The sequence below is a fragment of the Pipistrellus hanaki genome (assembly GCF_964339955.1).
Source record: "Pipistrellus hanaki genome assembly, chromosome: 7".
Taxonomy (NCBI): Eukaryota; Metazoa; Chordata; class Mammalia; order Chiroptera; family Vespertilionidae; genus Pipistrellus; species Pipistrellus hanaki.
In genome coordinates this window covers 61,396,338-61,468,426 of record NC_140509.1, presented here as the reverse complement: position 1 = coordinate 61,468,426, position 72,089 = coordinate 61,396,338, and positions in this window count along the sequence as shown.

Genomic DNA, 72,089 nt, shown 5'->3' with positions numbered 1-72,089 from the left:
TCTCAGTGAAGTGCTGACTGGGAAGGACCACCTGGAAAATTTCTGGGATTCTGGGAATGTTCTCTACCTTGACACAATGATGGTTGCAGAAGAAACAAATGTAAAGGGTTCACTTAGCTATATATGTACAATTAGTGTGCTTTATTATAGTTCATACCTGAATAAAATGGGTTTTTAAAACAATAAAATCAGTATTTAGAGGAGAGTAATAGTTGATTGCCTCTTTCTTTTTTCCTCACTTCTTGACTAGATATTTTCAGCTAAATGAAGAAATAATTATATTATCAGACATTATTAAATATATCCAAAGGCCAGTTGACTCTCTAGCCACAGCTCAGCTGCTGTATTGCTGCTAGTCTTTGTTGGGAAAATCCCTTGTAACCACTATCTTTCTCATTCCTTAAAAATAATGTCATCAAACACACACACACACACACACACACACACACACACACACACTCTACAATTGTTAACTTACAGAAAAATAAAATCAGGTAAAACAAAAGTGATATAACTATTGTGTGCTATGTGGCCCAGCTGTGGAAAGTAATTACATTGTAATCCTAGTATAAAAAGCCAGGGCTGTGACGATTGAAACAACCAAATGGACGATACAACAAAGGCTGTGTGGGGTGACCAGGCCAGCAGGGGGTGGGCAGTTTGGGGTGACCAGGATGGCAGGAGGGGCAGTTAGGGGCAACCAGGCTGGTGGGAGGGGACGGGGAGGGGAAACAGTTAGGGGCAATCAGGCAGGCAGGCAGGTGAGCAATTAGGAACCAGCAGTCCCAGATTGTGAAAGGGATGTCCTGGATTGGAGAGGATGCAGGCTGGGCTGAGGGTAGCCCTCTCCCCCATACACAAATTTCATGTACCGGGCCTCTAGTAATATATAACTGTAAACACTGAATATTGAGAAGACAGAGGAGAGAAGTGTGGATGTGCAAGTTGGAGTTTTCCAAATATGGGCCCCATCAATGCTTCCCATCTATGTGCCTTGCTACTATGTGATCTTACCAGTCTCCCCTCCAGAGAAATTGTCTAATTCTCCTCTGGCCTTAGGACCCATTTTTTAAATCAACAGAAAATAGTAGAAATGATAGCAAGTGACTTCCAAAACTATGTCAGAAAGGACCATTTAACAAATGTCTGGTTCTCTTGGAACTCCTGCTTTGAGAGCCTTCATCTGCTGTGTAAGAACTCTGCTTAGCCTGAGACTACAATGCTGGAGAGACCATGGAGGAAGACAGAGCCCATGAAGGCAGCCCAGGCAGCCTTCAGCCATGTGAGCCAGTGCAGCAAAAATGAGATATGTGAGTATAGACGATGACTCTACCAAGGTGAGTCCAGCCTCAGTTGCCATATGACTGTAGGTACATGGAGGCCCCTAAGACAGATGGATGAACCCACCTGAGCCTCGTAGAATCACAGAACTATAAAGTGATTTTAATTGATGGCCGTTTTAAACTTTAATGTGTTTGTAAAGAAATAGGCCAACCAAACAAGTGTTAAATTCTTATTTTCCATAGAAGTCAAAGAACAGAATATTATATAAAGTAAGCCAAGAAATAGAAGTATAAGCATATAGTTTAGAAATGTGGTTGGTTGTAAGTTAACTAGAAATAACCCAAAAAGATAAAAATAGTTGCTTTTAGAGAATAAGATAACAGATAGAGATGGTGAGACAATGGACCACTGTTCAGAGTTATAAGTCTTATAATGCTATTTCACATTTAAAGCTAAGTTTGATACACATATTTATTTGATAAAAATAAATTTTTAATTTAAAATCAATGGCAAAATGGGGATATCTACCTTGCTAGAAATTACATTGTGAATGAAAGATTTGCTGAAGTATATGAACGTGAGAGCAATTTGAAACTCTATAATATCATCTTTATGCTTCACTTGATCTGTTCTTATTTTCTAATTTTCCATTCTTTCTTCAGGCTTATTATTCAACAAGAGCTTTAAAAAAATTCAGATTACTTTATTTTGAAAATGTGGGTTCTAGTACCAGTTTTGTATTAACTGTACAGTGTCTTAACCAATTTGGGCCTCAAATTTTTCACTTATTGATAACAGAGTGAGTGGGAGTGGATATAACATTGAAGATGTCATTTCCAAAATGTTATATTTAGCATCTCTTGAAATCTATCCTCAAGCTAATCATTACTCAGTTCTATGATGATAGAGTTAAAATGATCTGGGACAGGAAATCTCATTTTTTGTTCTTATCAGCCCTTTATACATTTTAAATCATCAGGTATCCCAAATACCTTTAGTTTATGTGACCTATACCTTTTTGTATTTACCTTTTAGAAATTAAAAATAAAATAAACTTATTTGAAAATACCAACACACTAATTACATATTAATATATTTATTATGCAAATTATTAGTTTTTCAAATGAAGCAATTTAATGAAAAGAGCAGCATTATTTTACATTTTTGTAAATTATTTCTCTGACTCAATGGATTAGAGTTAGTATTATATCTGCCTCTACATTCAACCTTGCAATATCACATATTAAGTCTCCTCTGGAAAACTCCACTACAAAATAATTGTTAAAAGGCAAATAATGCTTTGGTATTATTATAAAAATAATTTTAAAATCAAAGATCCCAAGAAGGGGCTTTAAGGACCTCTGGCCTAAAATATCCCAATGCATTGACCTTGAAGAACTTTAAAGATTGAACCTCTAAAAAGGCAACTAGTCTTTAGATATAATAGATTTAAGTAATAGATAAGTGATGAATCATCTTTCTTTATTTAACAACTAGAGGCTCAGTGCATGAAATTTATGCATGGGTTGGGTCTTTGGCCTGGCTGGCGATCAGGGCCCATCTGTGGGGTGACTGGTGAGGCGATCTGGGGGGGCCCTGCTGCCACCTACCTTGGCCGGCCAGGTGCTGCCCACTTGCTGGCCCTGCCCCCTGCTGCCACCACTGGTTGCCTCTCTCTGTGGGAGGAGACTGGCAGGGCAATTGGGGAACAGTGCTGGCCCCCTTGCCAGCCACCCTGCCACCCCATCACATGCTACCACTGCTGGTCACCTCCCTCTGTCAGGACAGTTACGGGGAGCCTGGGGCCTGAAGGCTGGGATTGTGATTCTGCCCCCTGGTGGTAAGTGTGCATCATAGTGACAATTTGTTCTACCTGTAGTTCTGCCATTTGGTCAATTTGCATATTAGGCTCTTATTATATAGGATATAGGATTATGAATAGAAACAGAGTATATCAATGAACAGAGAGAAGCAGCATAACATAATGGTTAAGAGGTCTGCCTCTGGAATTAAATACAGAGGTTCAAATCCTGGCTCTGTATTTTTTTATTTTATTTTTTATTTTATTTTATTTTATTTTAGCTGTAGCAAGTTACTGAGTCTCTCTGTACCTCCATGGTTATTATCAGGGTTAATAGGATTCAGTAGCTCTAAGCACTTAGAATATTGTTTGACACATAATTAGCACTAACATATTCTCTTAAAATAACAAGCTTCTTCCAGGTGAAAAAATAAAATTCAGCTCATTATGTGAATGCTAATCATGAGGCAAAGGTCTGTGTTTGCCTAGGCTTTACCATTTATAGGTCACTTGACCCTGAGGACCTATTCAATCATCTGACCCCTAGTTCCTTGGAGCTTATAGGACTCAGTGTGTCTCAACTGAGATGCAATTTGTGAGATCATTCTGGAAAAAGTTCAGTGCTGTGCTACTTTTCAATAATGGAGGGTTATTCTTATTCATATTCTTATCTGTGGGATGACCTGCCTTAAGTACCAGTAGGATTTTTGATGACTGTAAATATCCCCTCTCCTTTTGGACTTCCTTCATCTTTTGGTGTCTAGAATGCTACTATTGAAGCATTTCCTTCTCTGCCCCTTGGCATTTTGATTTCAGTTTTCTGTGCCATTCTTTTCCAAAGCAACATATATATGACTTAACATCATATAACATTTTCTGAGCTAATTAATTCCCCTGGGACCTCATGGGACAGAAGTAGGGAGAGAGGCCATAAGCTCTTATGTCTAGAGTTCTACCATATGGCAAAAATTCTGACCAGCTATGGGAACCTTACTTCCTTGGATCCTGGACATCAGACTTTTGAGGCAGATAGCCAGACACAGGCAGCGTGTGGTGGCAACCAGGGGACTGTGTAGGTAAGGGTGCCATTCAAATCATTGTAAGATTGTTGTATATAGGTGAGGGCAGGTGTGGTGGGACGGATCAAGACCAGGCAGAGAACACTGTAATTCAAAGTCTCCATTCACCCGTCACTGTTTAGATGATTATAAACATGCAGATTTCAGCCCAGATTCAAGAAATAGGATAGTGCAACGCTGGACAGAACTTGTGCATTGAGTATCCTATGGAACTGAATTTACATCCTATTTCTACCACTCAATGGGAGCCTGATTTTGGACTAGTCGCATAACTACATCCCATCTCAGTTTTCTTGTTTAGTTCTGTTTTAAACCAGGACTAAATATTTTTAAGGCACTGGGGAGTTTTAGAAATTAAGAGTGATCAATTTTGTAGTGCTCGGTATTCAAATTTCAGGTCAGGCACTTGGTGAAGTCCTAGAGAAGCTTCAGTTTTCCTTCTTAAATGGGGAAAAAAGTAGTACCTGGAAGATTATAAGCAGAATAAGAGAAAGCTTCCATAATATCTGACACAAAAGCTTAACAAATATAAATATTTTTATTACAGATTATATGAAGCATTAGCACATAGCCAAGTGCTCATCACATTAGCTCCCTTCCCCTTCAACATTCACTTGGCTTGGCCCTATCACAGTGGTCAATTGTTTAAAAGGTCAGATAAATAAGTTGTATGAAAATGCAAATTCCTTCCTTCTGTTCTCCCTTCCTCCTTCCCTCCCTTTCTTCCTTCCTTCCTTCCTTCCTTCCTTCCTTCCTTCCTTCCTTCCTTCCTTCCTTCCTTCCTTCCTTCCTTCCTTCTTAGCTAACAAGAGCATTTGAAACAAAGCAAAAGCTAATGGTTGTTTCACCTATGTTAAACAATAATGTCTTTCTTCCCATAAAACACATTGAAGTACTGTGCTGAAGAGGGTCAGCATCAGAAGCTCTTGTTCCTGCTATCTTGTGACTGATAAATCACAACTCACCTCCACACTGGTGCCTGGGAAGAAACACATTGAAACTGAGAAAATACAGTTCAACTAAAAATGGAATGACATGTTTTTAATCTATAGTGAAAAGTATGAGGCAGGGATAGTGGGGCACTGGAGGAGGGAGGGTAGGAGAGGAGCTTTGGTCTCCTTTCAGGTGAGTACTGAAATGCAGGCATCTGAGGCCTTGGCTGAGAAGAGCCTCCTGAGGCACTGGGGCTCAGGTGGATTCTCAGTCTTATCCAAGTCATAATAAACTATTCCCCCCTTGAACCTGTGAGAAGCCAGAAAAAGAACTCTCTTCTATAGTTGGAAGGGCGGGTGGGGAGGTAGAGGCTGGTTTTCAGGGATTAGCAAGGGTTGTACAGCAGCTTCCGATCAGCTTCAGTGGTTCTGATCCAGGCAAGACAATTAAGAGGATCTCAGGGACACCTGTCAGCTGTTTAGGGGCTTGAAACTTGATGTGTGTAGCTGCTCTATTTTTTAGACATAAATTTTATAGGCTTCCAAAAAAAGTCTACTTCTGTTCTCAAATATGATATAGTTTCATACGAGTTTACTGAAAAGTCCTGAAAACAAGGGAGAATTGTCCAAATGTATTCTATTACAGCTATACTAAGACTCAGATTCAGAAACAATTGCTATTTTAGATTGGTATTTTTATCTATACAAGTTGCTATAACAAAAATACCATATACTAGGTGGCTTAAATAATAAACATTTATTTCTCACAGTTCTGGAGGACAGAAAGTCTAAGATGAAAACACCTGCAGATTCGGTGTGCGGTGAGTGCCTGGTTTCTGGCTCTCTGCTATATCTTCACATGGTAGAAGGGGGCAACTCTGGTCTCTTCAGCCCCTTATTAGGGCACTAATTCCATTCCTGAGGCCTTCACCCTCATGGTCTGATCACTTCTCAAAGGCCCCATCTCCTAATACCATAGCATTGTATCTGGGATTAGGATTCCAACATGTGAATTTTGGCAGACACAACCATTAAATACATAACAGATAGGTTTATCCAATTTATCATAAATGGGACCATTATAAACCTTAAGATAAACAAAATTAAACAAATGAACAAACAAAACAAAGACTTAAAGAAACAGAAAACTGATATTTGCTGGAAGGAAGGGAGTGGGTGAATGGGTGAAAAAGGTGAAGAATATAGTCAATAATATTATAATCTTGCCAGAAGACAAATGGTTACTAGACTTAGTGTGGTGATCATGTTGTAAGGTGGATCATCATGTTGCACTCCTGAAACTAATATAATATTGCATGCCAGTTATACTGTAATAAAATGTTTTAAAGAATAAAAAAATCAGCAAAGACCCAGACTTTTGTTTAGATTGAGACAGTTGTGTGGTTTTACTAATTTGTCAAGTTTTGACTGCCAAACAAGATATAGAGATCATCATTATCTGTTGTTTGCACTAATCACACTAGGAGGAGACCTCTACATTAGGGGAGAGTCATAGATCTTTGTGCAGATAAATATATGTGTCTGATAAGAGGCTATGCTGCCAATACTTTGGGGATTAAATAATTATAACTAGAGAAAGCAGAATAAAATACATTGACTCATCCAATAAGTAAGACCTTTTCCTATGAGACCTCTTTTATCCACAGAATGACTTTAAGTAAATGTATATTTGAAATTATGTAAAAGTCTAGGATGAATTTTTAAATTGTTTTTTATTGATTTAGAGAGGAAGGAAGAAGGAGAAAGAGAGAGAAAGAAATATCAAAGATGAGAGAGAATTATTGATTGGCTGCCTCCTGCACACCCCTTACTGGGGACAAGCCTGCAACCTGGGCATGTGCCCTGACCAGGAATCATATTGAAAGCTCCTGCTTCAAAGGTTGTTGCTCAACTACTGAGCCATGCTGGCCAGGCTTAACAATTTTAAGTTTAATCTATGTTTTAGAATCAGTTCTCATACTGATTATTATCCTGTGATTTTCTTTTTAACCTCTCTGCATTTAATTTCTTCATTGTGAAAGTTGGGTTGAATCAGGGTTGTACTAGATAGTTAACCCTTTCCTTCCATCTCTAAAAATTCTTTTTAAAGTTGTTTGTAAACAAGTTCACACTGAAGATAATTTACCCCTAAACAATTCTTAGACACCAGCAAATAGTAATCCACATATTGAATCTCTGTGTACTATGTATTCCAAACCTTTTGTTGTTGTTGTTGTTGTTGTTAAACAATGGGAAGCGAGGATATTTGTTGAGTGTCTGTGAACCAGAGCCACTAAGCCATTGCTGCACACTCAAACTGATACCTTTGGGAGCACTTAGTAAGTCGTTATTTGCATAGGTACGATGGGAATGAAGGATACCAACAAGGTGTGGTGAATATCCCAAATAAATAACACTAGTAACTATAGCTTCCCCTAAGCCTGGAGGGTGAGAGTGATTACTGGACCCCAGACAGAGAGAGATCTAGAACATTAGGATAAGAAAGGGCTCCTTGGCTGCTTCCAAGGCCTTAAGTAGGATGGACACAGTCATTGCTAACCTCTGGCTTCAAGAAAGGGAACTAGGGGAACTCAATTCTCATTCCTCAGTCTGATCTCCTGTCTGCATCTCCTATTGGCCAAATCAAGTTCAAAGTGAGAGAGTAGGGAGCCTCCATATGAGAGAGAGAGAGACAGAGAGAGAGAGAGATTTTAAAAAATTGGCTCCCACGATAGTAGGAGCCGGCAAGTCTGAAATTTGCAGAGCAGCCTTGCCGGCTGGAGACCCAGGGAAGATATGCTATTGCAATCTTGAATCCAAAGGTACAATTCCTTCCTTCTCAGGGGAGCTCAGTCTCTGCTCTCAACCCTTTGATTAATTGCATGAGACACACCCCTATTATGGGGGATAATCTGCTTTACTTGAGTCTACTAATTTAAGTGTTAATCACATTAAAAAAGTTCTTCACAGAAACATCTAGACAGGTATTTGACCAAACAGTTGGCCACCATATCTTACCCAAGTTAATACATACAATTAACCATTGCCTCATTCACCTAGGTTAGGTTTCAGGGGTTTGAAGAACTAGAAAAGGTGGAGAGAGAATCTGAGGGCAGGGGAACACAGACTATATGACAACCCAGCAATTCTGCCAGGTATTTCATTCTGTCTTATCAGGCTTTCCAAGGGTATTACATAGGAGCATTTTGTAAATTGTAGGGTTCCCAGTGGCTAGCCCAATATCTGGCACATGCTGTCGTAGATTCTCCAAGGATCTTGGTGGAATTGACTTGAATGTCATAGAAATAAGTGAATTGAGCGAGAATTACCTCAAGATCAATTTTCAAGAAAACACTAAATACCACTACAGTGTTCTTTCATCTTTTGAGCACCACATCAAATGAATCCGATGTACTCATGTCTTGTAAGGTTTAACAGCAGATGACATTTCTAAGCTTCAGTCTTCCTTTATCATAGAATAAATGTGTTCATCAAACTGGATGATCACCTGTGTTGATAAAGACTTTATTTAAATCGCTCCCATTGTATCCTTGCAATTATATAAAGGATTAGCCCTATTGCTGGGGTATGATGGAAGTCATATATCAGGTAAATAATCTCAAAACTAATGGACTGCATCTCTGAGAAATGTGACAGCAGGTTTACTCCCAACAAAGGAGTGGGCTGGGAACCAGAAGGCATCATATGTGTCATAGGACAGAGAAGATAAAATGCAAATGGGTAAAGTTGAAAAGATTTCCAAGTAAATGCATGCTGGCTTATATGACACATTATTTTCAAAGTCGCTGAAATGATTGTTCAAACGTTACCGAGATATGACCCGTTGAGAAATCAATTTTTCTGGCCAGTTCATTTTCTTCACCCTAAAACCAGGAGCAGGGCAGCTACAATGACTGAAAAGAATGATAAAGGTCATGGGCATGCAGAATGGCACCTCCCAGGCCATTGTGTCACCAAGGAGTGCAGCAGCTATCCATCAAACACCAGCTTGCCTTTGCCTGTCACTTGGTCCTGATAAGAATCTTTCTCTTGTCTCTGTTGCTTTCCCGGTTCGCTGTCAGATTGGGCAGGTCTTTTAAATGGAAAATTAGTGATTGAGCATCAGAGAACAAAAGTGAAGGAAATATGCAAACACATTGTTCAGGCATGTGCGGCAACATGTTATAAGAAGAAACTGTCTTACAGGGACAGCCTGAGGCAAAGAGTGGAGTGGCTGAAAATTGTCACTGGATTACTTGCTTTCTGCAGCTGCTGTCCTTTATCTAAAGTCCTTGCCACCCCCCACAACATGCCATCTACACACACACACAAACACATTCACAAACATACACTACACACACACACACACAAACACATGCGCAAACATACCCTCCTATAGCTATCCTGGGTCTTATTCCTACAGAGCCTTGATTTATCTATTGCTCAACAAAGCATTGGCCATTGGATTTCACTCTGTGTCCCCGGCTCCATGCTCAGTCCCGGGGGCACAGAGTGAAGGTGCTCAATAAATCTTTCATGAGTGACTGCAGCTTCAATAAGATGTTAGATAAAAGTGGCGCAGCCATTTCTGGCCTTGGGACTGTTGACGATTTAATAAGAGATTCTTAAAGCTAGGATCTCTGAGGGCAGAATTAAAGGCAATGTGATCCACAGGGGCCAAATATGTGTACAGCCAGCCCTGTCTGGTGGAGAGAAAGGTGCACCCTATTCTGACCCTGACCATTTGTAGGCAGAAGGCAGTTCAACATTTCTCAAGAGTTCTTGGTTCTAACTTGATCAAAACCAAGTCACCAAGGCTGCCAGAGTTGGCACCTATCTCTTTTCTACTCTCAAAGAAGCCAGCAAAGGAGGTGTCTCTCTTTCCATTGCTCAGAGGGAAAGCCAGGTTCAGGTGGCCCCAATGTAGTCTGGGCCTTTGCAGATAACACTTGGGGTGTTCAGTCACCTTCCTATCCCAGAATACTCTCTTCCACCAAGTTAGCTCAAGCTGTGTGATGCAAGGTGTATGTTTTTGTTCCCACCTCATAATTTGGCAGTATATTTTGCAGATAACTGTTGATAAATACTTTTTTTTTCTTCATTGATTTCAACTTTCTGCTAAGATTATAAATCCTTGAACCTCTGGCTTCCTAAGAAAGTTATTCGTGAATTGTGTAAAATCTTATTTTTTTCTGGTTAAACATTGCTTAGGTAGGCTCTTGCTTTGAACATTCTCTAGTAACTTCTCAGTCCAAAGGGCAGTTTCCCCCTAGCCCCTGTGCTGAGAACAGGTGCTGGCATGCAGGAATGCTGACCTTCATTGCAGGCCAAGTCTATCCACATAGGGAACTGAGTAGCTCAAGGCCCCGGCCTGGTTACCTTTGGACAGAAGCTGCATCTTTGTTTAATGCAACCTGCTGTTCAAATATTATTATTTTCCTTGTATGCTATCATGCAGGGGTAAAATATTGAAATCATTGTTATTGTGGGGTCAGCAAACTTTTTCTGTAAAAGGCCAGGGATTGAATAATTAGGCTTTAGAGACCAAATTGCTCTCTGCCTCAACTAAACTCTCTCCCAAGTAGGATGAAAGCAGCCTTCCCAAGACTGAACAAATAAGGGTGGCCATGTTCCAACAAAACTCTGGGGGGAAAAATAGGTGGCAGAATGGAGATGTAACCAGAGGACCATGCTCGCCCATCTCTAGTCCACAGGATGAAGTTTACTGTCCTTGCTACAGATGACCTCCCATGGTCCTGCTCCTGTCTACCTCTCAGTTCCATCTCTTCTACTGGCTCAAACATCCCACATCCTGAGGAGCAGCCCCCCTTATCTCCAAGCAGTTATGTGCCCCCACAACAACATGTTCACACATCTTCCCACTTTGATATAATAATATGTTCAAAGGTCTGTCATCAGACTGTAAAATTCTTAGGGTGGAGACTGGATCACAGTTCCATCTGCACAAAGCACAGTGTCTGTCACACTGTTGGTTCTCCGTGTTTATTGCATGAAGAAGAAGGAATGATGAATAGAAAGATGGAAGAAAGGAAGAAGGGAAATGAGGAAAGAAGAAAGAGAGGAAGAAAATAAGGAAGGAAATCAGGAAGAAATGAAAGAAGGAAGGAAGGAAGGAAGGAAGGAAGGAAGGAAGGAAGGAAGGAAGGAAGGAAGGAAAGAAGGAAGGAAGGAAGGAAGGAAAGGAAGAGGAAAGGAAGGATTCTGTTTCTGGTTGAACATTTTAAGTAAAGTTTCATTGTCCTCAAAGAGTTTGGACATGGGGGTGAAGATAAGTGTTGTCATTAAAGGAAAGTGAGCCAAAACCGGTCTGGCTCAGTGGATAGAGCGTCGACCTGCTGACTGATAGGTCCCAGGTTTGATTCTGATCAAGGGCATGTACCTTGGTTGTGGGCACACCCCCAGTAGGGGGTGTGCAGGAGGCAGCTGATGGATGTTTCTTTCTCATTGATGTTTCTAACTCTCTATCCCTCTCTCTTCCTCTCTGTAAAAAATCAATTAAAATATATTTTAAAAAAATAAAGGAAGAAAATAAAATTAAATTAAATAAAAGAAGGTGAGTGAAGGTGGTAAAGAGTAGATATTTAAGGGAAAATTGAGGCTAAAGACAGTCAAAAGGTATCTGATTTTTATTAAGTTCCCTGGATCCTATTGAATCTGTATTATGTCTCAATTACTTGGTTTTATCTCAGATAAAAGAGCATTGCAAAACCATATGCCTTAAGCAGTGCGATAAAAGGTTACTGTGGCAAAAAACAAATTCAGCATTGCATTTGTGGTACCTCTGGGGCTCTAAAATTCATGACAAGCAAATGAGCCAGAAGGAGATGAATCAGAAACAGTAACAAGAAACAACTGCACAGTACAATTTAGTAATACCTCAATTACGAAGTACATTTAGAAATGTTATGATTTAATTTCTTGTCTTTCTCTGTCACTCTTTCATATGAATTATGTTCAGATTTACCCTGTGGTATAATAATCAAATAATGGTCATTCATTTGAATTCACAGTGTTAAGGCTACTTCCATTTGTAGAGTGTTTATGGCTTCTCTCAAGGGAATGATCATTCCTGATGTTGATTATAAGGACAACAGGAAGTTTTCAGATAAGAAATGAAGGTAGGTCTTAGGTAAAGGGGAAAGTACACTATATTTGTCTCTGAATCTCATTCTCTTTGGTCTAAACAGAAGAGTATAAATGCCTGGCTCTAATGTTCCTGGGAGACTTGGAAGTATAGATGGACTCAGAAAGAGGATGAATTAAATACTGTGAGCCTAGAAAAACAAGTAATATCTGTTAAATAGAAATGTGTATAGTTATGTTATTCTAGGAATGTATTTTTTTTTTTTTTACTTCTGTTATGGCTGAGGCTTTACCCAAAAGTTTCAGTCTTGCATCAGCTATATTCATATGCACAAATCCTCTGGATCTATGCTTCTTCTTCTAGCTCTGAAGTCGTGGTAATTCTCTGAGAACAGTGGAGACTGTATCACAGTTCCGTCTGAACAAGCACAGAAGCAGTTTTTAACTGGCCAGTATTTGTTTGACCAGCAACCTAATGGAAGAAACTATTTTCAGCATCAACATTTCCCTTGGTCAAATATATGGAAGCAGCAGCAGGAAATAGAGAGTTTCCTATGAGCAGATGGGGCTTAGGATATACTTGGAACTCCACCGTCCAGTGACCAACTTGCTTGGATAGAGATCCTTCTTCACGTTCTAACCTTGGTTCATTTAAAAAACATACTGCTTGGGCCAGATGGGGTTCTTCCAAAACCGCATAGTCTACCCCTGGGCTCTAGATAGGATTAAAGCCAATGTAAGCCCAGACCCACATAGAGATGAACCAAAATATTGGTTTATACCACTGGTTTTGGCATAGACCAATATTTTCAACTTATGTAGTAATGCTCTGATAACACTAAGCATTAAATGTAAAAGCACATAAAATTATAGTTTAATTTATACTTTTAATGATATTGGTTTTTCTTCTCAGCTTGACTTCCTTTAATAGTTACTCAAAAGCATACCAATGGACAATATTTGCTTAAATTCCTAAATATATACTATAACCATGGAAGTAAAGCTGAACCATTATACCCATTACACAAATACAGAAACTTTCTCCTGGTTGTCCTGTATCAGTTAACTGGGACACTGCCAGTATTGCCAAAAGGGAAGAGTATTTTTGGCTTTCACTCATGCTTAACTTGTCATACCCACAATAAAACATTGCCTCTCATGTTTCTCAATAATTGGGAGACTACTTAAATTATTCATCACCAGGTAGAGTATATATTAAACTCAGCTTTTGGTAAAACGTTGATATTTTCCTGCTGTCATTTATGCCCCTAGGATACATTTGATTCAGGCGGAGGCTATATTCAAGGGCACTTGAGTAATAAATCTTGCCCAAGTTCTCTGAGGAAGCAGTATTTCACTGGCCAGTATTTATTTGACCAGCAACCTAATGGAAGAAACTATTTTCAGCATCAGCATTTCCCTTGGTCAAATATATGGTTTAAGGTTCTATGAACTTAAATGACTTTTAATGGCCTTATGCTCAGAAAACAAACACATAAACAAGATTCAGAGCAAAATTTGTCTCGGAGTTTTTCTTTTTAATGCCTATTTGGGGGATAAAAGAATTATAATCCCTATATTTTGAGGAAAATATTCAGATTTTTCCAGTTATTTCTATAGCACAACAAGGGATATGTATCATTAATTATTAGAGTCTAACAATTATTTAACATTTACTAGGTGTCACATTTTTTAAAATGTTTTGAATCCTCGTTACAAAGGCTCTGTAATCTAGACCCTTTTGTTATCTCTCCCATTTTATAATTGATGAAATTGAGGCTTAGAGAGATTAAATAATTTGCTCAAGTTTAGAGTTCAAACTTGGAATTGCCCTAGAACCTGTCCTCTTAGCCTCCAGCTACAGACCACCTTATCGTCTATGGAGTACCAGGTGTCAGGTGCCTTACATGCTACATTGCTAAGACCTCCCACAGCAGTGAAGTTTCTATTACTACCTTCAGTTTTCTAGATGAGAAATGAGACTCACTGTGACCGAAGACCTTATCAGAGCTCACATGGCTCATAAATAGTAGACCCTGGTTGTGAACTCTGATCCTGATGTGAACAAGCTTTATTCTTTCCATGACCAAACACTTTTATTCAGCTCAATACTTTAAAATATTTAAAGATTTTCCTGTGCACTCTATAATCTATTTTGGAGAGAGGAATAATTTAAGACGTCAGTCTAGAAGTTTCCAAAAAAAAAACTTTGCAAAGGGAAATGCCTATTCACAGAGGAAATTTCAAATTGCATTGAGGACTAGATTTCTAGGGTGCTTGTACCTGGGGATTGTAACTGAGAGGCAAGCCTGCAGTGGAGGTCAGGACTGGTTTTCCAATGAAGTCCTGGGATTTTAAAAGTGGGTGGTGAAGTGTTAGGAATAGAAAGGATGCTTATGTACAGCACCTGGAATCAAGATTTCGAATCAGTGGAGGTCCTGTGCCCCTTTTAGGAAATCAACTGAAAATAGGAGGGAAGCCATAAATACAACTGGATAAAAATTTTCTAAGTAGATCCAATTATCTTTGATTGTTTGGATTAGGCTTTGGGGTGGTGAGCTATAAAATCTACAGGTGGACCCCAATATTTTAATTTACAGCTGCCAATTAAGTAAAATGTGTTGTGGTATTGTTGAAATGTCCTAGAATAATTTCTTCTTTTCTAGAACAGTTAGAAAAAAATTGTTTAAACTACCTTGGGGAACACAAAGATTATACAAGTGAAAACCAGGAGTTATTGCATAAAAATAGACCATTATTCTACTCAGGGGTTCATCATTTATGTAGCTATTTTTAAGAAGTCCATCTATAAATATTTTAAGGCATAACTATGAGAGATAAAAAGACAATTAGTTCAAATATTAAAAATACTTAATAGTAATGCTAAAAATGGCAGGATACACCCACAATTAGATAACTGAAGTTGAAAAAAAAAAATAGCAGAGACTTTCTCTCCCCGCAAGATACCTCCATGTATAAAGATGCTGTGCTGTGAAAGGCAGAGAGGGAGTGGGGCTGAATTAGACTTGGCAGAATGCTAATAAGCCTGTGTAAAAGCAACAGTGACTCACTTCTGGCTCTGTAGAGAGTGACAGAAATTATCCAACTGGTGGTGTGGGGCTAGACTAAGGCAAATCTGTGTAGTAGGAAGCATTCTCTCTCTCTCTCTCTCTCTCTCTCTCTCTCTCTCTCTCTCTCTCTCTCATCTCTCTCTATCTCAGTGGATTCTGCTAGCAGCCTTTCCTTTCATAGAGTGACCATCTAACAAGGGCCTTCACTCTGAGCCAACAGGGATTTAAGTGTAATTTACCCCTGGGACCTGTCTAAAAGCCGTATTGAGGGGGAGGTGGATATGAAGGGGTGTGAACATCAACACAGGGCTCAGTGCAATATGTTTTGTATTGCTGGCCAAGACCTGTTAGAGGTCAAGTATTGGTTTGTGAAGCTTTTACTTTGGTGATACATTGTGTGTGTACTAAGTGGCAATGGGGTCTACAGTTTAAATTGTAGGTCATGGGAAAGAGAACTTGAAGTCCAGTGGCAGTGTGATTAATAATATGGATTTGTAAACTAGCATGCAGTGGTTCACCCATCCCCAATCCCCAGCTATACAACTAAATAATTCCATGACTTGGGTAAGTTATTTAGCCTACTTATGACTTAATTTCCTAATCTTAAATAACAAAGCCTTTCTCCCAGGGTTGCTATTATCACTGTCCCTTGGAGAGGCTGGCTGACTTCCTGCCCCTTGTCCACATGGGAGAGACTGAGAAAGAGTGTTCTGAGACAGTGTCACTCATGCTGTCCCCAGAGTGGCTGAGTTGCCCAGGGCTCCCTCCAAGAACTGATAGTCAGCACCTGATGAGTATCTGACCTCACCTGCTTGCTTTCATAGCCTGCTCGCCTTTAGTCTGCTTTCCCTTTGGAGAGAGGATAAGGATTTGCATGCGTGCGTGGTGTAACCCATAGTTGCAGAATCCAACTAGATGCCAGGAGCTATTCTAGGTTCTGATGATGTGACAGTGAGCAAAATGGCTGATATTCCTGCCCTCGGTGGCCAATTTTTCAGTGAGAGAAAGACGGTAAACAAGTGCATACCTAATGATAGATATTGGTAAGTGGTATACAAAAATGAGGCAGGGGAAGGAGGACTGAGATAAAAATGGGGCAGGGGCTGTTGGAATGATACCGTGGGGTGAGCAGTGATGGCCTCTCTGATAAGGTGACATGTAAACCCAGACCTGTGTGTAAAGTGAGGGGAATTTAGGCTACCCAAGGACAGGCAGATATCTGAGAGAAAAACCTTCCAGGCAGAGGCAGCTCAGCCTTAAGTTGGGAAGGCATTTCTTTTGTTCCAGGAACATCAAAGGGGACAGCATGAATAAAGTGCAGCAAGCAAGGGTCAGAGTAATGGAGATGAGGTCAGAGAGACCAAAAGGGTTAAATCATGGAGTGCCTTGGCTTCCATGACAGGGACTTGGAATTTTATTCTGAGTGAGGTAAAAAAAATCACTGGAGTATTTTGATTAGAGAAATGACTATTTTAAAAGGATCACTGAGAGGAGTATAGGAAGGAAGAGGTGGAATCAGAGAGAGCTTGTAGGAGACAAAAACCTAGGGGAAAGATGACAGTGATTAGTGTACTGAGAAGTGGTGGGACCCTGGAAACATTGAAGAAAAAGCCAAGGGAATTTGCTGATGGATTGCCTCCGCAGCTGTGAGAGAAAGAGAGACTGGAAAACTCATCCAGTCTACAGAGTTTTATACTTGAACGTTGCCCCACCAGCCAGACTTCTTGATTGCAAGTGACAGCAGCCCAACTCCAACTAGCTTAAGCTGAAAACAAACAGACAAACAAATGTGAAGCCAAATTGAAAAGATCAGGAGCAGTGCCAGTTCCATTGGAGCCCTTTTTCTCAGCGTCTCCCATCCATTTCTCTTTCTGGTCAGCTTCTTTCTTTCAGAATGACTTTTCCATGCAGGAGGGACCTGCCTGCAGGCATTTATGACCTATAATTCTTAACCGCTTCTACTTGGAAATACATTTCTTGGTTTTGCCTAGGTCAAAAGCATCTTTGAAGGAGATTCCTCTGTTAACACAAAGGCATGATCTGAAACTTCCAGACCAGTTGCTGCCCACTACCCTCAATCAAAAGCTACCTGAAGTGCCAGAAGATAGAGCACCTCTTTTCCCAACCCCATTTATATCCCAAATAAGAACATAGACCAGTTCAGAAGCTACAGACCTTCTGCCTGAGACTGAGTATTTGAGGAAGAAGGGGTGTGGTAGATTTCAGCTATTTGTATAGGCCCAAAATCACCAGGATAGGCAGCATTAGGCACCAGTATTGGGATGGGAGGTGGTGGTGCGACGGGGCGGGGGGGGGGGGGGGGGGGGGGGGGAGACCTAGCAGGCAATCGGTAAGGTCTGGCAACTTAAAGCAACCTCACTGATATTGGTAAGGCCCTTTCTTGTTTTCAAAATCCTTTCACAGTTTATTTGATCTCCATAATAATTCCTAAAATTGAGTAAGGTAGGAAACCAGATGGTACCTTCCTTTCACTCTCCTTCTCTCCTCTGCCCCTCTTCTCTCATCCTATATAATAAAAGGATAATATGCAATTTGACCCTAATGGTGGAACAACCAATAGATATGATGCACACCAACCACCAGGGCACTCTCACGGGAGGAGCTCTGCTCAGGCACAAGCTGGGCTGATGGCTGGGAATGCAGTAGAGGTGGCAGGAGCCTCTCCCAACTCCTCGGCAGCACTAAGGATGTCCGACTTCGGCTTAAGCCTGATCACTCTGGAATGGGCCTAAGCTGGCAGGTGGACATCCCCTGAGGGGTCCCAGACGGCAAGAGGGCACAGGCTGAGCTGAGGGACCCCCACCCACGAGTGCACACATTTTTGTGCACTGGGCCTCTCATCTAGAATGAAGAAAATACTAAATCCTCACTCAAGGCTGAAAGCCATTAGGGGGCAGCTTCAGGTATAGATTTCTCAATCTACTCAGTGCTGTTCCCAGTTGCATAGAAAAATATATTCTATCACCTGTGTGTTCTCTAAAGTAGAATGCTAATACCTCTGTGGCTTTTTAAAGAGGCTTCCCAGATTGTGTTGTTACTTTTGTTGACAATAAAAACGAAGAAAGAAACAAAGAAAAAAAATCAGACAACTCTCAGGCTGAGAAATGCAAATTGCTACACAGAAATATCATGGGAGACTGTTATACAATATTTTGGACAAAAACATCAGCACTGTATCTGATGAGAAGCCAGACTACCCAAGGAGCAAAAGGCTTTGTAAAACAAACAAAAACCTGAAATGAATGGGAATGTATGGGCAGGGTGGCTGATCATTATCTGAGCTGGGCAGTGCCCCATACAGAGCTTGGTGCCTGACTTCTCCTTCAGAAATCAAGGGCAGTGATCTGACTGCTGAGACAAGTTAGTCATGGGAACCAAATTTTTCATGATGAGTGTTTGTGAAAATTCTCATTCAGTTTTGCTCCAGGCACTTTCTGCACTGACAGCAATGATAGATACAGCTTTCTAAGCTTTGTTTTCTTCGTCTAGACTCTAGACACAATGAATGTATTTTTATATACCACACGCAATATCCCTGTTACAAATGATCGTACAGTCCACAGAGTCTCAAAATGAAGCTCTGATATTTGTTAATATAAATGATTTTTCTCTAGCCATTAATTTCATGTTAGTTCAGCGTTTACTTCCTTATTTATTTACCCATTCACTCCCTCCCTCTCACCTTCCTTAATGTCACTAAACATTTCATGAGTGCATTATGTGCAAGGCTCGAGGCTGTATAGGATAGGGTCTTGCGAAGCACATAGTCTAATAGGTGTGAATACTGTGGAGGAGAGGGGAATTCTGCGGTCAATGCTGTTGACCTGGTAAAATATCAAAATAGAACCTTTGACACGAGTTCCACTTTTTTTTTTTTAATATATTTTATTGATTTTATACAGAGAGGAAGGGAGAGAGATAGAGAGTTAGAAACATAGATGAGAGAGAGTCATTGATCAGCTGCCTCTTGCACATGCCCCACTGGGGATATGCCCACAACCAAGGTACATGCCCTTTACCGGAATCGAACCCGGGCCCTTTCAGTCCCCAAGCCGATGCTCTTTCCATTGAGCCAAATCGGTCCCGGCACAAGTTCCACTTTTAAACAACATATGGACTATTTTGTTAATGAAGTCAGCCAGCCAGCCCACCCCTGGAGTCTCGCTCTCTCTTTGGGGCAGTCTTCTTTTTTTAGCAGCTCTCATTTCCTCTCCAATTATACGGACAATTAGCTTGGGGTGCAGCTTTATCCACTGCAAGCAATTCTAAAAAGACTGTTGGGTGGTATTTTTTTTCCATTGGCTGCTGACAAAGTCTGCCAATCAGGTGTAGATGGCTTCTGTGCAGGTTTTGCAATTTCCTATTTATGCCTTTGAAGGAGATGATCATTGTTCCCAATGATACATTTTATAACCACCAATGATGATTTTGCTTATACCTTGCCTCATTTACTTTCCTGGAGCTTTCAGACACATTTCCCAATCTCATTGCTCATCCCTATACGTAAAAAACAGTAGCCACTGTTTGGAAGCTCTTCCAAGAAGAGAAGGGAGTTGGGGAGGCGAGGAGTCTTTTGTTCTTAGACTTTTTGGCTAAAGTGGTAGGGAAGAAAACTTAAGTGATGATATTCTATGGTTCTCTTCTGATTCCTGTCCATGACCTGACTTGTTACATATATTTTTTTAAAGAGCTGTATCCTATTACTCTGGCATCTATGTTAACTTTGAGAAGCCACTTAATTTTTTGGCTCATTTGAATGATCTCTGAGCACCCGCCCCCAGCACAGCATTGTGTTTTATGTTTTATTCCTCCCACGGTGTAGCTGGCAGGTGAAGAAGAGTTCCGATGGCATCTTTTATCATTACCTTGACTATCTGACTAGATCCCCACAAGAAGCACTTAGGTTTTACCTAGATAATTTCAGGGGATTAAAAAAATCCATAAACTTCATATTTAAGATAAAGAGTTCTTTTCTTTTTCTTAAAAAGGAAGTAAATTGCCTTGAAGTGCTCTCATTATTCTAACCCAGCGAGGATACACGCTACTGACCACTTCACCGGAATGGTGTTTCATCATCAGGATTACCGCTCATTTCGCATTTAGAACGAACAGGAAGCTGTGCAGTAGCACAACATCCTTGCCATTATTTATCATTGTGATAGTTTAATGTTATGACTCTGGCCCCGTTTGCCCATCTTGCAATCATACCACAGGACAGGTCAGGATTTGTCTTTCTGATATACTGGCTCGGTTGACACGTTTAAGCAACCTATCAATTTCAGCCTTATTAGATAGGCACAGAGCCTTTATTTCCACACTCATTTACATTTACAACCCCTCTGCCATTATTCCTTTATGATCCCAATAACTATTTATCTTGACCTCCTGTACAATGTTTTGTAACCCCGCTCCAACTGCAAACTATACGGAAAAGTAGTATCTACTGAAAACGCCTGGAATTTTTTTTATATACATCTAATTTAGAACTAGAATCCAGGGAGATCCATTCTCCGAGTCTCTCAGGTAAATGCCTTCTGCACAGGAGAACTGAGTTCAAATGAAGAACCTACACAAAATCCCTCGCTTTTTACATCACATGGAGCCTCGGGAACCTGAGATCTGTATTGATTTAACTCTGACAGCACGAGTGAGGTCTGAGTCACCTGGGCAGTGGCCCCTTCCTCTTGAGGAGGCTAAAAGGGGTAATTCCAATGTAACCCTCACATTTGGAGGCTAGTGACCTAAATCCAAGCCAGCAAGCTCGGTGTACATTCCTGATAACCTATAATTAAGTCTTTTTCTCCTTCCTAGATATTGGTCTTGCAGAACATGTTCCTGTGAACAGTTTACTGCCCCGGAGAGAGGGTTATTAACACTGACACCAGGCCAGACCATCAGATATGGCCTGGAGATCCGCAACACCTGGGGGCCTTCTTGCAAGGCCCACAAAAAGGACTGGAAGCATAATCCATGTTTGTGGGACAAAGACCATAGGGAGGGAGATAGAATGGAGGGCCCCATGCATGTTCCTTCACTCAGATTTGGAAGACTGTTCCCTGAGTCCGCCGATGTATTAAACAGTGTCCTTTGTTTTCTTTGGTCTTCTGCAACACTCAATAGAGTGACTGGCATCTAAGAGCCCACTGAATGCATTTCTCTTATTTCTCTTTTGTAGGCCGACACTCGGACATTTGGGGATTGCTTTGAAAGACATCGGGAAACTACTCTTTTTCTTTTTGGAGCTGTATGCTCTCACACACTTCAACTTTCATTGAAGCCCCAATATCTAAACCCCTGCAGGATATCTGTCAGCAGTTTGCAACAACACATGCTATGATGCCAGACATCGCTGCATTCCCCTTGGTAATTCCCTATTGTCATCTGTGAATGTGTCAATCAAGGTTGCAGGGCACCTTACTTCTGAGAAGCCAAGAGGGACAGGTGTGGGAGATCCCTTCGGATCTGGTTTATCTTCTGTTTTGTGGCATATGATGTGACACATTCTTCAAAACATTTTAAAATAGAGTTGTTTAACTAGCGGAGACTTTCATTTGAGGGATATGGTTCTGATGTGTGTTTTAGGTATACTCATGTGTAATATTTCTTGAGGAAGTTATTTAACACAATTTTTCCTTGTGTGCAGGAAGTCAAATGAAGAATTTGGGGATGCAGCAGAGCCTGACATAACACTTGGTAAAAATATAGTGAAATATAGTCATGTGCAAATATCTAAATACATTTGCTAATGACAATTTTTTCTTCTCAGAAGAATAAATAATAGTGTTTTTTTTTGTTTTTTATTTTGTTTTGTTTGTTTGTTTGTTTGTTTGTTTTTCTTCCATTTTTCATCAAGTATCAGAAAGAAAAAATCCATGAATACCTATTCTAAAGGCTTTCCATCCTGGGCTTAATGGTTCTCATTGCAATTACTTAGCTCTGCCACTGAGACTTGAACTTAGCCACAGATGATAAGTAAACAAATGGTAATAGTTGTTTCCAATAAAATTTTGTTTACAAATACAGGCCTTGGCTAGGACATCATCCATGAACAATAATTTGCTGACCTTTCATCTAGGGAAGTGATTTTCAATGGGTGCACTGTGGTACACTGGTGTGCTGTAAGAATTTTTAAAACATGCAATACCTGACTATTTAGTCAGGGGCACTGACCTCTTTTCCCTTTGGTTGTCAAAAAATGACACTAGCCAACACAACAATAGCTGTTTAGTGTGGATGAATAAAAATTATATCTTTTTTGCCATATCTGCAAAAAAAAGTACTTTTTGGTGTGCAGCAGAATTTTAGGAATTAGTTTATGAGTGCCATGAGATGAAAAAGCAATGAAATTGCTGATCTAGGCTAATATGATAATAGGCAGTAACAGTTAAGAAATGAGCCTTCATGAGCAACTTAATTTTACATTAGCTGCAGCATTCTGGAGATGATCCTTTTATTGGTAAAAAATAAAAAATATATTCTTTGGAGAATATGTATCCTGAACTCAAGAGATCAATAGACACCAGTATAAGAAATTATTAAACCTTGGTTTCTGAAAATATTTTTTAATGTGGGTTACCACTGCAAAAAAATAAATTTAGGCTCTATAATGATAGTTTTCAAAGATATTCATAAAGAGCAGACAACATTATAAAATTCTATGGGAAATATCAGAGAGACATTTAATAACTTGTTATCTTGACCTGTTGGTATAAACTTTAGGGGCTGTAGCTGATTTGAGGGGAATTTTACTAGGATGATTGGGGTGGGGTTTACTGAAACTCTTAATGACTTCAAACTGTTGCCTCACATTCTGTTAAATGAGAGAATGGTCTGGCTGGCCTGCTGGGCTGCTCTCTCTCTACCTGCTCAAATACACATTGGCATAAACTTTGCAAAAATGGGCTTGCCGGCTAATCAGGCCCACAGCCTTCTGGTGCTATCAGAAGCTGCACAATTTGCTGCCTTCATCCTTCTGAGTCTGGTTGTGTATACTGCTAAGTAGAAAAACAATACAAATCCATCTTAAAAAACAGTTTTTAAAAATTTAAAATTAACATTTACATAGGGAGTTTATCTAATAAATTGTACAACGAGCGGGGCACGTGTCTTTGGGGTCACAGATACACATACGGCAGCTGTAACTACTTATTCCTCTCCAAGCCCTCAATTTAGGGCAACCATTTTCAAGTCCTGTTGTATTGTTCAATTGCCCCAATCATGCAAATCATAATTTTGAATACAAGAAAAAATAGACCCTCAAATGATACTCCCAGATTGTCAATCTCTGTTGACAGCTGATACTTTATGAAATGTTGTACCTGCATTTACTGTCACTAGGAATTGCACTAGGACTGTGGGTGCAAATATAAAAAGTTGGCTCACATTCTGTTAAATGAGAGAATGGTCTGGCTGGCCTGCTAGGCTGCTCTCTCTCTACCTGCTCAAATACACATTGGCATAAACTTTGCAAAGATGGGCCTGCCAGGTAATCAGGCCCACAGCCTTCTGGTGCTCTCAGAAGCTTCTGATTGTAAACTTCATTTTGTTTACAATGGGTAGCAAATGAATTTTGGATTCTATCCTACCCCATCTGTTATAAAGGAATAATCAAGGCATAGAGACTTCTCCCTTCTTCTATTCCGCTCCCTTCCCACCCCTTCCCCTTTACAATGGGCAGAACCAAGGGATTTTTCCTTCCCTACCACACAATTACAAGAAATGAAATGCCATGTAGAGTGAGCACTGGAAAAGCTCTTAAATGTGATGTTTATTATGTGCTGCATCATTGGGTTTCCATTCCTCCCTGCTATGGTAACATCCTTCTTAGAAAAATAATGGAAACTAGAACAAAAATATTAAATGTGCATGTAAACATTTTTCTCTTAGCATTTATTACATTTATGCCAGGAAACTACTAAGGACTACAGAATCAAATATGCATTAAGAACACCTTTATTTAAAGAAACCTGATACATGCAAAGATAACTAAAAAAAAAACATAACAATTATGGAATAATGAAAGACAGAATAATTAATTTGGGTGTCTGGAAGAAAGAAAAACAAGAATTATGTAGTATTAGAACTGTGCCTTGGTGGTATGATAGAAATTACATAAAATTTCATACATGTAACTAATATATAGAATGAGGTCTACCTGTTATTTCCCTTCAACTCCAAAAATTTATATTTCCTTTTAAAAATAGCAAAACCTTAAAGATTGAATTACTTCTGAGAGTGGATTGAAAAGGAGGCTATAAGGATAGAAATAAATTCAAGTAACCTGCCAACGCACCAGGACTCTCATTTGCTACATTAAAGAGGCTCATCTACTGTCCTTCGTGGCAAAGTAAGAAATATTGACCAGAGAGATCTATTGCAGAGGACACTGGCCAAGGAGTTAGGTGGCATTCTAGTCTCAGCTCTACAACAAATGTGCTTCCTGACCTTGGGTAAATACCTTGGCTTCCTTTTGTTTTCAGAATCTTTCTATTCCATCGACATATGGATTATTTTCTTCTTTATGGCTATCATTGCCACGGCCTATCTTCAATGCACTCTCATTTTCTAATGTAAATGACAAATGCACAAATGTTTTTGCTCAGATTTGCATACCAAGATTAATAGGTTCTAAGTCCAAGGCTGTAAAATGAAAATGTTCCACTACTCACAATGAGGAAGACAACCAGGATCGATTCCAAAACTCCATGAAGAAACCTGTGGACACATCCACATTGGTAAATGATGAATTTGAGTGTTTCTTATTGTAATAGAGACAGTTTTAAAAATGAACAAGCATTAGAGAAAAGGGAAAAGTAATGGCCAGGTATTTAATACAGCAACAAAGATGGATATATGAAAAAACCAAATGGAATATCGGGTAGAGCAAAAAGTATGTTTTCAGTTGTTCATGTGGAAAATAATACAATAATTAGCACATATAATATAAGAATAAACTCTGTGTTTCCCATACTTGCAACCTGCTTTTCCCCACACTGAATGTAGGGGCCAGCTCTGTGTACATGGAGCCAGATGGAGCAGAGGGAAACGTGGAGTTCTGATGCAGCCTCAACAATACCTTTAACTGACCACACAGGGTGTCCTGAAGAGAAAATGACCCATCAGAGTTGCCCCATGTTGAGACAAAGTGTCCTGGACATATAAATATCCTTAGAAAAGGTAATTTACACCAGGCTACACTGGCTTGGTGCAAATATTTTTTGGCAAATATTCTTTTGGCAGAGTTTGCACCATCCACTGTCTACATATGCATGTGGCCAATCCATCTTCATTTTTGGATTTCTCTACAATTAGAGTAATATGTTAACAATCTGAGCAGTAAACCCAGTTTCTTGTGAGTCTAAAGAAATGCTTGGGCTGCAAAAATTACATTTCTGTGCCGACATTCAGAGGACTACCTAGCACTGTGGTGAAGTGGCTCTTATGGCCCTCGCTTGAGCCACATAGCAGCCTTCTTCACCCTGACCGAGCCCCTAACTATAGTAAGAGAGGAGAAAATCTAAACTCTTTCTTTAGCGTTAACTACTGTATACTTAGGACATACAGCCATATGTTCACATCTGTATAGCTTTGGATCTAGATCTATAGTATCTACTCTTTCTGTCTGCCTAGCTATCTCCCTATCATTTTTCCAGAAACATTTGCATTTAAATGGATGGTAATTTAAACTTAGCTGCACAATCAAGACTACTTGTTATCTTAGAGCATGCCTTCTTTCTTTAAAAAAACAACAAAACAAAAAAACAACAAAAAAACCCCCCAGAGTCATATGGTTATGGAGAAACTGTCCACTTAGTTTCTGGGGCAGCTGGGATATGAGTGAAGTAATCCAAAAGCAAGGACCTCAGTCTGACCATATAAAGAGTTCTGAGTGAGGGGGGGACTCTCAAGAGGATGAAGTAGAGTTAGAGTTGACCCATTTCCTTCCATTAGAAGCCCTTAAGAGTGAGAGGGGACCATGAGCATGTCAAGTGTGCCCAGGAGTAACGGTAATTGTGGGAGGCATGGTTTTAAAGCTGCAGTTATTCTGCGTAAGTTCAGAACACAGACAGAATGATGAGAAGATGAGAGGTCAGGAGCCTAGGCTCTGGGAACTGGAAAAAGACAGCTGGCAGAGGGGATGCATGGCCACAGTGACAGATTTAGGGAATTCCCAGAACACTGAGGTCTTTTGTGAGTACTTTCAAGGGACAAGTTCTACAGATTTGCTTACTTTACATCATACTCCTACTCGGCTATGATTTGCTCTATTTTTAAAAACAATGTGCTCATTAAAGGGATTCTTTGTGCTACCAAGGTGCTAAGGGTATTTCACAGGATCACTTGAATACTGACAAGTTAGCAATAGCAGAAGAGAGCACTAGCCCAGCACCCTCCAGAGGATAAATAATAACTACTACATTTAACAGGTGAGGAGATACGGGTAGAGGGTTAAACAGCTTGCCCTAGATCTCACTTGTGATGAGACAAATTCTGTTCTGCTTGCTTCTAAATCTCAGGCTTTGAACCACTAGGCTCAAAAATTGTTCAATGAATGCAGCACAAAGAAGCTATGTTCCCAAAATTGTTGTTATGAAAATCTAGGGGCCCTCAAAGGCAGGAAGAGCCTCACACTCTTCAGCATCTTTCCTATTCCCTATTTTCATGGCATAAGGATAGGAGAAAGGAATAAAATCTTGTAGAAACTGCCCAATATAAGTGCCATCTTTCTTCTTTTATTACTTAAAGTTCTTACTACTTAGATAATCATTAATTAAAAACAATGCCTTATATCTATGTAGTTGTTTATAATTTATAAAATGTTTTCAGACATTATCTCTCCTTTCATTTGATTATATTTCAATCCAATAGAATGTATCAGTTCATCTTTAGGTACATGATTGTAAATTTTAAGAAAATGTTTGGGCCGAAACCGGTTTGGCTCAGTGGGTAGAGTGTCGGCCTGTGGACTGAAAGGTCCCAGGTTTGATTGATTCCGGTCAAGGGCATGTACATTGGTTGCGGGCACATCCCCAGTGGGGAGTGTGCAGGAGGCAGCTGGTCTATGTTCCTCTCTCATCAATGTTTCTAGCTCTCTATCCCTCTCACTTCCTCTCTGTAAAAAATCAATAAAATATATTTTTTTTAAAAAGGAAAGAAAAGAAAATGTTTGGGGAAAGGAGGAAATGTAAAAATTGGTCATTAAACCTAGTGCATGCTCTGAATCCTGAAGACACAGCATCCAAATGGTTGGTTGTTTTTCTCCATTTATTAGGACATTTGTTAGAAGCTTCAATCTAGCTTTAAAAAAAAAAAAAAAAAGACACCTCGAAAATATATTCAATATTATTCATCTGGCAAGTTTCCCAGATATTTCAAATATCTTTTATTTACTAGCATCAGAAGTTAAAGTAGCCTGTTTTGCAGAGTTATTTCATTCAATCACTTCTTTATTTAATTTATTTTACCTGTCTTTTGAAAAAAATCATTTACCCATCCTTCCAGATAAGCACACACATACACACACAGCATCAAAATATATAAAATAGTTTGGATTAGTGACAGCCCATATAATTTATTGACAAATACTCATAGAAATCATGAGTTCTACGTTATAGATATCTAATTTATATACTCTTTGATTATTAAGAATAAATTTTATTTTAGCATCATGCCATTAAACATATGTTGGTTGTATTTGATTATCAGAATTGCAAAGTTAAAAAATGATAGGAAGGATCTATAGCCCACCCCCCAATTTTCAACAATATTAATCTTAATCCCCCTGTTTTAACTAAGTGGAGCTTCTCAAGAATTAGTTGATTCCTTCATATCTTAGGAAGCTATTTATAAAAGTCAGCAGCCCTTATTTAGCTTGCCATGCATTAATTCTAACTCTTAGAATTAAGAGTTAGAAGGACATGCATGTTTAATAAACTGTTAAGATTTTTAGTTATTGTACTTTGTGGTTGATATACCAGTATGGCACTCACTGTGTATCTTTTTTCTACTAGTTCCCAGGAGAATAAGAGCTAAGTGTAGCCTTTATTAACAACAACTGCTCTCCTTGATGTTTGCCATGGACTAGGTTCTTTGATTAAGTATTTTTCACTTTTTTTCCTTAATGTATATTCTTTATTTTATAAAAGCAGCTAGTTAGAAATATTTTTAAAGATTCCACAATCTCAGTTGATACTATCCCAATTAATGCCACATATAATATTACAGCAGGGCCTGTATTCCCACAGCAATTTCAAAATCCTTGCTCAATCATCTTTCCATATTTGAATAGAGGATCTATCCATTCTAGGTGTTCTCCTCACTGCTGTGTCATGGCCACCATGGTGGACACCACTAGAGTCGTCACAGTTGATCCCATTATGCAGTCCTCAGTAGCTATCCCCTCAGAGGTCTTCTTGGAGACAAAGCACCTGCCTGAACAGTAATATCTGATGCCTTTGCAAGAAGACATTGTTTCAAGAAATATCCATCTCAAAAAGTTGGCTTAAATACTCATTGAAGAGGAGTACTCAATGAGTATTTTCTTCAGGGTATTTCTATGTACCCTGAAGTTCACTTCCGGATGTGCCAGCTGCTTGCCCACAAATTTGGAGCTGCAGGGCTCTTCTGGATTGTAGGTGAGTTCTGTGTTCACTATACCTGAATGGCAGCCCCAGAGTAAGTGTCTTTACCTCTCAGATACAGTGAAGTAGGGTGTTCCATCCCCATAGGTCTTCTTCTTTGTTGTTTGGAGGTTGACTGAAGGTCTTGCTTGCCCCCCCAATTTCCCCATATCCGGCACTAAAAGCCATTGCTATCTCATTACCTAAGAATTCCACAGGAATAACAGCACAAAGCCTACTCCAATTTAAGCCGAAGGCTAAGCAATCTGTTAAGGGAGCCACCAAGCAAACCATGAATAGAAGAGTGAACACTGGGAGTGAAGACCTCTTGAAATCATTCAGCCAAGAAAGATAGATTTGATTTAGGCTCCAAGGACCCATCCTGGAAATCTATTTAGTAATTTGTATTATCTGAAGGAATTAATATTTGAGAAAAAGAAGTCTGGTCATCTATTCTAGCAAACAAATAAAAGGGTTTCCTTGAGGTATGGAAATTCCTGGTCTGGGAAACAGAAAGACAAATTTGTAATCTCATTTTATTTTTCCTTTTCAGATATTGCATTGTTACAGTTAGGCAAACTTATAGCTTCACATTATTACAATATTGAAGATCAAGGCTTTTGATCGTCTATAAGTAAATTACATTTTGAATGGAAAAACAGGAAGATATACAACAGAAAACAAAAATTGTATACCCTGCAGGGGATCTTAGAAAAAGAAAACCCACAAGCAAATAATTGGTCTAGGAGATGCTTTGAAAGATGTCAAAGATTTTTAAAAAAAAATATATTTTATTGATTTTTTACAGAGTGGAAGAGAGAGAGGGATAGACAGTTAGAAACATCGATGGGAGAGAATCATCGATCAGCTGCCTCTTGCACACCTCCTACTGGAGATGGGCCCGCAATCAAGGTACATGCCCTTGACCAGAATTGAACCTGGGACCCTTCAGTCTGCAGGCCGATGCTCTATCCACTGAGCCAAACCGGTTTCGGCAAAGATTTTTTTTTTTTTTTAATTTGAAAGTTAAGAACTATATTTACAAAGATAACAAAATAAACAATGTCACCATGCCCACAATTTTGAAAAATTCTGAAGTCTGCCTTGACATAGTGCCAGTGCCAAGGGAAAAGTGTTCCTAATTTTGAAGAATTCCACTGCACACCTGAGTTTACTAATTATTTCACTAGTCAACTACAGAAGACTAGCAATTAGGATGAAATTATACAATCAATGTAAGATTGTAAGATAGGGGAAATAAGGTTTTGAAATTTACATGATTATTCATAAAGTATACAGAACATTATATGTGTATATATTGCTTATTGCAGAAACTTAGTTTTAATACATTTGCCACGTTGTTTTTTTACATCCATTTCTCACATGCTAGTGTGTTTTGTGTGTGTCTCAGCCTATCAATAACTAATGTGGTCAGACCAGCCCTTAAGATTGCAAAATACCCTTCAGCAATAATCATTAGAAAACATTGGAAACATAAACTGTCATTACAATACCTGAAATATACCTAGTACACCAGGGGCCACCCCTGGAAGTGTGGGGCAATCTACCAATTTAGCTTTTGGGTTGTGAAATTTCTTATTTGAAGTTTCAAAGGAGGGAATGATAAAAACAGAGCTTGCTGTGCAAAAACATGCCTTTGGGATATTGATTATTTTTTATTTTATTTTATTTTTTTAATATATTTTATTGATTTTTCTTACAGAGAGGAAGGGAGAGAGAGAGAAAGAGAGAGAGCCAGAAACGTCGATGAGAGAGAAACATCAACCAGCTGCCTCTTGCACACCCCCTACTGGGGATGTGCCCGCAACCAATGTACATGCCCTTGACCGGAATCGAACCTGGGACCTTTCAGACCGACGCTCTACCGCTGAGCCAAACCGGTTTCGGAGGGATATTGATTATTTTAACTTGGTTATTTTTAAGAAACAAAAGACTCAGGAAGAACCTTTCACCTTCCCCCTACCTGCCTAAAAGAATTTCCTGTAGTCCAGGAAAGTAGATATCACCCTAGATAACTTACTTATTATGAACTAAATTTGAAAGAAATAAACCTATCAAAGCCCACTGTGGCAAAGTCATCTTGTGTCCAACAGACATTTATTTATCAAACATTTGCTTTTCTATCTACATGTGAATTGCTTTTCTTCCCTTTCAAATCCCAAACACCACCTCTTCTCCATAGCTCAATATAGCATATCAGTCTCAACTGGCCAATCTGTGTCAGGTCCCACATTCTTATGGAAACTCCAGATAAATGAAATAATTTGGTCATTTTTTCCCTATTAATCTGTCTCATGTTAATTTGATTACTAGTCTAGCTAGAAGAATTTAGAAAGATAGAGGAAAATTTTATTTTTTCTTCCCCACAGCAGTGAGATAATATATGTAAAATACCCATGAGAGCATAATACAGAATTAAAACTCAAGTGAAAATAAGTTAGGGTCCCTTCCAAGGTTCCCACCTTTAATTTAGTAGTTATTTCTTGGTAATGTATTTCTTTGGGTTATACCTCCTCTAATAGATTATGAGTTCTTCAAGGACCCAGCATATGATCTAGCTCATAGTAAGCTTTCAATACAATTTGTTGAATAAATAGAATGGTTTGCTAATGCTTTTTAAATTAATATTTCTTCACTAATTTTAATAATAAAAATTTACATAAATACAATTTAATTTTATAATAAATGAAATCACTTCTACTGCTTAACAGCCCCTGATCAGGTACCCATTTCAGGCCTATCACGTGGCCTCTTACCCTTGTTCTCCTGCCCCCTCAAGTGTGACCACTTGTCCCCAAACCCTTGAAACACTAGATGGTTTCTGTTTCCCAGGTGCCATCTCCCTGGTTGGCAGTCTGCCCTTGCTCTCACACCTGTCAATACTTCCATTGCCAAAATCCTCCCCAAACATCCTTCCTGCTTGCTCTCTTTTTTTGTGTGGACTTTGACAGGTGAGATTGAAAAGGAGACAGGAGAGCAGTGGCTTGTCCAGAGTCCATGAAGGAGGTCCAGAGGATCTAGAAAAGCTGGGGGAGCGAAAGGTGGTGAGGATGGGGTGCTGACTAGGAAGTGGAAAGCCCTCAGGTCAAGTGGGACAGTATGAGCTGCAGCTGTGGTCCATTGTAAAGGTGAGGCTACAGTAGCACAGAGAGGGAGAGGGACTTCCTAATGGGCACACAGCAGGAAACGGGCTGAGCTAGAATTGGAACCCTTAGTTGCCCTCAGCCTGTAAATCCTTTTGGGTAAGCACCTTCACCCTGTGGCCATTTGCTCTGATGGGCTCTTCCCCCTCCCCCCCCCAACCCCTTCCTTCACCCCCAGGGGACTGGGGTCCTTTATTTACACCTCTGCCTCTGGGCACTTGCTCTCTTTGTCCCGGGTCCCTCCCAGCTAGTAACTTGGAGGGAGTCTCCCTGCATTGGGCCAAGGGCCTTGGGGATAGGACCCCCCCCCCTTCCTCCCCCTCCTTTCCCTGACTGTGGCTTAGATTCCAAAGTACCATAATTTTCCCTGTGGCCAACTTCCCCTGCCTGCCTACCCTGGCAGATTTGTTTTACTGCAAAAAGAAATTGATTCAGCGTCTGTAAACCACCTGACTCCCTGCATTTGCTCTCTGAGATGTGGCTCTGCACAGGTGCCACCTGGTACAAGTCTCTGATGCCACCTCACCTCAAAGGCCACACCTCTCCTCCTCTGGAGAACTCATTTGGCATACAGCACACTCAGAGCTCCAAGGCAGCTCCAGGGACCCGCTAAGCCTGGGCCCCAGCCTGACACTAGACCCCAGGTCCAGCCTGCAGCCCCAGGCTCCTTAAGCCAGTCTGGGAGGGGAAGTTATCGATCCCTTAGACAGAGGAACACAGACATCAGGTGGGAATTCAGTCCCATTCTTTTTTTTCTTTTTTTTTATAATATATTTTATTGATTTTTTTACAGAGAGGAAGGGAGAGAGCTAGAGATTAGAAACATTGATCAGCCGCCTCCTGCAAATCCCCTACTGGGGATGTGCCTGCAACCGAGATACATGCCCTTGACTGGAATTGAACCTGGGACCCTTCAGTCTGCTGGCCAACCCTCTATCCACTGAGCCAAACCACTTAGGGCTCAGTCCCACTCTAGAATGATCACGTGCTCCCCCCCTCCCCATTACCTGTCCAATTCCAGACATTATGTGGCCCCACCCCCTGACAAACTGCCCAATTCCAGCCTATCACATGACCCAGGCTCCTGATCAGGTGCCCTCTTCCAGCCATCACGAGGATCGGCCCCCTGATAAGGTGACCAGTTCTGGCCTATCACGAGGCCCAGAAGCAATGATAAAGTGTCCACTTCTGGATGACATGTGGCCAGCACCTGATCACATGCCCACTTCTGGCCATCACTTGGTCCCGCTCTCCTGATCAGCTGATCACTTCCTGACATCAAAAGGCATCAGCCCCCTGATAAGGTGACCACTTCCAGCCTATCACGAGGCCCCGCCTTCCTAATCAGCTATTCACTTCCAGGCTATCACTTGGCCCTGACCCCTGATTAGGTAATCACTGCTGCCTATAAAGTGGCAGCACCCCTTGTTCTCCTGCCAACTCAGGTTTGACCACCTGTCCCCAATCCCTTGAGACTTTAAATGGTCTCTGTTTCCCGGGTGCCATCTCCCTGGTTGGTAGTCTGCCCTGGCTCTCACATCTATCAACAGTCCCTTTGCCAGAGTCCTCCCTAAAAATTATTCCTGCTTGCTCTCTTTTCTTGTGTGTGGGACTCTGACAGGTGAGATTGAAAAGGAGACAGGAGAGCAATGGCTTGTCCAGAGTCCATGAAGGAGGTTCAGAGAGTCTTATTAAGTCACAGGAAAGCTGAGGGAGGGAATGGTCAAATGGGGGGTGCTCTTGTTCTTCTGCCCACTCAGGTGTGACTACCTGGCCCCAAACTTTTGAAAGCCTGCTCTTAAAGAGTCAAGCAGTTTTCATCAGTGGCCCAGCCCAGACTATGACCATTTGAAACTAAACCATTTTATTCATTTTTTTTTAAGAGATACTTATTGGCAAAGGGACAGCTTTTAGGTGTGAGAACAGAGGCAGACTGCTAACCAGATTGCGCTAATATCTTCAGTTAAATTAGCCCATTGCTTACCTCATATATGACATAATTCGTGTCCTCAATATTATCTTTATATAGGTAAATTTTATTTTATTTTTGTTTTTTAAATAATCATTTTGTGTCAAAGAAAAATCTTGCACGCAGGCAACAGTACATACCCTGCTGCTTAAAAATGGCTGAAATATTCCATTATGCTCCCCCTCTCCTCATGCCGGACCCATTGGCACTTTGGCAAAAATGCTGATTTCTGAGGACAAAGTCCTCTTTCCCTGAAAAAATGCACAGAAGCAGATGGAGGAGCAAATCCCAGAGGCAGGGGGTGATGGCTGGGGGCCAGGTCCCAGGACTCAGAATTTCAGCAGGATGACCGGCCAGTACTTGGGCTTCTTTCGGTCAAAGTGCTTGTTAAAGCTCAGATGCAATGTGGCCTCCATGGCCTGGATCTTGGGGGTGCTGTCTGGGCACAAGCACTTCATCTCGGTCTGACGACTCTGGGGAACTGAAACAAGACTCCACAGCCTTCCTATAAGCATTCTGGTGGCTTCGCATCCAAGCCACTGCTTGACAATAATGTTGCCAGTATCTTGCCTAGACTGGATGACAAGACCAAGGCATGGTGGTTTCTGATGATGCCGCCTTTGCTGCCAACTCTGTGAAAGCCCAAATGGGCACTAAAACTCATGGGCTGGTAGCTTGCATGATCCTGGGAGGTGAGATGCAGGGAGCTCTCTATTTAGGTAAATTTTAGATGATAGTGCCTTCAGCACACTAAGTCCTTAATAAATCTTTACAAAACAAATGAATGAATATATAAAAGTGAGATATCTGGTGAACATTTTACTAGGTCCATATGCATTGTTCAAAAACATACAGTGAAATAAACAATTCATGGATGGAAAAGAATTGGAGAATGAGGATGATATGAAAAAGTCAACCAACTAATCTGAAAATGTTCTATTTCCAAAATAGGCTCCCTTCTAGTTTCTTCCCCCAGGGCCAATTATGGAATTGGTTCTGCATAAATTGATATTGCTCCCAAACCCACTTCCAAATTTCCTAGGACTTCTGAAAGGCTGCCCATGGTCATTTTAATAACACATGCACTCTCAGTCCGGATGCCTGAACGGTTCCACAGTGGGGGATGCAATAACTTCAGCTTCTTAGCAATGAGTGTGCATTATGCTCTCCCACAGTGCCAATTGGGTAAGTGGCCGAAGTGGCCACACACACACACACATATGTTCAGCCTAAGTTTGCATACATTTTCCCTCTCAACCAGTGTCTCAAAGCTTCTTTGTTATTAATAATTAATCTTTATTATTATAAGATTTCATGTGAGTGAAAGAATTCCATTTGCTAAAATGAGCATGATTTTTTTTTTAATTTCTAAAATACTCCTGGTGGCATTTTTCCTCCCCTTGCTGTGGTTCTAGGGCTGAATTATTCCTGTGGTGCTTTTCATTTCTCTGGGGCCTGCTTTACTGATAAGCAGGCAGGCTTTAGCTTTGACATCCACAGTGTATATGTAAGCCACGGTGAAATTGCATCTAATTTATTCTTTGAAATGCAGAAAACAATATTGGAGAAGAAGCTAGAAATCAAAAGATAATAAGGTTTGAGGAACAATTCTGCCTTGGCTATCAGACTGCTGATAAAAGACAGTCTCTATTTATTTTAATCAGCCTTTTCAAACTTCAGAGAAGGACAAAGACAAGCGACCTGGTCCTTACTTGGCTTCCCCAGTGACTGAATGCAAACTCCAAGAGACAGATTGAGGCTCCAGAGCTAAGGGTGAAATCCCCATGTCATGTTATAAATCTCATGCTTGCATCTGAAGGATTGGTGTCCTTTTGAAGACCTGGAGCTTTGACACAAACCATCCATACCTTCCCAGGGAACAGCAGATTGACCTACTACCCAAATGGCCTCCCTGGAAGGGAAAAAAAGGATGCTCTTGAAGTAATTCCCTATGATGGACAGGATGCTTTGCACACTGGCTCTTTTTAGAGATCAACATTGCCCTGAAGGATTTTTATAAATTTGAAAAATATCTATTTGTGCAGGCGTCAGTAGCAGTTTTCAATTTCACATTATTTTATTTTATGATTTTATTTATATGTTTACTTTTATTTAAATTGTTTGTATGTTACTGGTTCAATTCCCGGTTGGGGCACATGCCTGAGTTGCAGGTTCAATCCCTTGAGGAGGGAAGGGTGTGTGTGTGTGTGTGTGTGTATGTATGTGTGTGTATGTGTGTGTGTGTGTGCAGGAGACAGCCGATCAATGTTTCTCTCTCATCATTGTTTCTATCTCTCTCTCCTTTTGTCTCTTTCAAAAGTCAATAAAAACATTTTTTACAAATAATTTTATTTCAAATCGTTTATTTGCAGAGGGAGCCTAGGAGGATCAGAGGAGTGATGGGGGAGCAGTAAAGCTGGGATGGAAAGGAAGCCCACATGGATGTATAAGGATAAGGATGGCTTTGGGTATTCTGGGCTCTGTCCCTCAGGAGATCCCTAATCCACTTTGTAAAGCATGGCCCAGAGTTCTTCCATCAAAAAGGTTTTGATCAATAAACAATTATTCCATCATTGGTGAGGGCTGCTGCCAGGGACACCAAAGAACTTCGGGCTTGAGTTTTGTACAGACTGAGCACATTCCTGGAACCAGCGAAAGCTCTAGAATAGAAAGTTAGACATGTTGGCAGTAAGAAGCTGTGGGTGGACTTGGAGCATTGAGCTCTGGGGAGGGATGAACAGGGTATCCATAGTATTGGCTACAATGCTCTGTGTTCACTCCTGTGTCTGGAGAATTATTTTTAAGACACTAATTGAAGAGTCCAGGAAATAAAGGATGAGAATTTGCTCAAAGGATTCTGGGGCCTGAAAAATTGCTTCTCTTATCTTCTGTCTTCAGCAGTGATTTTTCAAAAACTTTTTTAAAAGAAAGCAAAAATTCTGAGAATTTCATGTAAATAAAAGAAACTCAAAAGCATTTCCCCCATGTATTCTACAGACAACCTCTAGTTCTGTTACTTTCCCAAACTGTTCTGGCCCTTGCTCGTAACAATCATCATTTATGGTTTTCTATCATTTTAGTTTCCAAATTGTTCTGACTCTTATTAACTCATTTGACCTTGAGGGGGCAGTCAGTCCATTCTCATCTACATTTTCACAAGAAAAAGCTATAAGCACAGAAATATTAAATGTATTATTCATCAATAGAGCCAGGGATGGAACCTAGGTCTCAATAAACATTTATTGAGCACTATATTCCAGAAACTGTGCTCAGTTTGGGGGTATAGAGATTATTAAGACATAGCCCTCATCCTTGAGGAAGTCAGAGGCCACTGAGGAAAAAGGTGTACAAAGGATGCAGTCATGATACAGTGTGGTATTCACTAAAACAGATTTTAAGGAAAAAAATTGTAGGAATGCAGGAGCTTTAGCAGGTAAATCTTCCTGGAGGAGCTGGTTAGGTGTTATTGGTCAAGATGGGTAGGTTGTAGGACAAGAACAAACAGCTTCAGACTCTTAAAAAGTTAACGCCATAAGGGCTTATTTCTCACACTAGTGGTGCAGTGAATGAAATTAGTGCACTTGGGAGAGATGGTCAGTCTGGCCTGCACCCTCTTGCAGTCTGGGAGCCCTGGGGGCGGGGGGGGGGGGTGTCCAACTGATGGTCGAAGCTGTCAGTCGGCCATCCTTAGTATTGCCAGGGAGGTGAAAGAGACTCCCACCACTGCTACTGTGCTCACCAGGCATGAGATCAGCTTCTGGCTGAGCAGCACATCCCCTGTGGGAGCACACTGACCACCAGGGGGCAGCTCCTGTGATGAGTGTCTGCTCCCTGGTGGTCAGCATGCATCATAGTGACCATTCATTCCACCATTCAGTCATTTGCATATTAGCCTTTTATTATGTAGGATACACTGTAGATGAGACCCTTAGAACCATAACAAATGCAAATAATTCATTGTTAACTCATTCTCAAATTGCCCCCACTTAAAATCAAATTGCCTTCCCCCCATCCCACCCCCACACATGGTAGCATGTGCTGTGCCTTGGGAACCACTGGGCTTGACACTTTTTCTCTCTGAGCTTCATTTCTGAATATGTACACATGTACCATGGGAATTGTAATCTCTTCTCCGCCTGCCTCCCTGGGTTGTCATGAGGAGGTTCTGAGCTAATAAACCTAGAAATGTTTCATCAAGTAAGTGATGTCTAAACAGGAAGGGATTATTATTTTTAAGCCCACGAATACCCTCTCAGGTAGCAGGTGCTGATTAGGGGAGGAGGGCATATTTGTTTCCTGGGACTGAAGCTATGGAAGCTTTGCAGAGGGTTCCACAGGCCTCGGAGGGGTGGGCTCTGGCCAGCAGCCCTGTAGCGGTGGTCATCCCTGGAGGTGCTGGCAGCGGCAGGGAGTTAGGGGGGCACTAGGGAGGCGGCAAGGCCGAAGTGGGAGTAACTGTCAAACCTTCCCGCTTGGCGCCATTCTTTAAATTAGGGGTGTCGAACTCAATCAGAGAAGGGTCCAAAATCTAAAATCCAGCCTAAATCGCGGGCCGAATGGTTTACTGAACAGTCATAAACTGACAATGTCATAAACTGACAGCGGAGTGCAGTGATGACAGCGCGGTGCGGGCCACATTGCAAGGCCTGGAGGGCTGGATTTGGCCCGTGGGCCTTGTGTTTGACACATGTGCTTTAAATAGTACCTGGCTGTATTGCAGCTGTACCTGCTCAGGGCTGAGCTCCAATCTCCTGGAGCGGGGTGGGGCCAGACCAGGTGGAGCCAGACAGGCTAGGAGGGCGGGTTTAGCTGCGCCCCTTGGAGGTTCAACGTGCTTCCACTACAGAGAGGGTGCTGCTGCTGTAGGAGGGGGAAAGGGTCTGACCCTGGGGGTCAGCTCAGGCCTGCCTCCACCTGGGTCTGGAGTTGTAGGGAGGAGAGGCATGCTCAGCCCCATAGGAGGAGGCCTCTCCTCCCTACAACATGCTGAGGGCCAGGGTGACTCGGGGGCACTGACGGGAGGTGGGTGGTTGCAGAGGTGCTATTGTGGGCGCCCCTGGCAGGGGTAGCAGAAGGGAGGTGCGAGCTGCAGCTACCCTCAAGGCTGGGTTTTCTCTTCATCTGGTCAGCCTCCCCATCTCCCCGGGGGTTGCAGGGGCTGGGGTAGGGTGTCCATGCAGGGGGATTGGAAGAGCTCCGGTGGCGACTTCCTCTTCCTTCTTTGCAGTCTGGGCTCCTGGCAGGCACTCTCCTCAGACCCCGGAAACTTGGCTCCAGCTGCCTGCCCCCTGCAACCCCCTGCAGCATGCACAGCCTCCTGCTGGTCTGTCAATATGCAAATTGATCATTACTGGGACACCATAACAGACAATTAGCATATTACCTCTTTAAATGTGTAGATATAAAGTTTCTGCTGTCATCTGGTCACTCATCTGGGCCACTTTTCTCTATGTGGTGACAGAGAGGTCCAGGGTTTTAGAAAAATTCACCAGCCTGTAGCACCATAATCTTCAACAGTTGACCTCCTCAGTTGGTTCAACATGGGAAGAGAAAATATGGAGAGTTTTGCAGACACTCATAAATGTTTCTATGCAAAAGCAACAAATGAACTCCTCACAATGCATTGGCCAAAGCAAGCCACATGGTCACACCTTAGTTTAAGGCACATGTGTCAAACACAAGGCCCGCGGGCCAAATCCAGCCAGCCAGGCCTTGCAATGTGGCCCGCACCGCGCTGTCATCACTGCACTCTGCTGTCAGTTTATGACATTGTCAGTTTATGACTGTTCAGTAAACCATTCGGCCCGCGATTTAGGCTGGATTTTAGATTTTGGCCCCTTCTCTGATTGAGTTCGACACCCCTAGTTTAAGGGGATGGAAAGTGCAGTCTTGTATGTATCTGGAAAGTGAAAAGAACCAGAAAATAGGTGAGAAGCATAATACCCTTCCAAAATAAAGGTATATTTGAAGTAGGTCTAGAATAATGATGAAGGGAAAGGCATTCTTGGCAGTCAAAGGCATCATGTTAATGGAGAACCACTGTATTGTGACACCTCTCAGGAAACACATATTTCTAAGTCTAAGAGTGATTGCACAAGCAGAGTGAGAATTTGAAGACTGGCGTAGCAGCAAATATCAGAGAGACTGAGTTAGGCCGTGTCATATGGACCCTGGTCTGGCCTAAATTCCCTTAATGTTTTGGGTTCATGAGCACCAAAGCACACATGTACCAAAACATAGAAGCAAGACCCTTTCTTCACCTGTGTCATTGAAAGGGTATAGAAGGAGTGGTCTTTCAGCATGTGCCCTTGTTTGTGACTTTACCTGATAGTCATTCTTTTCCATTTTATGAGTCAAAGAATGAAGTAGTAGATGTTTTTACTGTTGTCAGGCTTAGATAGGAAAAAGCAAACTTTTCATATAAAAGATGGGTAGCAAAGACCGGGTGCAGATTTATAAATCGAAGGCTAAGTTTTAGGTGTGAACCAAAATTACATTATTTGGAACTTTTGTCATCAGGGCTGATTAGAAAGTGGTATGATATCATATCAATACTCTCACTTGTACCCTTTTCATGCACTCTAGAAAAAGATGTATTTTGTTGTGTGCTTAAGCTCATGATTCAGTGGTTAATTGGATACTAACGTGGGAAGGAGAGCAATGGGCACATAGTAGATCTTCTATGTAAGGAAATGATTTGAACTAACTTAATTATTTATGCTTCCTTTGCCACTACACTGTAAATTCCTCCAGATCAATGCCTATTTCTTATGGGTCTTTCTATTCTTAGTGCATATCTCAGTGTCTGATTCATTAGTGCCTCGTGTTCAATAAATGTAGATTAAATGGGGCTGAATTGACCAAATAACCACTCCCAAGTGCTAATTGGTACTACATCAGCCTAAAAGAATTAACTCTACATGCCAACAAGTGAATAAATTGCTCTACAGTATCTAATGAAGCCAGGTCAAAACAGACCTTTTGCTTGGACTATGTACCTAAGGTAAGAGAGACAAATTCACAACTTGATCCATAGATACAGTTTTAAAGAATAAATATGTGAAATCAGAGAGGGAGGTAAAAGCAATCTGTTGTGAAGTTCTTGGCCAGTTAGATACATTACTCTAAGTCTGCTGCAAACAACAGCAGCCAGCTAGCTCACTTTACAAAGAGCATATGGTTTGGTTAACAATCTTACTTAGGAGGAAACGCCTAGAGGCTAGTTCTCAAGAGATGCTGTGGCACACCGGGATTTCTAATTAAGCCCAGCCAAGGCCCTGCAGCTGTGCCTTTGTGGATTGCTTACCAGCCGCATAGCCAAGCCACTGCACTAGGTGTGGTATCATTATCTTATGACATGAATGAACAGAAATAGCATTCTGCAAATTTAGTTAAAATATCCTTGGTGGCTCGTGTTGCTGTTTTCTGTTTTTCAGAGTTTCAAGGTTCCTCGTATTTTTTACTTCTATGTTCATTATATAACCAATCTTTTACACTTCCTTTTTCTCTATTCTACCAATCCCTATTGATTTCACTAAAAATTTATTTTAATTTGTCCGTTTTTTTTCTACCTCCACTATCATCCCCGCATCCCTTCAATCATTCCTTTTCTTTCAGCTAGAATATTTTAAAGTTAAAATCTGGTTATGTTATTTCTTTGCTTACAACTTCCCATGGTTCCAAAGCCTTGGAATCCTGCCACAAGACCTTTTCTGTTCTCAGTACTCCCTAACTCTTCAGCTTCATCTCTACCACTTACCCCTCCACCTCTCTACGCAGCTTGTCTTCCATTCCCCTCCTTCTTCCCCCAGGCCAACATCGTCCCCTCTCCCAGCACACACACTCCTTTTGGCCTAATTAACTCCTATTCATCCTTGTACTGTCACTGCAAACTCTACCTCCTTGGGATCTTCTTTCGTACCCCACCTTCTTTTTCAGACTAATTCACATCCTCTGTTAAATAATCTCAGACTATGCTGCACATTTTTCTCATAGAGCTTAGAATTAGAATTTTGTGGGAAGGTCAATGGGGGGGCGGAGAGATATGTACTAGTATATGTAATACTTTAAACAATAAAATTTTTTTTTAAATAATTAGAATTTTGTGGTTCTGGGCAAGTAATAGGAGGGTGTGAATTGGGTCTGTTTTGCTCACCACTGTATCCCCAGCACCAGATGGGAGGCCTGGCCTGTAGTGGACTTTCAATATGTACTTGTATGTGCTGAATAGAGGAACATGTCTCCTTGTTCATGAGTGTATGTGTGGAGTGCAAGAGAGGTGAGTGATCTGGGCTTATTCAGGAAGCCTGCCTTATATGCAAACCATTCCTACAAAGCTATGCTTGATATTTCAAGGATTCAAAATCGGCCTAATTAATTTTTCACTAAATATTGAATTTTGAGCTGCAGGCTAGAATATGAATTTGTTATTTATGATATTTAAATTAATTTTACATTTGCATTCCTAGTCATATTTTTAACTCAGTTACTTCCTTTCATAGTCAAATAAAAAAGAGCTGTATTGTATATCAATGTATCTCCTATTCCCCTATCCATGCTTCATCCCATTGCAATCTGACTTTAGACTTTCTTTTTGCAATGCAACTGTTTTGTGTGTGTGTCAGCCTATCTGATAGTGATGGGGTCAGCTAAGAATGCCTGGGGGGCACTCATGTGGGCCCTCCTGCTTGTAGTAGAGCCCATAGACATTTCCTCTGACTGGAGCCAATATTGTGACTGGACCAGCCCCTGTGGTTCTTTTCATGATTGTAAGAGGCTTCTCATCAACAACCATCCAGGCATTTAAAACACACACACACACACACACACACACACACACACACACACACACAAAACAACAAGGTTCATTAGTTACAAGTCCTGGAGGGCACATGGCACACCCAGGGCCACACAGCAAGGCCAAGAGGAGAGAGAGAGAGAGAGAGAGAGAGAGGTGATTGGAGATTATTAATGAGTTAGATTGCTGCCAGAAAAATATTTGGTTTTATTTTATAGGGGCATATACTTCAGCTCATATATGTAGGTGATGTCATTTCATATGAAAGTTTTCTAATTATTCATACATATGTTCTCCCCATTAGCAGCACTAATGGTGTGGTAGTAAAAATTCTGCAAAAATTTCATTGACACCATGTGTAACTTGCTTTTCCAGATGTATTATCCATGACAAAATGTTGGAAATTAATTTTTCTTGTAGGATTCAGCAATAAGAAGCCTGGGTTTTATTCCTTGGAAGTTGCATAAAGGACATTATGTAACTAGAATGTATTGGGGGAAATGCTGCCTGTCTTTGAAAGAAACTAAGTGAAGCAAGGAAGAAAAAAGCATTTTTAAACATTTTTTCCACAATCCCATATTTCTAGGATCAATTCCCAAGGGATACCCAAAGCCAAAATCCTGCAAGAATTAGACCAAAGTCATTGAATTTAATATGTGGTTAAGACTCAGAGTTAGGGCTTGTATGGCTATTAATTTTAGACCTCATAGTGGAGAATAATGTGAAATGGTATTTTCTCAGTGCAGGATATTACATGCTCATTAAAGTATTTTTAAATCATCAACTTCCCTCTTCTGGCAGGTTTGGTAGTTCCTGGATCTGCTTATCAAAGATAAAAATTCCAATTAAGGGATTTCTATGCCAATGATATGGCCTTTCTTGTCATGTCAAATGCAAATATTATAGTTTCATCTTTTCATTATTGAAACCCAGTTATCGGTGTCTGTAAGGCTGACTCTTTCTTGGTTCCAGATAAAGAAAAAACAAACATTTTATTTAATGAATTAGAACAATTTCTCTTAGGGACCACCAATCTTTGGAGATGCTCCTGATGTCTATTGACTAGAAGTTTGAGTTTCTCTGACACGAGCTTCTTTGTTTTCTTTCACATCCGCTTGAAATTGTCCAGCTTTAAGATCAACAATAATGCAATGTGAGACCTCAATTGTATCCTGGAACAATGATATAAAAAGGGTATTAGTAACATCTAAATAAAATATAGAGTTTATTTAATAGTAATATACCTGCCGAAGCCGGTTTGGCTCAGTGGTAGAGCGTCGGTCTGCAGACTGAAAGATCCCAGGTTCGATTCCGGTCAAGGGCATGTACATTGGTTGCAGGCACATCCCCGGTAGGGGGTGTGCAAGAGGCAGCTGGTCGATGTTTCTCTCTCATCGACGTTTCTAGCTCTCTATCTCTCTCCCTTCCTCTCTGTAAAAAATCAATAAAATATATATATTTTTAAAAATAGTAATATACCAATGTTGGTTTCTAGTTTTTATAAGTATACTGTAATAATGAAAAACGTTAAGAGGAGAAATTGAGTGAGGGTTGTATACAAACTTTCTCTAATTTCTCTGGAACTTCTTTGTAAATATAAAGATATTCCAAAATAATTTTATTTTAAAAAAATAGAGTAACTGCTAAAATAATAGCAAACTGCATATTCAAACAAATAGGAGGGTGAATTAAAAGAGAGAAAACAATTCATAATTTATTTACAAGAAAGTATGAAAAGAACATAAACTTGTACACACAGAGATATATGCATATACATGCATACACATACACAGAAAAGTAAAAAATTAATTAATACCACAAACTTAAGTGGGAGAAATAAAATCAGACATATAATAATCATAATAAATATAAGTAGCATAAACTCTCCAATTACAATGACAAAGAATGTTAAGTGATTATAAAAAATACCCAATAACAATGCATTTTAAAATATTTATCTAAAACATTTGATCACAGCAATTTGGCAATAAAACATAAGATAAAGATAAATACTAAGTAAATATGAGCCAGAGTAAGGTGGTAGAACTCTATTAATTTCAGGCATTACAGAAAGCAAATGTATTATTATGGATAGCAATACAAAAAATGAAAGATTCAGTACAATACATAAAAATTAAAATTTTATGGGCAGATATAAAAATTCCATATTTTGTGTCTATTTTTGAAACTGCAAAAAAAGGCAAAGAAATGGATTCTCCCCAAGAACCTTCAATCACATCAAAGAAACACAGCACTATAATTTCAGGTATATGGAGAGATAAATTCTCACCCACTGCAGGTAGTATATACAGTATTTTGAAAAGCAATTATGTATTACTTAATAAATGTGTGTACACACATATCAGATTATCTAATCACTCTATTTAAGGTATATATCTTGAAGAAATTCTTGCATATGAATCCTGGAGACATGTACAAAATCTTCAGAGCAGTATTGCATGCAATAGCACAAACATAGAAATAATTCAAATGCTCATTATCAAGAGAATGGTTAAATAGTTTTGGGTTTCCCCCCATATAACAAAACATTGTATGGCAGTAAAGAAAAATTAATTAAAACTATATACATCAATTTCAGAAACATATTGTTAGTAAATGAAGCTCAGCAGACAGCATTACACACACAATGTGATTTCATTTATATAGAATTTAAATATGGAAAAAATAAAACAACCTATTTTATGCAATAATAGAATCATGAGCAAATGTATTGGAATGACAAACAATATTTAGGATAGTAATTACCTGAGGAGGAAGGGTTAAATTGAGGAGAGAAGGGGTTTTAAAAATATTGATAATAGTCTTTTTATTAATCTTGGTGCTGACTTCATGTGTGTTCATTTTATTATATGCTTTAAACTAGACACTAGGTTTTGTAAATTTTACTCAAATATATTTTACAATGTAAAGATTAAATTATTTGATTTCAATGAATAATAAATTAAGGAAGAGTTGTTTTCAGGAAACAGATTAAAATATCCATGTTTCAATAGTTTGGGTAAATATATTTAGAGGTTCTTAAATTTGTAATTTAGAAAAGTATCTATCTTTAAAAAAAACTTACAATATTTATTCGCTCATTTATCCTTTCGATGCATATTTATTGATACCTGTCTGTCAAGTGCTGTGGTTGTTTTATTTAGATTACTATTTGATTAAAATATTTGTAATCTTTGTCTTAGATATCTAAGATGCAATATTTTTAAAAAGACAGCATGGCCGAAACTGGTTTGGCTCAGTGGTAGAGCATCGGTCTGTGGACTGGAAGGTCCCAGGTTCGATTCCGGTCAGCGGCATGTATGTTGGTTGCAGGCACATCCCTGGTAGGGAGTGTGCAAGAGGCAGCTGGTCGATGTTTCTCTCTCCTCGACATTTCTAGCTCTCTATCTCTCTCCTTTCCTCTTTGTGAAAAATCAATAAAATATATATATTTTTAAAAAGAAACTATAATAAAAAAAAGACAGCATAAATATATTGATCACGCTTAATAGAAAGGTAAAAAATAAAATAGATAGTGAGAGAATGAATTGGGGAGAAGTTGAAAGAGGAAAAAAATTACAGAAGCAAGCAAGTTATCTTACAATATGTAATCAGCCAAGGACGATGTTGAAGAATCCGTAGTCTAAAGTTAAGAATTCACACCTGGCCAATATCCGCATTTTCTTGTAGCATTCTGCTATATATATTTCCCTCCATCCCTGGGTCAGGGTACTCCAATGCATTCCAGTCCATCTCTGGTTTCTCATAATCTACAAGCAGCTCCTGAAAGGGTAGTGATCTCAATCATGTTTCCAGAGTCTTCAGGGAGCTTCTCAGAACAAAGTTCCCTATGCCAGGGGGCAATGCTGGGTGCATTGGTATCACGATCAAAGATTTGTGGATGGTTACTGAGAAAATCAGGGATGTCAGGGTTCCATCGGGCAGGGTCAGCCGCTGGGCAAGTGTCACTCCCTGCCCTGCCTCAGCATGATGATTTTAAGACGTTTATGACTGACCCAGGGAAACAGGAAATTTGGTGGTTGAGAATATGTAAGGCATGAATGTGCTCTGGCTCTGCCTTACATGGTCCCTTAATGCAGTCAGTTACCATGGTAACATTCCTGTCTGGGGGATATTAGGGGTCAGAGAACACTCATTGCTCGGCAAATAATGGGAGGCACTTTGACCCAGTTTCTCAAACATTCACAATTATTTATAAGAATTACAGGAAGAGCAAAGAAAGCAATTTAACATTTGCACATGCCTGTGTTATCACCCCAATGTTACCTTAGGGACTTTATATGCAGAGGTCTCACAGAGAGGAATCTGATGGACAACCTGAGGCCATCAGTGCCCAGAGAGATGCCAAACACTTTTGTTATTCCCTGGCTGGCATCCTTTTCCTTTTCTTCTTGTAATATTACCTGAATACCTTTAGATCACACACCTATCCTGTGTGATGTGAGCAACAATAGCCCCATGCCAGCTCCTGAGACGGGCCCTGGCTGGTTTTGGTTAACCCAAGTATCCCCAAGTTCTGGCATTTGCCATGGGATGGCCCAGTCATGTGTTTTCTGGATGATGAAGAAAGGCAGGAACTTGGCTCCTTCTTTTCCATGAGGACAGGGCATCTGGAAGTTAGACAAAGATTTTCTCTGTGACCAAGGAACAGGCTCTTCTTCTGAGCTTAACTAGGCCCCAACCTTGGGCATGTCCTCAAGATCCAAGTTTTAGCAAGAATCCTGCTGAGTCAGTTTATCAAGAATCTGATACCTGATCACTCAATATTTAATCAAATTTCTTATCCCTACTACCCCCCAGATAATATCTGATCATCCTGGCCTGCCTTTAGCATGAATCCCATCAAGTAGTTTTAGCCAGAATCCCCCAACCTTTGATGTTTCCTCTTAGTAATTTTCCATCCATGAACTCCTAATTCTGCTCTTTGGCTATGTAAACCCCCACTTGTCCTTATTGTATTCAGACTAGAATTCAATCTTTCTTTCCCTACCACCAAATCCCATTGGTATTGGAGCTATAACAATCTTATTATTTTAACAAGTGTCAGAATATTTTTTAACAACTGCTATAACCACAGGTGCTACCTAGGGAAGCCAGCATGAGAAAACAAGAAAAATAAGGTAGGCGCTCTGATAAACCCCTGGACAACATGGCTTGGAAACAAATATTTTTCTTTCTTTCTTTTTTTAATACTTCAGATGAATTCTGTTACTTTGTTTTGATCTGAAACTTTCTGAACTAATATTACTAAGTAGGAAATTGGATGGAGGTAAGTCTGCTTTACTTCCATCCACATGAAAAAAAAAAATCAAAATATAGATCATATCCAATATTGTATTCTATTTCAAATATATTTTATTGATTTCAGAGAGGAAGGGAGAGGGAGATAGAAACATCAATGATGAGAGAGAATCATTGATGGGCTGCACCCTGCACACCTCACATTGTGGGTCAAGCCCACACCCAGCCTGGGAATCAAACCGTGACCTCCTAGTTCACAGGTCAATGCTCAACCACTGAGCCACATGGGCCCAGTGATCTTATCCAATACTTTGCTCTGATAGTCCTGAAAGAAAACACTGTTACATTTTAATATATATTTTAGTAGCAATTTTCATTTAGCTTGTTCATTTCTTCCTGGTAGAGAAGGGCAGAACAGGAATTAAAAGCTACTAAGGCTCAAAAGTGGAAATGACTGTATAAAACAGTAACAGTAGACCAAAATATTGTGATATTCGATTTTCTGCTTCCACCATTTTGAAAATCCATGTTGTCACAGTAACCAAGAAGGCAGCACTTGAGGATCAGTATGGCTGGTAAGAAGGAACCCAAATTCCTTTGTTCTAGAGAAGAAAGTAAACTGCACTTCAAATCCCTGACGACTACAGATAGCTGCTCTACTCTGCATGTCAGGATAACATCCACACATCCATGGTATTTATCCATGTGGGTATTTAAAGGACGTTATTATGGGCTCTTTCTCTGAACAAGGAAAAATTATAATGCTCAGCTGCCTTCACTAGACTGCTGAAATGATAGCTCTTACTGGTATTGATTTAATGCACAATTTCTAATGTATGACAGAATTCTATTTTATAAACATTCATTATTTTTCATATTAACCTAGCAAGGAAAGAAGGCTCCTCAAATTTTGTAGACAGAAAGCAGAGGTACAGAGAGAGAACATACTCCTTAATATCAGAAACTGGCAAGATGAGCCATGGAGAACAATGTGGCAGCAGGAGAGGCCCCTGAAGTGGACAGAACTACCCCTAGGCAGCAGTTTCCTTAGAAAATTATTGGAATCTATGGTCCATCCCACCTGGTTAACTAGTAGGAACCTTTCTGAAATGTACAGTAGGTAAGGGGTGTTTCAGGAAATTACTTTCACTTGGTAAAGCCTGATGCTTTGTGTCCTCAAGTCAATGGTGTGTGTGTGTGTGTGTGTGTGTGTGTGTGTGTGTAGGAATAGAAGTTTAACTTCAAATTGGAATTAGCCCTTGGATATAGAGAAAATTAAGGTGTGCATCTACACTCATTTCTATAGCAACAGGATTTTCTTCCCTGAATTTAGGCCCTAATTTTTAACTTGATGCTTTAACCCTAAATTTTAAAATTTTATCTTAGCTAATGCTAATTCCATTAATAGCTTTTCATAATTCTAGCAAGCATAAATAACCTCAGACCTCACTCTAGTGGAGAAAAAAACCACACACACAAAAAAAACCACATTAGCTTTTTAGTCAAATTTTGAAGAGTAGCTGAGGATAAAAATGAAGAGCTGAAAGATACTTTTCCTTGTTTCTTCCCCCACTCCCCCACCCCCCACCCCCTCTCCCCTTTTTTCAAATCTGCTTTAGTTTTCCTCAGGAGTATAAATGGGTATTTGAATAAAAAAAATTATGGTATTATATAAATGTACCCAAAACAATATAACAACAGAGACATTTCTTGTGTGTTAGTACTGAAGGGAGGCGGAGATTGCCATTCCAAAATATCCCTCTTAAAAGATATTGATTTATGTTAAGCTGGTTATTTTTAAGAAACAAAAGACTCAGGAAGAACCTTGAACCTCCTCCCTGACTGCCTGAAAGAATTTAGATAGAAAACCTGCTCTAGGAAGAGAGTATCATTAGAGACATCTAATTCTATCCAATAAAAGAGCAATATGCAAATTAACCATCACTCTGCTACACCCACAAGCTGTGCCCACCAGCTAATCAGGAGTGAATATGCAAATTAACCCCAACCAAGATGGCTGTGGCCAAAGAGCGAGCAGGAGGCTTGGGTTTCACAGGCAATGGAGGAAGCCAAGCTTTCAGCACACCCTAATGAGCTCAAGCCTCCACTCAAGGCCACAAAGTTTCAATTATAGAAGATAAATAAATATCAACAAAAATGGCTGTGGCAAGCAGGAGGCTTGGCTCTGCTCCAGGCTACAAAGTTTCAATTATAGAAGTTAAATAAGTCCCAGATACCAGGACCTCCACTTGGGTCTAATTTCTGTAAACAACTGAGAATGTTAGAATGATGAGGCCTGGAGACATGAAAACAGCATGTAGCTGATACCATTGTAATGTGCTAGTTATTATAGGAAGGGACCAAAGGGAAGGCCAGGCACTGTAGGCAGCTTAACCAAGAAGCTGCAACTTTGCACTCCCCAGGGAACCACCAGCCTATTCCCTGCAAAACACTAGGGCAGGGGTCCAGCAAAGAAAAACAGATAGATGGCTGGTAAAGTTCGGGTGACATAGGAAAGGTTGTCAGTCACACCTGGGAACAGAGGTCATGCATGGCCACTGCAAGCTGGTGAAAATTTGGCAATACATAGTTTCCTAAACAAAGGAGTTCGCTCTCCTGGCAAGCTTCGCTCTCTCTTGGTTGCTCTTATGCATTTATTGCTCTTGGCACACTTGGCTCATGACTCTTGTGACTCTTGGCTCTCTTACATTCATCCATATGGCCCAATGCCATGTGGACCCCACATGTAATGAACTAATGGACTGCAGCAGGAAAACACAAGCTAAGCTAGTATGATGCTGCTGGACTGGACCCTGCTTCAACATGGACACTAGCTCTGATTGTGGTAAGAGAGTATTTGCAGAGAAGACTAATAGTCTTGAGAAGCAATACAGAAAGGATATGCCATCCTTAATCGTACAAATACCAAGCTACCCTTCTTTTACAACTGGACTAAGGCAAATGGGACTTTGAAAACCCAGAAGTGTAAGTCCACAGAAATAAAGCTTTCTACTATATAGCACCCTCCTGTGAATCTCAGAAAATTCCTTTTCTTCATATGTTGCAAGAACTCCACCCCAGCAACAACTGAGGGAAATGAGGCCCTCTCCTATCTTGTAACATGGCTAATGGCTCCATTCAAAGGAATTGTCACTTCTCTCTTGTCCTTTTCATTAGTCACTTCTGTTTTGCCAGGTTCATTTTTTTCTTCAGGCAAACATCCTATAAGGCATAAGGAAAGAGGGTGGGAGACTAATTAGGGTGTCAAGGAAACTAGAAGGTATGGTGAGAAATTCAGAATCTCATTTTCCTTTTCACCCTTAGAATTGATTTTGCTGTCACCATTTAAAAAATAACAAATGGATGTGCTTCTATTATTTGATGGAGATAAAGTACTTTTCCCCCCTCTCTACATATAACTTGCTTCAAATTCTATTAACCAAATATACATTTCAGAACTAAAATTATTAAAAATTTTGCATAAGTCTGAAATAGCTTAATTATTTATGGATATGAAATGGATTGATTTTTTATTTGTTTATATATGTAATTAGGCTAAATCCAGATAGAATTAATGTAAAAGACATATAATTAGATTAGAGTGCTTGCCAGAGAAGTAATGATTTTTTAAAAGCTATGCATTAGAAGGAAATCTTTGTGATCTTCTATTGAAAGCACTCTATGTATATCATTTAGTTAGTTGCAGATTGAATCAGAGATAAGGTTTGTGGTTGCCATTTGTTTTTAATCCACCTCTAGACTCCTGGTCTGCTAGAAAGTCTTGTTTACAGTGGAGTCTGTGATTACTGACAAAGTTTTCACTGATGAACTTATTAGTGTTGTGGACAAAAAGGGGCCACATACTAAACCTAACAAGCTCAGGGAAGGCCTGCATGGTGACCTTACAAACTCAGAGACCTAAAGCAACCACATAGGATGGTCTGAAACTAAAACTTTTAAACTAAAAGCAGTTCACCCTAGTAGTCATGTCCTCAGGAAGTATTTTTCCCTAACAAAAGTCAACCTTCGCTTTAATGGAGCCTGTCTGCTGTCTTTGAATCTAGGATAACATAACTGTAGACATGCCTTTGCAATAACAAAGATTTTTTTTTCCCCTGGACTCCTCAAAACACAATTACAACCAAAAATTTCCTCATTATTATTGTAATTGTGTTAATTGTTGATTGTTTTTATCCTGCACCCACCTGTGTAGAAGTGTGTGTCTATCATTTTACTTTTTTCTAATCCCAGAGGTTTCCCCACTTTGCTTTCTCCCATCTCCCTAATGCTATCACGAATGGATTTCATGTAACCCACTTACAACTCCTCTTTTGATTATAATGTATAAAATAAGGTGCAAAACTGCCATATTTCAGAGCATTTTCTCAATTCCTTGAGGTTTTGCTTCCCAGCAATTGTTGTCAGTTTGGCTCAAATAAACTCATAAAAATTCTTACAGGTTTGGATGATTTTACTTTGACAGTGTCTTTTTTGTTTTCTTATTAAGAAAGGGGGTGGTCAGGCCTCAGCTCTTTCTGTAAATTGCCTTTATTTAAAACTGAGAAGCAAGTGAAATTTGATCCCTTTCCAGTATGGTATTATTTTAATTGATATTCACATTCTTCAATAATAGGTAAAAGTTAGATTCTTTTGAAAGGGCCTCATTAATCTCAGGTGTTAGGTATCATTAGGTGAATGTTAACCCTAAACTTCAGCTTTAGTATTGTATTTTGTAAGGTTTGTTGTTTTCTGCTCTTTTCTCTTGTCCTGTTTCCCAACTTATCAATTTCTGTTCTAGGTCTCTCTGTTTCCAATGGGATTGTCTTCCTATAGAGTTTGAGTCAAAGAGATTAATTTATTTATCCTTTTTTTTCTCCTCTGGAATCATAATTTAGTCTTATTTTACTTTATTATTTATATTTATATATTTGCTCCATTAATTTGATAGCAAAGAATTCATAGACTTCCTTTTTTCCCCCCTTCTTTCTTATGGAATGTTATTTTAATGATGATACAATGGTTGGTTAATAGAAAACTTGCATTATATGCATCAATGAAGGCATTCTATTCCCTTTTCTAATGAGGAAATATCATTCTCTCTCTCTCTCTCTCTCTCTCTCTCTCTCTCTCTCTCTCTCTCTCTCTCTCTCTCTCCTTCTCTCTGTGTCTTCCTCATCTCTCTCTCTTCTTGGTCTATGAAATGCCACACTTAACTGGGCAATCAATGGGTCTGTGCTGCCTGTCACTACTTGAGCCAATTAAGTAGAGACAGAGTTGAATCATATGAGCATTTATTCCAATACTGCTGGCAGTATGGGAGAGCAGCAGGTCATCCACAAAAATCTGCTCTGCACCTCACCATAAACCAGCTGCTTATATTGGGTAGAAGGACAAAGATTCCATGGGTAATAGGCAAAAGGTTATGCCAAATGGGCAGTTAATAGGTAATGTAGCTCGAGATATGCAAACACTGGGGGTATTCAAAGGCTGGTGGCTCTGGTTTCTGCAACAAGGTTGTTAATATTTCCAGGATAATAGGCAGCTCCCTAATGGGGAAGATGGGCTGCATTTCCAGGTGAGCTTCCAGGACCCATGTGTAACTCAATAGGCTAGCTTAGTTTGCGTCCCCAGCTGCAGTCCATTAATTCATTGTGTATGGGGTCCACATGGCCAGATGGCTATGTGGCTATGGAGGGAACATGGACAGGACCAAAGCTAAATGAACCAGAGAACTGAGAGAGCCAAGAGCCAAGAGAGCATGAATTCCTTTGTTTGGGGGATTCTGTACTCCAAATTTTCACAGGCTTATAGTGGCCATACCTATTCTGGACAATGATCTTTGTTCTCAGGTTTTATTGACAGCAAGCACCTTCCCTAATTACCCCAACTTCTCTGTGCATACATCTATCTCCCCTTTGTGAGTCCCTTCCCCCAGAGATCTGTGGGTAATGGGCTAGTGGTTCCATGGGGAGTGCAAAGTTGCAGCTTCCTAGTACAGCTGCCCAAATGTCTGGTCTATAAAGTCTGGCCTTCCCTTTGCTCCATCCCTATCATTAATAACTAGCTCATTACAATTATATCACCTTTGAGGCCTGGCTTCCATGATCACATGTAGAAGGCTAGACTAACACCAAGTCTTATCTTTTTACAGGGCTTTCAACAACTGGGTTTGAAAAATAACAGACTTTTATTAATTAATTGTCTGCCTTCTCCAAAGGGAAAAGTGAAAGTAACTGGTTAGGAGTTAGAAGTACTACACTGAAGAATGAGGGCAAAGTGAGGAGGGGATCCAGGAGTTTGAGTCCCGGTTGGGAAGCTTAGGGGCTAACCCTTGGATCAGTCTCATCTGTGTGTCCCTCTGACTATGTTATTTTTGGCACATTCATTAAACTTTCTGACTTCTAGTGTCTTCATTCCTGAATGAGAAAATTATATGTACCTCCCAGGGTCTGGTGAGGATTAAAGATGATAATATTTACCCTGGACTGTGTTCCTTGAGGGCAGGGAACTGCTCTTTTTGCTCCTTTCTATGCTTTAGAATCTACTACAAAGCCTGAAACATAGTAAGTACTCAGTCAACATCAAGTCAGAGGGAGAAAAGGACAGGAACCTATAAGAGCAGACATTGAAGAAATGGGTCAGAAAGATAACCAGGAAAACAAAGGAGGAAAAATGGAAAGAACACAGGATAGGTGACATATGGAGACTTGGTCAGGACATCCAGGTTAAAACTGAAGTGTCCTGAAGCCACAGTTCCCCATTCTCATGTCTCTTGGGGAAGGGCTCTTCTGCTCTCTTTTTCTAAAGTTTGTCAAAGTCTAAATTGCAAACACAGGATGAAAGTACATAGTGTTAGTACACTAGGGGTAACCCCGCTTCTTCACCCAGTCAAACTCCAGGGTGGGTTTATTCAAAATTCCCATCTCAATCTACAGATTCATGAGAATTGCAAGTTCAGTGTCACTGCTCACATTGATCTGCATGAAACAACCACTCAAATTGTTCTCTGTTATATTGTTTATTTAGTGTTGGTAAGTTTTGTTTCTTGTTTTCTGAGTGATTTTTGTTAATCTGCATTTGTAATCTTGAAAAATGTTTATGGGTTGTAGTTGGCCAGTTCAGAAAGGTCATGTAATGCCAGCTCAGCCCATGGTGCATTGTAAATGAATCCTGACTGCTGGGTAGTGGCATTTTGGGGCTTTATTTATTACTAGAGGCCTAGTGCATGAAAATTCATGCACTGGAGGGGGTCCTTTAGCCCAGCCTGCCCCCACTCACAGTCCAGGAGCCCTCAGTGGCAGAAGAAGACCCAGCAATCAGGGGAAAGCAATGCCCCATCACACCTCTGCTGCTGCCACTGCTGGCAGCACAAGCCTTAGCCTGCCGTGGTTACCTGAGCCTCCTGTAGCCCTGGGAAGTTGGGCATCTGTCATCCAAGGCTTGCTTGCACCTCAGGCCGGCCCTGGGTGGGTAGGGGACGGGGGGACTCTAGAGGTAGGTGCACAGAGCAGCCGGACCTGCCTGGGGGCAGGCTTGGCTATGCCATGCACCTGCTGCCCCAGCGGGGCCAAGGGAACTGGGCGCCACCATCTTGTGGCTGTGGGTGTCACCATCGTTGAGAGTGAGGCAGTCAATTAGCATATTCCCTCCTTATTGGCTGTGGGCACCGCCATTTTTGTGAGGATGTGATGGTCAATTAGCATATTCCCTCTTTATTAGATAGGATGAGTTTTAATTAGCTCTTTCATACTTTACCCTATAAAATTCATCATGTCTTGATGCATTTGGAGAATAACTTAAATCTGTTTACATGAAGATCAACAACTTAATAATATCATAGAATTTTCAAAGAAGATTTACTTTTGATGCTTATTAGTTTCTAAAAACCCCAAAATATAAAATTATAATATGCCAATCAAAAAGAATGCAAGGGGCCCAGCCATCTTGGCTCAGTGGTTCAGTGTCAACCCATGAATCAGGAAGTCACTGCTTGATTTCCAGTCAGGGCTTATGCCCGAGTTTTCAGGCTCGATCCCCAATGTGGGCCATGCATGAAGCAGCCAATAAATGATTCTTTTTCATCATTGTTGTCTCTATTTCTCTCTCCCTCTCCCTTCCTCTCTGAAATTAATAAAAAATATTTTTTATAAAGAAGGCTATAGTATAATGCACAGGGTGAACATTTCATTAATCATAAATATGATAAATATGAGAAGGTACCTAATTAAAATACAACTAAACAAAAGGAAACAAACACCTAAAAATGCAATCAAGATATATATTTTTAAAACCCAATGCTTTCTACTAAATAAAAGTCCTGGGCATCTGTTGGGAAAGGACCGTGAAATGAAAACTCGTGCCTTCACATGTTGCCCAGAGGTACTTGCCTCCTCAACTAGGAGTTGTCATCACAGCAGGCCATCACTAAGCACTAGGTGTGATACTGAACTCAGGTTTGGTTGCCTGCTGCTCTAAAGCCCATAATCAATCAGGAGATCAGAGCTGATGGAAGGAAACCTCAGTTTATTCAAGAGCTGCAGGCAGCTTGAGAAGATGGCAGACTCTCATCACAAAGACCATCTAAGCGTCTCAGTGCAGGCAGGGGCTTTTGTGAGCAGGGAAGAAAGAGGGAGACAAAGAAACTGGAGGGGGTTGCAGGCTCCCCTTTGAGGGCCACTGGGTGCCATGTGTGAGTCAACACAGTCTACTTGGATGATCATATAAAAACCTGAGTCTGGTTTTTAGTCAGTCAAGGTGAGCAAGTTTCCTAGAGCAGAAATGTCTGAAGGCTGAGATGCTTCCTTTGAGGTTAGCTCCTAGAATCCTTTAAGCAAACAGGCTGTTTATTCACAGATACATGTAAATTTCCAAGTCATTTTTTTTATAGGAACAGTGTTAAAAGAAGGGTGGTGTAGGTTACAGATGGCCATGGACTGTGACCTCGGGGCTCTGAGAAAGGATGACTGTTTCCTGGTCCTTAGATCCATGGCAGTGGTCTTCCATGAATGGTTTAAGCATAGGAGTAAGTGATCCAGCTTACAACTCTTCTTTCTGTAACACAATGTTATATTAAAATCTATCAATTTAGCCCCCTGTAGATATCAAATTCTCAAAAGATTGCCACTGTGTAAAAATGTCTTCATAGGAACAATGAAATATGATCATTTGGAATGGACATTCAATATAAGAGGAGTGTTAGTAAGGGAGGTGTAAAACATTAGATTCAGTGTCATTGAGTTTTAATTGAACACCTGCTATGTCCCAGGATGAGCTTGCCAGGTGTTTTCAAACGGAGCAGGGAACATGGGAACTACAGAGTGTTGGCACATGGCTCTAGATCCTGGTTATTGTCAAGATGATGGTAATGGTATAAGTCCTACAATAAATTATGTTAACATGGCACCTCTGACCCCAGATATTTCTTACATGTTCCTTTGTCACGTGTATTTTGTAGTCTCCTGGAAATGCCAATGTGAAGTTCCATTTGGGGGGATAATTCACTTACTCTATTAGAGTGATAGGTAGGATACCTTTGCTAGAGCAGGGAGTGCCACTGAAAATAAAACATCTTTGCATTATATCATTATTCATACACTTGTGATACCAAGTTTCCTCTGCCTTATGAAATGAACTTTCTTTGTGCTGTTATAGGGCTGAAAGGTCATATAGCCTTTGGTTTATTATTCAGCGCTCTCAGAAAAGGGTTTAGCATTTTTTAAAAGCAACCCCCATGCCCCTACACACACACACACACACACACACACACACACACACACACACACACAAACTATATTAGAAGCATGTCAGATAGAAGAAATCAGGCTAGGATGAACAAAGTATTTCCTTTACCTGTGATAGGCAACACAATTTCCAATACTACAAAGTTTGAAAGACTTAGAACATTTATTTATCGTGTTCTCAAATATCCTCCTATTTATCTTCATACCTGCTCTGAGAGTTTTTTGTTGTTGGTGGTTTGTTTTTTAAAGGAGCAAATATCACTGTCTCCTTCTATGGATGTGGCAACTGAGGCTCAAAAAAATAAAAAGTCATACCCAAAGTCACTCATGGGTTTATTTGTTGGCTCAATAATAATAGTAGTAATAATAATCATCATCATCATCATCATCATCATAGAGTAATTGGCAGAACTGAAAACACAATTTGATTTTCTAGCTCTATGTTTTTCCACTAAATTAGGTTTCCACTACCTTTTAAATATCAGATTAAAAATGTTAACTTGTGGAAACCTGGTTGTATAGAATCCTACACATAAAAATGTATAAAATGGAAGAGAATTGTCCATGATTCAGAACTTATCTTCTATCATTGGCAGCCTAAGCCAAGTAGAAGCGGCCCTGCCTTTGGAAACCTATTTCAATAAATTTCTGAAATTTTATTTGACATATGGGAAGTGACAACAAAAAGATTCACTTTGCTCTTCCCATTATTCTAATTCATTATCTCCTAACTCTAAAATTTCCCAACCCCCATCCCCAACTTTGTAGATGTAAACTCATTACTGTGGCATCTAAGGGTATGACTGGCTAATCTCAACCTTGGTTTAACAGCAACCAGAACTTTTCCTTGGAGGATGGCATCCTTGGAAAGAAAGATCTGGTCCGTAAGTGCAGGTAGGAAGTACTGTGTTCAAGTAATGGAATGGAGGCACAACAAACTGAGATCCTTCTCTTGTTTAGCAAGCACCTGTTTATCAAATCTGTTTATTTCCCTTTGCTTTTGGAAGTTAACATGGGGGATATGTAACAAGAGAACAACAGTGTATGTCTTTGAAGAGCACTCCTGTTAGTGACTGTTTGTGATGTTGCTTGCTTGAAGGTTTCTATCACCTAGCTCTAAAGGGAACATTATTTTTATAATTATACCCCACTGAGCACCCTAATGGATGCTTCTATTCTGTGTAGGCTGAGAAAGAGCCAGCAATGGGAGTTGGGGAGAAAGGAGCTCAAAAGGAATTCAAACATGAGTCTTCAAGCCCTCAGGAAATATTTATCATCTTTTCTGACAGGTGAAAACTAACATGTGCATAGTGCTTTTTCCATATAAAAGAGCATCTCATTTGAGAATAATATAATCCTAATATTATTCCCTTTTTACCGATTGTCCTAACTCGCCCAGCAGATAACTAACTGGTAGAGGAGAGAGTCCAACGTAGTTCTCTTTTCACAGCCACACTTTCCTCCACTCTTCCGTGTCCCTTTATTTGCCATAGGAGCTCCATTAGGGCAAGGGCTGTGTTTTCAATAGTGTGACCTTCCCTCCAGATACCTGAGTCTTTGAACACAGTGGTGGGTGGGTGAATGCTGTCATCCGTCTCATGGGTAATAGAATTTTATGCATGAGTACAATGGTGCTTTTCCTTCTCAGCTAGTGTGGCTGAGCGACCACATCTGCTATCTGCAGTGCTTGCTGTAATCATGCCACTAGCCTATGGCTAGAAGGCCAGATTTTGCTCAGAAGGCCAGCTTTCAGTCTCCCAGACACATGAGGCTTTGAGCAGAATTGCTGATTTTCAAACATTTTAGAGGGAGATGAAATCTCATATTTGTGAAAACAAGTCAGCCATTGCTCTGGCAAGCAGGCATGGGAACCCAGCTAAGTTTAATCTTTATGATGAGTCATCTAGAGACTGTTACTTCCTCTGGGTCGTTAGCTGTTTATTTTTAGAAAATCTGAATTTCAGTGAAATCCATTTGGTGGTACATAATTGCAGTGGATTCAGTTCAAACTAGGAAATTATAGGTCAGCTGGAGGCGATCGTCTCCATCCACAAGCCTGGCAGGGGTAAGAGGCTCTATGCAAGGCTTTTAAAAAGATAGTTTCTTTCCCAGGACCAATGAAGTATGAATGAAGCTCTTTAAGGCTTTTCTTGTGTCATCTTAACTTAGTTTGTTATCTTTCTGCCTCTCCTTGGGGACAATAAGTCTTCTGGTCACAACTTTCTCTCAAATATTGAGGAAAAAAGAGTACAGTTGTGCTGAGCTGATACCAATAGACATGTCTGCTACAACCAGGTCACCTTCATTTTGGGTGTCCCTTTTAGGGGTTATTTTACAAGATATTCCAGGATGATGTCAAACCATCTGCCATGATCAAAAGTGAGATTCAGAGATACTTATCTTTGAAGCCTAATAAATTATCCACCTATGTATTCAATAAGCATTTATCTAGTGCTTATTGTTTTCTTAGGTTATGAAATTGTAAACTTGAGTAATACCTAACTCTGTACTGAAAGAGCTCGTTTCCCTTTTTCATCTGTCCTTGTCCAAGTCCTTCCAGACACACTTACCCAGCACCTTCAGGGTCAATAGTCACAGACTCAAGTGCTAATTGTTGATTTTCTTTTGTCTTTATTGCTATGATCTTTAACTTTTGCTGGTGATATTTTGGTGCCATCGTTCTATTTACTTGGCTGAAAAGTAACCGATAAATTTAATCAGATTTATTTATTATTTATTTATTTTGACAAGGAAGAAGTACCACTTTTCAGGGATATAACAAGCATATTTCTCCCAGAAGTAAGTCTCTGAACTCCTAAAAATTTTCTCCTCATTCTGCTACTCATTCTTTGTATAACCTCCTCAATTCCTTCCACTGCAGAATTCTATTAAAAAGTCTTCTGAGAGCTGTTTGATGATTTTCCAAAACTAAGCTCAGCCATAAAAATTTCAGCTTTTGCACAAAATAGCATGACTAGGTTTATTAGAGTAGAGTGACTTTCATCCTCCTTCACATTGCCTGATGCAAAAACTTAACCAATTACTAATTCATTAGCAAATGCTGTGCAGGAAAAATCTCAACAGCTGATATTCTAATTTTTGCATTGGGGATAAGCCTGATTTTTTTTTCAACAATGTATATTTCTTATAAGAAATTATTTATTTTCATTGTGTACACAGGAATATATTCCCTCAGGAAAAGACAAAATATGGCAAAGCTGTTCCCTCCCCCGCAACTCCCCTGGCACACTACACATACTCTCTTAGCAAGCATTTTATTTTACTTTTTAAAAAATAATCAGGTTAAGTACTTTACATTTTTCCATGCAATTGTTCTAAAAGGCCTTTTCAGTAAGCTAGTCAAAAGGCTTAACTATTGAAGTTAGCAAACTCATTTTAGCTGAGGGCATGTGTTTAAGTGGAGCACACAGTTCCGTACCCTCAGGGGTCCTCACAGACTTTGGTTTAGAATATTTAAGCAGTCACACTGGTTATGCCATTCCATCAGTTATTTGCCAGGCTGCACTAATCACATCAGAGCCACTGGAGACATGACTTAATCAGTCCACCCACAGCAAATGTTCTATAAAGAGTGTGTGATCTCTCTAAAAAGACTAGATTTCTAGAATTAAGTGTTCTAACCCAAACTTTTTTAAAGAACTATTTCAAAGATAATTTTGAAAGATGGTCATCCAGCCATTGCTTGCTTATGTTAAGGAATGGGCAATTTCCTACTAATTTATGGGGCATTTTGTTCCAGTGTTGGGTAGTGCAGAGTCCCTTCACAAATGTGATAGCTCAAATCTTCCTTTTTCTTAAATATTTTAAGAAAGGATTACTTCTTCAATATTTGAAGACAATATAACGGGTGGAACCAACTCTTGGCCTATTGTTGTCTTCATTTTATACTTTTTCAATATTTAGAGCAGCTATTCAGAAATGGAGTCTGAAGAAGATGGGGACATCTTGAAGGTGACCAATCCAGTATACAATGAGTTGAGGGCAAAGTGGAAGGAAAGTGCTTGGCATGTTGTGGCAGACCTGGTTGGTCATGGTGGTGCCCAGAAGCCAGGCAAGGGGAGAAAGGCACAAGCCTAGTAGAAGAAAGGATCTGGAAAGCAAAATATTTACATACCCCAACGACAGGATGTCCTGGCAATAGTTGATCCTCCATACAGCTTGCTGAATGTTTGTACTTGAACTTTGAATAAGCACTGCTATGGAATTGATAGGTTCTACCAGAGAACAGAAGTTAATGGTACACTGTGTTGGAAAAACCTGAAATAAATAAAATTAAACAACTTTCTTTATGGCAGGATTTGGCAGTCTTTAATATATTGTGCTTGATTATCATTCTCTGGTGAGGGATATGAAACATCTTTCAACCTGACATCTATTTATTTATTTATTTATTTATTTATTTATTTATTTATTTATTTAAGCAGTTTAGGTCTATTGGCTCATCTTCATTGTGGACAGCAGCTTCCATGGGCTTAAGGGTCCTTAATAATTTCCCAAATAATTGAAATAACCTCAGAGACAGTTACTCTATGCCAGCTCATTGTGGAAAATAAGAATTCATATGAATTACAATAGTTGGTATCAAAAGTTGATACATAAGAATCACAAAGGGAGAGAATCTACAAAATATTTGGGCCCTATCTCAGAATAAGAATCTCTCATATGGACTTTTGGAGTCTACATGTTTCATTAAGTGTCCAAGTGCTTTCTGTTCAGCCGTTCTGTCACCAACATGGGGTCATTTGATCTATCTTTTTAAAAAATATATATTTTATTGATTTTTTACAGAGAGGAAGGGAGAGAGGGATAAAGAGCTAGAAACATCGATGAGAGAGAAACATCAACCAGCTGCTTCCTGCACACCCCCCACTGGGGATGTGCCCTCAACCAATGTACATGCTCTTGACCAGAATTGAACCTGGGACCTTTCAGTTCACAGACTGACACCCTATCCACTGAGCCAAACTGGTTTCGGCTGATCTATCTTTATGCAGTGAGCAGTGGAGTAGGGTTAGGAGCTAGGGCTTCTCCAAAGACCTAAGTCACATGTTGCCTGCTACCTGCTCTTGGCCTTGGATAAACATTTTGAGTCAACTTCCTCATCTGCCTAATAAAAACCTTCCTTACAGTATTTTTTTTCCTGAGGATAAAAATTCTTTTTGAAGTGAAGTACTTAATTTACTTAATTTGTTTCATGGCTCAGACTGAGTTCTTACACAATACTTGGGAGCTATTGTGATGATTATTTTCAAAGGTGTGTTAATGTTAATTAAATATAGCCAAAGTGAATAAATTGTTTAGTACAACTTCAAAGTGATTTTTGTTCAAATCAGGAGGGTCTTCTAAAAGCCAGATATCTCTCCCTCCTTCTGCAAAGGACACCTAACAGCTCAAAACAGTTGGCTGTTTCTTTCTTTCTTTTTTTTTTTTTTTTTTTTTTTTTTTTTTTAAGAAGTCAGGCTTTGAGTCTGGCAATGGCACAGGTTCAATACAATATGAAAAACTCCTGTACATTGTGGGATGTGTTACTTAAGAAAAACTAAAAATTTGTATTCATGAAGGTGTTTTAAGGATCCCACCCAAAGAACCCCATTGCTAGCTGCCAACCACAAGTTTTGATCCTGTCAAAGTCATTGTTCACTCGATTGTTTCATGGTGCTAATGGTTGGGAACTCACCAGCTTCTGAGGCAATAAATCTCATTTCTGGAAACATCTGCTGGGAGAAAAGTCTCTTATGGTGGAAACTCTGGGTCCTGGAAGAGTTTCTTTTCATCAGAACAGAGACAAATCTCTCTGAATTGGTGGGCAGTTTTCTTTAGCTCAAAGAAAGCTCATCTATGTACTATTGTCATCCTGGGTAGAACTGAAGTTTAATTCTGTTGATGGGATACAGTCTATTTAAAGGGATTGAAGGTATGTGTTACTTGCATTGGTTTTTGGAGGACATGGTGATTTCTGTTGTCTCTTTTAAGTGCTTTGATGGGACTATGAAGAAACAAAAATATTCACAAGTGACAATAATTCAAAGACTCCATAATGTACCAAGTACACAAAGGCAAGGTTGTCTGAAATGTACCCCAAATCTGGTCAATTTGGCCTTTTTATTTTTTTGGTTTAATAAATAGATTTTATTTTTACGAAGGTCAGTGTTTTCTATTTTGTATTTTCTACTTTTGTTCTTTTTAAAAATTTTTCTTTGTTATTGGCCTTGTGACTATTTAGTTTGACATACAAAATGCTCAACCTACTTTTTTTTCCTGTAAAGTTTTCCTCCCACCAATGAAAATGTAACTAAAAAAACAAAACAAAACAAAAACACACACACACACACACACAAAAAAAAAAACACCCCACCTTGAAGATAAATTTGGTTAATTTAGCTTGTTGTTTTCCATTTTTAAAAGAATAGGCAGGTGCATTTACTGCCATCTGGTGGAATATTTTAGAGGAAAGAAAAGTTGGAATACTATTTAACTGGAGCTAAGTATATCTAATCCAGGCCCACTTGGAAGTTAAATTAATCTGATCTGGAAACATAGTAGCATTTAACCATTTTCTTTTCTTCTAGTTACTAATTTATTGTCCCAACATACAGGGCAATATTTATTCATAAAAGTCAAATTTTGTCGCTTAGACATGGAGATAAAAGCCAGGAAAATAAAAACTAAAAATTTTCTAGCTTAAAATTTTTTAATTTTACGTATTAATGTTTGTAGTCCTCAGTGGATCAGCTTCATTTTTACTTTTTCTTTTAAAAATTCTCACGTAAGTTTTATAGGTTGGTCTAACTTCCCAACAAATACAAATTGGGTCCAGTTTACTTTGGTGTTTCCTTACAATAGATTCATTTTTTTCCCAAGTATTTTTTATTTTATTATTCCTCTCCTTTGTTCACAAATAGTGAAGAATCTGTCCCCAATGCTGTCTTCTTCCTGCCAAACATTTCGGGCAAGCAACTGCACCATTCATTTTCAGGTTATGCTTCAGTAATGACAGGGATTCACTTGTTTACCTAAAATGGTCTTTTATAAATCTGAGACTCTACGGACTTAAGAACAAATTAATTTAAGTTAGTGTGAGCAGTTAATCCAATAGAAGTGCTAGTGTTTTGCTCACAGCACTGAAAGGTAATAGAAGTGCTTAGACTTCAACACAGGCTGAACAAGTAGCCTTCCCTTAAACCACACCACAGGGGCAATTGCCTGGTTTTTTATTTATAATTTGTATCACATTTATTTTTTCTTCTATTTATCAACATAATGAGTGGGTGTTTGGTTTGGGGGACATAGTCATAAACAAATAAGTAAATACCATTGGGGAAAGATGGGGGAAAAAAACCATAATTACATATACTTAGTGATTCATCAATTTTAATGTCTGTAAAATTTAATTCTGGGATTCTTAAATCCTACTCCTTGAGCTTCTAATTCAATAGTCTGGGGTAAAAGCACAAACCTGTGTTTTCCAGAAACATCAGGTGGACCTGATGCAAGGTGAAGGGCCCATTAGAAGAAAAGTTGAAATGGGGGATGGATGTTATGAAAAAGGTATCACAAATGATAAAGAAGCATGAGTGTTTAACTCAATTAAAGAATTCAGGGAGGCTGGTTAGAGGTAAAGCCAGGGAAGAATGAATCCAGAAAGAGGCTTAAAATTTCAAGCAAAGGAAGGAAAATTTCAAATGGGAGAACTTGCCACTTTGAGGGGATAGCAAGTAGTTCAGTGTTTCTGAAAGGCATAATTTAGGGATGAAAGTGACCATATATTTAGTAGTAAAGCAAGTGTTTGCACATTTAAAAAAATTAGTCTAATTTGGACAAAGTGTTCTGATCACAATATAATTAATTCAGAAAACAGTAATTTATTTTACAACTGCATATGTCATGAAATCTAAAACGTAGAAGTTGAAATACTTCATAAGTCAAAGAAGAAATCATAAGAAAAACAAACAATGACAAAACTGAACTCCAATGAAAATGCTACGCATGTGTGGAATGGCTGAAGCCTCTCTGAATCTAGTATTGAGGCTATATTTCTTTAGATTCTCCTAATCTTGACCTACAAAACATTAAAGAATAATATTCTTTTTTCCCCAAACACCACATAGGTCAGGTTTCACCTACAAAGAATTTTAAATATATGTTTGAATGTGCCTACTCACAAAAATTATAATTCATCAAAAAACTGCACAAACACTAATTATCTACTACTACTTTTTTTTTTTTTACAATCATATATATAGTCTTTGGTATCCTGGAATATTTATCAATGAGGAATTCTAATCTAGTATGATTTCTTACTTTGTCTCAAAAAAGAAATAATTTAATTTGTCAGCCAATAGCTTGTGAAGTAATTCATTTACTTTAAGGATGGTAAACATTTTCAAAAGCAACTGTGATTTTTGAGAAAAACATAGATGTATTTAGAAACAATGGGGAATATATAGCATTGCTATCCAATGAATAAAGTTATGATAAGAGAGAGGCTAGGAAATCTGGATTTCGTTCTTTATTCATCTACTCTGATTTTCTAAGATTTGAAGGAATTTACTTTGATTCTACATAATGTCAAAAACATCCAGATGCAAAATGAAAAAGGTTTTACTATCCTTTAGACACAGTTTTCATCTATCTGTACTTCAATTTTATCTACACTAAGAAAATACACCTGTTTCTTACCAACTGAGAAGGGATTTTCATTAATTTGAAATCTTTAGCTAAATTGATCCCATTACATGAACAATATACAATTTCACCATGGGAAAGAGGGGTTTATTGCCATCATTTTGGACCCTTATCCTCCTGTTAAATATAAAATCACCTTTCTACATGAAGTAAGTTTGAAGTAGTTGTAATAATAAAGGCAACTAGGAACAGATTAGAAGAAAAAATAGAATTAATACTTATCGAGTTGTCCAAGTGACATGCTAGGCCACTTTATGTATTTCATGTTGGGGATGCTGATTTGTGAGTCAGAAAATCTGGTTTCAAGACCAATTTCTGTCATTCACTGGATTTAAGATGCTAGACAAACAGATATGTATGACTGGGTATCAAGTTTATATTTATGACAATGATCCATATTCTTGAGAAATAATCTGACTGAGCCTCTCAAAGCAAGGTATCACTTGGATTTGCACTCAGCCGTAGCTGAACTGAAGTTTTTGATGGACACATCACACCTAAATCTTACAAAAACTCAATGAAGTCTTTCTATATTCAACTTTGAACCAGGCTTGAATAATTGACCTAGTAGAGACAATGGCTTTGCCAGTAGACTAAATAATAATTACATATACCATTTGCTTCATATATACTTTTTTTGGTAGGCACTGGAATTGTCATTTATTATCTCAAATTTCTGAACAAAACATCAAAAGTAGGCATTGCTAGCTCTACTAAATGAAACCATTTCTCATAGTGGTTAAGCAATTGTCCATGGTCAAGTGATTGCTAAATGTCAGCGGCCTTTATTTTCTTAGCAGAACCAGGTCTGCTGAAATTCAAAGCCCAACCTCTTTCTTTCATAGGTTCAGGCCTCAGTGAATTCTTAAGCTTGGCTGGTCATTTCCCAAGCACCAGGGCCAGTGGCAAAATTGGAATTCCATAGGTTTTCCAAAGTAGTATAAAACTTTTGGAGAGTTCTAGAAGAGTACAATTTAAATGCACCAGTATAAACTTGTTTGAAAAAGACAAAATGCTCCCTCAAATGGAATACTAGGCAAAGAGATATGAATGAGTTAACATTTGAGCTGGGCCTGAAGGAAAAGTAGGGTTGACAGGATGAGAAGTAGAGGCAGATGGGAAGATTGGATATATTCAGGGGACACTGAGATGTACTTACCCATGGATGTAAAGGGAGTTGTAGGCAATCATATTCAAAAGAAGCACTGCAAAGCAAGACGGAATGTGTGTCAGTATGTTCCAAGCCCTCTGCCAGATTCTTTATAGCTATCATTTCAAGGCCCTTTGAATAAGGTGAGGATTGTCAAGACAAAGGGTGTGTTTGATGATGAGGAACATTGAAGTCTTTTGAGCAGAATGAACCAGATCAGTGCCAAGTTTTAGAGAGATTACTCCATCAGTCCTTTGATAAAGATATCAATCACATAGGAAAAGCTGAAAGTAGACCTGCTAAAGCCAAACAGAGTCCTAATCCATGGACACATGTGAATACTTTGGATATACAAGTGCTTTCCTCTATCATACTTCCTAAGCAATAATGCCCCCCCCCCCTTTTTTTCTTCTTCCAGTTTTAGGCTTATTCATTGATTTTTAATTTATGACAATAGTTTAAATAAATAACAGCTAATATTTTCTGAGCACTTATTTATTCACTAGAGCCTATTCTAAGTGCCTTTTACATATTTTCTCAATGTATATAAAGGTAGGCAGTAGTCTTACTTGATAGAAATGGAAACCGAAGTTTAGACAGATTGAGACAGGTGCCCAAGACCGCCAAGTTAGTAAGTGCAGGTGCTGCCATTTGTAGTCAGCTGTGAATCAGAGACTTTGTTCCTAACTATGGTGATACAAAGGAACAGGCCAACTGCAGATACACCCTGCCATTTTGAGAAAAACTTTACTCCTTTTTAGTGAAGTGGAAAAGTTGGCTTTTGAGTCTTGGACAGTAAATGAACTAACATAATGTTAAGAGCATCCCTGATGTCAGTCAGACGGCTGCACATAACTCTTTATTAAAAGAGCCAATAAAGTGGCCCCACTAAGAAGAAAGAAAACTTCAAAACTCTATTTAAAGGAGGTCCTGGGAGGGTCGCTTTGAAAATAGGAAGTAGGGCCAAATGTATCATTGAAGCACATCAAATACCCATTGTGTTTCCAAAAAATCAAGATCCAGCTGAAATTGCTGAGGATAATTGCGGAGGAATCCCCGTGCCAGCATCTGGCTGGGATAGCAATGTGGCAGGCTATCAGGTGAGGGTGTGCTGGCAGGACTCACTCATTCTGCGCCCCAGTGCAGCTGTTCTGAGCTTAAAGATAAGGTTGAATCATTAAACTCAATTTGCTGCTAAGGTGACTTGTTGAGAGCTGAGAATAATTGCAACCGAGTCTCAAGTCTCAGTGTTAAATCGTCTCTAAAGTGCTGTTATCTGCACTGTCTGTGGCTCCGTGGATAGTCGTGGAGGCCAAAGTGTTCTCATTGTGCTTCCCATAACTGTGAAAGATCCTATGATTGTTTCAGGTGGCCTTATGGGGTGTCAGCATTTTGGTGAATTCACCATTCGTCCAATTTCTGGGTACAGAAAACTGAAGACCAGTTTATCATTAGAACAAATTGCATGTGGACCTTTATTCATGCTACCCAAATACACAGGAGGTTGATTTATAAGTTAGAATTCAGTTATTAATTTCAAAACATCAAATCCTTTTTTGAACAATTTAGAAGATAAATAATAGGAGGGGGTGGCCATATGGAGATAGTCTAGATTTAGACAAAACTGTTTCTGAGAACCCAATTTAGGTGGATGATCTTGAACAGCATCTTAACATCTCTGAGTCACAGTTTCGTTTGAGAAATGGAGGTGATATTATGTCATTAGTTTGACTCTGGATTACGCTGCCCAAGAACAAGAGGCACTGGTTGACTCTGGAGTACTCTGCCCGAGGACAAGGGGCTGCCAAGGTTGGTCCCAGAGGTGACAGCTGGGTTGTTTAATGCATAGGGTCCTGAGAGAAGTAGTTGTTCAGGTGTGGGCATTACCAGGTTTCTCAATCTGATGGCTGAACCATAGCAGTTTTAAAGGACTCTCTATTGCAGAAAACCGTAGACTGTCACAAAATTTTTACCCTAAACTAAAAAATTGTCAACATATTAAATAAGGACATTGGATTCAGAGTCTGGCCACAGGGATAGAAGAGTGACAACACAAAGTGGAGTGGCCAGGGCAATTTCAAATGGAATGCTGTGCACTGAACCACCTATCATCAGTCATCATCGTCATCATCATTATCATCATCATCATCATTACTGGAGAGGAGTCTCTGGTGCTTCTGATCCAAGTCCTAACAGTTGACTCTAATCCCTGCTGTGTGAAGAAACAACGTTTCATCCTTCCTAATGTCTGAGTAGCTAACTTTGGGCAACTGTCAGAGATCACATCAGGGATGCAAGGCAGGGTCTATCAGCATTGGAATAAAAAATAGTAATGAGGTTCTAGGGGAGTTTTGAAAAGTATCCCAGCCTCACAAAAAGCATTTTTACTAGTGCCAAGTAAGGTAGCAACTGTATGTTTAATTCTAAATAGTATTGGCCCTGTGCCCTCTCTCAATTTCTCAGCCTATGTATGTTACATGCCAAGATTTCTCTGAACTTATTCCTCTTTCAACCTTCAAGGGATCCTTTTCCTTCTTTCCTTCATTCTTTTATTTGACATTGGGAACCTCTGCTAGGTACCATGATGGTAGTGTAACACCTACTCACCCACACAAAAAATCAATCTCAAACAAGGTGATCAGACCCTGGTAGAATTCACTAATTATTTTTGGAAATGTGTGAAAGGAGTGGTTCACATATTAGCAATTGGAAAAAATCAGTATAATGTATACTTATCTCAATCCTAGATAGTTCTTTACTTATTTCTTCCTCCATTCTTCTCCTTCTTCTTTACTTATCTTTCCAATTTGGGGTGGGAGTACAAGCTCCACAAATTACTCTTTCTCTCAGTTAAAATAGTTCTCTTTCATATCAATTATAAGGTCATTTTTTGGTGTTCACATCCTCTGCTAAGTTCTCATCATAAGAGAACATAAGGTAGTTTTTGAGGAACATTTTCTCCTTAAAAGAAATTCTTATGTGACCAGTAAAGATAGTAAAACAAATTTGACTTTATGGGTTAGTAATCCGGATACTGGTGCTTAAATGGTTCAGAATCTCTCTTGAACATTGCTAAGTAAATACTTTATAGGCTTTTTATAAAGCCAATTCTTTTCTTAATTCTAGCAAATGTCTTTACTAGTCTAATGTTACCTAATGACAGTCAAGTAGTCAAGTTTAGCTTTCCTTACATTCATTGTATTTCAGGTGGATGTCTTAGCATGTAGATTTTAGAAGATACACTGTTCTCATCAGCAATACTTTCAATATATCTATGATAGTAAGATCCTCTCTAGAATGAATTCTAAAAGAACAGCAATTCTTTTATCTTGTTCTCTGTTTAGTTCAGTTTCTGAAAATGACTTTTAACCTTTTCCTTTGATTCTGAGAATGGCCCTTATATAGAATTGTTGACTCCCTGTGTCCTGGCCATTGTCTCCAGGAAGTATTTTGACAATAATTTTTGGTCAAACTAATGGTTTCTGTCAGTCTCAATAGAAGCTCAGTTGACAGGGATTCAGAAATGTCAGCTTTGATTTTGTTGTGCAAAAAACAGTGATTAGAGTAACCAAAATTCCTGGTGTGACTCTGCCAAAAACAGCCTGTCCTGTGTAGCAATGCAGTTCACTTTTGATATGCCTCATCATGATGGTGGCCAAGTGTATTTTTAATAAGAGTTATCTTATTTGACCACATTAAAAACCAAAATCTTTTATAACCGAATTAGTACTCAGGTATTGAAGGCAAGGAAAAGGAAGGTAAGGAATAAGTAGAGTAGCCAGTAGGTTAGAATAAAAGTTAAGTAGACTTATTGTACATTAAAGTTTAAGCATAAAAGTGAATTTTTGTAGAAGTTTTATTCTGGACTATACCTAAAAATATTTTTGGGTGGTTTCAAGTAATTTGTATATATTTTACCTTAGTAGTCATTGGAGTTGGGAAATGTGTGTGGAGACAATTGTTGTAGCATCACAAAAGGAAATATGAATATAATGCAGAAAACTGCTCAAGTATGTCCAACAATTTGCTGCTGCCAATGAACCAGGATGAAAGCAATCCTTTCTTGTCATCACTGCAGTTTCAATAGTGCATTTGCTGGCCAAAACTTTGTGAGTATATGTGTGTTTTCTTGGGGAGATTTAAATAGAAAAAAACTTACTTGGTGGGAGATTATCCCATTAGTGGATTCATGAATACGAATGGCTGTGCTGCATTATGGGCTATTCTCTAGGGGAGAAATGAGTAAGACAGGACCAGGCTGTGTGCTGGGGCAGGATGGGGAAAAACTGGCTGACATAGCAAGACTGCTTGCTTCTTTCCTGTCTCTTGGGAAGGAACCAAGTCATTGAGTGAGTGGGAACCTGAAATTCCTGCCCTGTTGTTATGACCC